At 35.3% G+C, this 60,948-nt stretch overlaps 5 protein-coding genes across 5 annotated transcripts in view; 3 read left to right on the top strand and 2 right to left on the bottom strand.

Annotated features, from left to right (window-relative positions):
• The first annotated feature begins 6,246 nt into the window (after positions 1–6,246).
• LOC127859709 (glutamate decarboxylase 1-like) lies at positions 6,247–16,571 on the top strand. The gene is made up of 16 exons (XM_052397217.1): positions 6,247–6,346; positions 6,786–6,884; positions 7,331–7,449; positions 7,829–7,955; positions 8,510–8,600; positions 8,853–8,959; positions 9,096–9,211; positions 9,680–9,759; positions 10,171–10,342; positions 10,724–10,788; positions 11,178–11,256; positions 11,494–11,643; positions 11,942–11,991; positions 12,283–12,337; positions 13,060–13,149; positions 15,315–16,571. The coding sequence occupies exons 1-16, from the start codon at positions 6,247–6,249 to the stop codon at positions 15,489–15,491; spliced, it is 1,677 nt and encodes a 558-aa protein (XP_052253177.1). The 3' UTR covers positions 15,492–16,571.
• Positions 16,572–16,662: 91 nt separating this feature from the next.
• LOC127859336 (chitin deacetylase 7-like) lies at positions 16,663–21,889 on the bottom strand. The gene is made up of 9 exons (XM_052396681.1): positions 21,762–21,889; positions 20,668–20,809; positions 20,237–20,347; positions 19,739–19,883; positions 19,298–19,396; positions 18,803–18,949; positions 18,164–18,287; positions 17,283–17,409; positions 16,663–16,922 (listed from the first exon to the last, which is right to left on the bottom strand). Exons 2-9 carry the CDS (start codon positions 20,794–20,796, stop codon positions 16,821–16,823), a joined length of 984 nt encoding a protein of 327 aa, XP_052252641.1. The 5' UTR covers positions 20,797–20,809; positions 21,762–21,889; the 3' UTR covers positions 16,663–16,820.
• Positions 21,890–29,843: 7,954 nt separating this feature from the next.
• Positions 29,844–34,226, bottom strand: LOC127859337 (chitin deacetylase 7-like). Its single transcript, XM_052396682.1, has 7 exons — positions 34,089–34,226; positions 33,174–33,429; positions 32,875–32,973; positions 32,123–32,269; positions 31,331–31,454; positions 30,540–30,666; positions 29,844–30,099 (listed from the first exon to the last, which is right to left on the bottom strand). Exons 1-7 carry the CDS (start codon positions 34,212–34,214, stop codon positions 29,998–30,000), a joined length of 981 nt encoding a protein of 326 aa, XP_052252642.1. The 5' UTR covers positions 34,215–34,226; the 3' UTR covers positions 29,844–29,997.
• An 8,630-nt stretch (positions 34,227–42,856) lies between these two features.
• Positions 42,857–47,247, top strand: LOC127859344 (cell division protein ZipA-like). Its single transcript, XM_052396692.1, has 2 exons — positions 42,857–44,105; positions 46,837–47,247. The coding sequence occupies exons 1-2, from the start codon at positions 43,784–43,786 to the stop codon at positions 46,875–46,877; spliced, it is 363 nt and encodes a 120-aa protein (XP_052252652.1). The 5' UTR covers positions 42,857–43,783; the 3' UTR covers positions 46,878–47,247.
• Positions 47,248–56,353: 9,106 nt separating this feature from the next.
• LOC127859343 (myosin-2 essential light chain-like) overlaps positions 56,354–60,948 on the top strand; it is a 9,385-nt gene continuing 4,790 nt past the window's right edge. Inside the window, exons 1-2 of the mRNA XM_052396691.1 lie at positions 56,354–56,489; positions 59,705–59,732. Of these exons, the coding sequence (XP_052252651.1) occupies positions 56,487–56,489; positions 59,705–59,732 (31 nt within the window). The 5' untranslated portion in view covers positions 56,354–56,486. The remainder of the gene's footprint in view (positions 56,490–59,704; positions 59,733–60,948) is intronic.

Below are 60,948 nucleotides of genomic sequence, written 5' to 3'. Positions count from 1 at the left end.
GCTGGAAGTTTAGCTTCAGACAGAGATTTGTTAAATATCATTGAAAGCGGTTTACTTAGAACGGTAACAGTCTTTAAATACTCTTATGTTAAGAGTAACAGTCTTTAAATACTCTTATGTTAAATACTCTAATGTTATAAGGCCCAGATGACTTGTCTATTTTGAGTTTTTCCAACTGTTTTTTCACAATTTTTGGAGTTATTTCTGTACTGTTTGCATAATCTTTATTTTCAATTACTTTATAATACAGAGATGGTAATTTTTGATCTCTGTCCATCGTAAATACAGAAGTAAAAAAAAAATCCGCTAGTATATCTGCCTTTTCACGATCACCATCTGATACTTTTAATTTACCTTTATCAGTATATAAATCTGAAATTGATGATTTAGTCTTAGATTTCGACTGAGCATATGACCACAATTTCTTCGAATTAGACTGAATACCCGTAACAATGTCCTTTTCGTATAATTTCACTGCTTTTCTAGTTAAGTACCGTACTTTATTGCGTGTGCGATTATATTCTTCTTTATCCTTGTTCTTTCCTGATTGTTTATATTTATGCCATAACCGTTCTTTTCTCTTGAAATCACTTTTCAATTTTACTGTAACTGTAAATGCCCATTTCTTCCTTCTTTTTCTATTGCCTTTTATTACTGCCTTTGGTACACATATTACCATTGCTGCATGTATTTTAGTTTTTATTATATTCCACTGTGTTTCAATATCTTTTGATTCTAACATATTATCCCAGGTGATATTTAATAAGTCTCTCATTCTTTCATAATCTCCCTTATCGTATTTGTATCTAGTTTTTTCATGATCATTTTCCACGTACACATTAAAGTCAAAAATTATTACTGAATGGTCATTCTTGCCAAGCGGCGTCCTACTTGCATATCCGATAACATTCCTTCTTCGTTTGTCAATACAAGATCAAACAGTGACGGGCTGATAGTTCCCTTGCCTCTAGTTGGTTCAAACACATGTTGAAACCAGAAACAGTCCTTTAAAGTTTCGACAAATTCATATTGTTCTTCTCCCGGCCCTCCATTTGAGTCACCGACCATTAAATAATGAGAACAATGTCTTTCAGATAACAACTTTAGCAGTTCGTTTAATTTAGTATTATTTATATCACTGGAGCTTGGGCTTCTATATATGGAAGTAAATAATAGTTTATCAATATTTATTTATTGAGATTTCCACACACTGGTACTCCGGAAAATTTATATCAAGTGACAATGGTGTTATTTTAGTTAATTGCTAATATAAGTCAGTATTCCTCTACCAGGTTCATTCTTTTCTATATTAATGCCTATCAGTTCATATCCTTCCAAATTGTATTCTGATAAACTCCTCTCAAATCTGAAACTTTTTGGTTTTACTTCTTGCAAGGTTATCAACATTGTTTTTGTGTCCGTTTCTTCAATACGTATTTTTATCTCTGAAATTTTATCTTGAGTAAACGTATCTACATTTGAAACAAGAACATTGAACTTATTTACATCATTATTTACAAAACAGTTCTTTTCATTCGGATTATTTTTTATGCCGCCTCCAGACCGGGATCTTCCGCGACAGTCTTTTGCATTTTCACTTGTATTATCTTTCTGTTACCTATGGGTCCCCGTACTAGGAACCGAAAATTTTCATTAGGTGATTTATCTTGGCGTTGTTTCGCTTCTTTTCTTAATTCCCATTCTGTTAGTCTGTCGTTCTTGTTCATCTCGTGCTGTAAACCAATTTTCCTCATTGTTTCTGATTCTGAGTACTGCAATTTGTAAGCACTTCTTATCATTTTGGCTTTTGCCGTTTCACTGAATGTTGCTGAGACTGGTCTTGTAGTCACAATTTCTTTACCGTTTACAATTTTATCTTTCCTTTTGTCCCAATTCTTCGCACATTCAAAATATCTTCATCCTGAAGATTTATTATAATTTCATTGCCAACTGCTTTTATCTCCTTGATGTCATGCTTAATGCGATCGCCCTTCAGATTTCCTTTGTATTCTTCAATATTTTGAAACATTATGTTATTTCTCCTGTTGATTCTATCTTCTATTATTTACAATTTCTCAGAATCGTTCCCCTTACCTTCATTTTCGGATTGGACAGACTGACAGACTTCTTAAATGATTTCATTTTTCATTGAATTTATATCACTTACCTTATTTTCAGCTGCGTGAGACCCTTTGACCTCCTTAATTATGTCCTCCTTCATAACATCTATCCCATGTTTCATGTCTGCCATGTCGTTTTCTAGTTTGTGCATGCGACTATTCATCTACTGATCAAATTCCAACAAAAATTCCGAGCAGCGATCCTCAATAGATTTAGTTTCTCGAATTACATTCAAGGATTTCTGTACACAGAGATGACAGAACCAGGGCAGGTCTGCTCTTCCATTTATAGCTTTATAAACAGCGGTTATCATATTCAAACATTTAAGGCACCTATGTGTCAAGCAATATTCACATAAACAAGTTTATCAGATTCTTCAGAGAATAATTTTTAAATTGATCACATTTCCATGTTTCCTCGCTGGATGGGGCTTTAGACATACTTTTGTCTTTATTCCTGTATTCAGATTGATCAACATGAGGGGTTTTCACTCTTTATGAACTACTACTACTAATGGTTTTCACTGTGTGTGAACTATTTGTCGGGTTTCCACTATTTGTGTACTACTCGTCGGGCTAGCTCTTGTTTTTCTAGCATTTTCTCCCAATTTTACGTTTTCGGCATGGGGGCTGCACTCTTGGATTTTTTGCACACGACCTAACTTCCTCCTATTCCCTGTATCGGGTTCAATATCTGCCATAACGTGATGAATTGGGACCAATGGATCAGTCAATAATGTTTCCAGGACAATATTTTATATTCTTACCACCTTTATCAGTCACTGAAATGCCATAAACTTATTTAAAATTGAGAAAAAGTGTCTCTGATTTTTCTGCTACGCCATCTAAGTCACGTGACCGGAAGTCATCCATAAAATGTTCTAGTCATAAACATATATGTCATAATTTCATACATTTTTAACATTATTGTGATTTGATTGTTGTTGATAGTTATCATACTTTGTTATTTCACCAAGAAGGTATCTTGACTTTATCAATAAATTGCTTTTATATAGTATTTGTGTTTGTTTAATATAACCTAGAATACTTAGGAATCCATTTCAAATCAAAACATAAATAATGTCCAACAAATGTATTGGTCTTGTGTACAGACACACACCCTATAATGTTTATAAATTGTCAGACAGTTGTTAAACTGAAACAAACGAACCTATCTGATGTTTATTTAATACATGCACCATTTGTTTTGATAGTAAAAATAAGTTATGAGATGCTCCCTGACCTACATCTTCTAAATAGTCCAAGTGATCCGAAATTACCGCACTCGATTCAGAACTAGCCGATTTTATGCAAGTGAATAAGTTCAAATTGGCATCAGAAATGTGTTGGTAAGTATAAATACATTAATATGGCATGAAAGATTGAATAGTTTGCCTCAACATTCTAAGTAGTTTGAAAGCAATTGCTTTCTTTAAAAAAATATTAACACCATTATTTACGCTAGTGATCCGGAACTACCCGATCGATTGTATTTCGGAAAAGGGGTGAAATTAAAGAAAACGAAACAATGGGTAATCCATGGTAATGATATTGAAGTTGTGGACACCTTTAACTATTAAACACAGTGTCACATTATTCTGGAAGATTTAAACTAACACCGGAACATTTTGTTCGTAAAGCCCTTAAGAACATAAATATATAATTGTTTGAATGCAATATATTGACATAAAACCTAAATATTTTGCAAGTTCTTTGACTCATTTGTAGGTTCTATATAAAATTATACTTCAGAAGTATGAGATTTTATGGGTTTCATGAATTCAGATAATACCGAACGCATAATTTTAAAATTGCAAACGATTGCTACAGGTGAAAATAAATACATATAATGATGCTGTTAATGGAGATTTATGTACATACATATGTATTTATTGTATGTAAACAGGTTTGTATTTTTTTTTAAATAACGTAGTCTTTGATACACGATAAACGTACGCAAAGTCAATTTCAGTGTTTGTGCGCTTTATTTCTGCTTATTAAACTCAACACTACGTTTTCAAATGTTTGTAAAATTCAAGATAAAAGCGAAGATCCCCAACGGGCCCCGCCCGCAACAGCAAGAAATTTTGACCTCTTAGCTATAATATAGATATAAGTAACGAAACCGTCGAGTGTAACTTATGCATGTTCTGATGGGCCGTGTGCAAAGTCACGTGTCTAACAATTGCAACGTAAATATGACGTATGCAACGGACACATAACGAAAACAGACGGAATTGACCGATGAGTTGAAGATTTTTATGATACGTAAATATACAAGGGTTCATCAAGTAAGATAAAACCCCGAAGCGTCCGAAACTTATTGAAGTTTGATAACCGATGCATTCAAATGTTGATCTAGGCGTGGCTGCCTATTGAAGATTGTATGAAATTTAGTTTATTGCGTTGATACAAATTTCGATTATTATATTAATTCAATAATGCCCCCAATGTTCGTTACGTTACAAAAATATTGATTTAAAGTTCTGAACAAGGAGAATATCATTATGCAAGTTGTCAACAAACAAGCCATGAGCGACTGTAACAAAGGTTATACTAACTGGGTCTCAAATGTCAAGACCATGTTAAATACTTAACGATTTGGTATTTTAAAATTCTAAACGTTGTACAATTTAATAAATTTATTAGCGAGTTCAAAAGTAAGCTTCTTTACAATTTTAAACAAGAGTGGTGCGGTAAAATGAATAATAGTACTATATTAGAATCGTATACAGTTTTTAAAATATTTGGAATATGAAGAATATTTAGATTACTTCCTAGATTCTGCGATTATTTTTTGTAAGGTTATGAGTCTGTACAAATCTGTTGAGATTCCAAACTGGCAAATACGCCCAAAAACATACCACGAAATGTTTATGTAGTAATGACTTGGATATAGCAGACAGACAGACGTGAGACAGGCTGTTGTATACGTCTGAATAAAAATATGTGTATGTCTGTCTTTATGTTTTAATGACTTAGATTTAGAAGATCAATACTATTTTATATGTATATGCCGCTATTACACTGATTAAAAAAAAAACGCCGTATATTTTGTATAAACCGATTTGTTTATAAATGTAACTGTTATTTGTTTCATGAGACAAATCATAAATTTATAATAAATGTATATATATCAAAGAAGCATATGTTATATAAATTTGATTCCAAATAGCACTCTTTAATACATGTAATTGACGCTTTGAAAGTGTATTAGCATTGGTATTCTCAAATGTCTATGTATCGTTATGTTTTATGTCATGTAATGTTATGTTGTTATACCTAGTTACGTGACAGAAAATGATTATATTGTAGTATCAAGACGATGCACTTGTGTATAAGTCTGAATAAACTGAATGTCCATATGTCCGCTGTTAAATAGTTTAGCCCCTCCCCTTGTAGTAGAAAAAATACTTGATTGATAATCTGGAGTTATATTGTTTTCTTTATTGAAAGCGTGTCTAAATGGTCTCAAGCGTAGGCCACGACAGTTTGAAAATATTTCGCCTACACATTATTTGTACAGTTCAATATACAATCAAATTCGGACTGTTACTTAATGTAAATTTCGTATGCTGTTAAGCGTTTTTGGTGTACTTCTTTTTCTCTTGCAAAGCCCATAAAATGTTTTTCATTACTTATGCCAAAAACTACGTGTTTGTCTCTGTTTACTCACACGCATGATTAGCAAACTTGAACAATTTTTCTGGTAAATCATCTACGAAGTCTTTAATAACTTGTAGACGTTGCGGCTTGATTAAATTCCTCGGTTATTTATTCAGGCAGGCAGCAATTAGAACGGGTCCGGTTTTAATTCCGCGCACCACTTTGCGATTGTTTGCCAAACGTTTGACAGGCCTTCCAATTAATTTCAAGTTATTCGCAATTTTAAGCAGACTCTGTAAGTGTTTGGTATTTATTTAGCATTCTTTAATTAAGACAATAAGCCAGAGAGACTTATTATTTTTACGTCATACATAATTTTGTTCGTTGTCTTAAAAGGACGATGTAGGAAATGCGGGCGGTAACATATTTCTTGAAACCTTTGCGGTGGACGCATCATATTTATTGTTCTTCATACATATTAACACATTTCAATTAGAACTTTTTGTTTTGATTTGCAACGATGGAGGCACTGTCAAACAAGGAATTCGATAATAGTGTAATTGAAGAAAAGGAGAAGATTTGTGAAGATATTTTAACTCCTCTTAAACCTGAAAAATCGAGTAATTATTACGTGTGTTCGCTTCAAATAAATGTACTGTTGATGTTGTTTTTTAATTAAGACTACTATTGTTTAAAATAATAAGGAAGTATCAATCGACACAATAATGAAGTAGGGTTTATGTTTTCGTTTTTAAGAATGTAATTACATATACAGTTTTCTTCCGCGTAATTCATAAATGAACTTATGGATGAATAAATTGATGAAGATATAAATTTTGAGTATAATTATTTAAAACTGTGACTTAATAGTATTGCATGTTATGGTATACGGTGCATCTCAATTACAACCATTTACAAACATTGAAATACCCGCGAAATATTTGAAGTAGTATGACATTTCGAAAATCTATCTGTTCAATTTTTTTTTCAAAATATCGATATGGTCGGCGTTGTATATTATTGCTCGAATAATAATAACATGTCGTTTTATCGTCATAGAGAGGCACGTGAAGTCAATTCGACAAACGGACTTTGCTCTGGACAGAAAGAAAAGCCTTTCATTTGACTGGTCCGAGTTCGAGAAGGTTTTCGCTGAAGGTAAGAACATACATTGTGAATAGAACGAAACGAAATCAATTTGATAACATGTGAATCTTTTGAAATCTTTTTTACATATAATCTTCGTTTTAAATATTAAATATATAGGTTAATTACACACAAGTTTATTCACATATAGCCCATATATTTGGAATGAACTAAATAAAGTGGTTGATTCTTTCGTTGAAAACAAGTCCATCCATTTATACAAATGATGTTAAACATTAACGAGATTTTTTTTTTCAACGCAATTGAGGTCATCCTTTTAACTGAAACTTAGCTATAGATACCGCGCGTTTGCTACATTTGTCCAAAGGACAACAATGTGAACAGCTGTTTCACTAATTATTTTCTTCCAACTCTACGTACAATCTGCCCTATACCTAATTTAATATCAAAAATGCTTTAATTATGTTATAACCGTTTGGTTCTGACTTGGTTTGAAGACCTTTCAGAGTTCAACAACAAAGCTGGGTTTGAGCGTCTCGTCTCCTTTCTGTCCGAGGTTACAAAAATCATTGCTAAGTATCTGAAGTCTGAGAGAGATGTCACCAGTAAAGTTTTGGTACGTTGAGATGAAACATGTTATTATTTCTTTTGATTTTATTTGATGAATTGTATTTGGTTATGGTTTTAATGCGAATTTGTTTACTCGTTCTCTTTACAGAACATTGATGTATAAAAATACACGTTTTGTTCATATACTAAGGTTTGAATATAAACTAACGACACACATGGATGCTTATAAAACAACATAAAGACGTATTAATGCTTATATTTTTTAATAAGCAAATAAAACTAAAAATTTAATAGCGTATATCATCATGACATCATGTTGCATATTATCATTATTGTTTATTTATTCATTTATTTATTTGTTTAAAACATTTCTTGGTGGATACTAGAAGTCGAGAAAAAAGTATAAGTTTACCATTTTTAATTAGGACTTTCACCACCCACACCAGTTACGGGAGATGATGGATCATTGCTTGTACGTAGACGACCAACCACGTGACCTCGAACAGTTGCTAAGCGATTGCAAGGAGACTCTAAAATACTGTGTCAAAACAGGTAAGACGTTGGTCACATGACCTCAAACTGTTGTTTTGGGTCTGCCAGGCGACTCTTTGAAAGTAATCAAAACATATTTGATCATTAGTCTGTCGACATGGACATGTTGCAAAGCGGTTTCTGAAGATCCGTATAAGAGGGATATTGGTTGCACGAACTGGAACTATTACTGAAGGTGTGAAAAGAGTTTCCGAAATACTGTTACAAAGGATCATGTGTGACAACAAAATTAATATTATTTATGGGAAAGGTTTCGGACAATAAAAACATTCGTCAAGGAACGCAATCGGCCCTGTATCTCGGTTGTAAAATTAATTCAAATAATGCAATAGATTCATAGACAGCGATTGTATGACCATTAATGTTAAGATCGATGCATTAAACTTTCCAAGAAGAAGAAATTTTGCACAGACTTGCCAACCGTACAAATAGACCGTTTTTGACAACAAAATGCCAAATCTCACTGATGGAGTAATATAGTCTTTAATCTATTTGATTTGTATGTATGCTAGGTTTTAATTTCTTTTGTGTTTTTTTTGCTTCTGTTCTTGCAGCGCATCCTCGATTTTTGAACCAGCTTTCCACGGGTATTGACATTATAGGACTCGCGGGTGAATGGGTAACAGCTGCTGCAAACACTAACATGTAAATATTATAATTTCCTGTTTATAAATTATGCTTAGTTATGTTTAGAATATTACTTGCGCTAAATATAGTCGGGAGTCGATTTTTAGTGATCAGGTTGTTCAACAAGGCGATGATTTCTGGATGTTGATATTTTACAACACAACACATTATTTTGTGTTCCAAGACGTTAACTATATTGGGATTTTAAATACATAAACCTTTTTTATACGTATTATCTCATTTTAAGCTGTATATTCCGTATACTTTCAGGTTTACGTACGAGATCGCACCGGTTTTCACTCTGATGGAAGAAACTGTTCTGCAGCGAATGAAGCAACTGATTGGTTGGTCAGATGGTGATGCCATATTTGCACCAGGTGAAGACTTAATTTTTGCATTGAACCTTGCGATGAAGGAATAAAAAAAAAACGGAAGTTATTGTTGAATAGACGACCAAATAATAAAAAAAAAATTATTTGGTTTCACAATGCAGTGTACCTCATTATCCTGTAGGTGGAGCAATGTCAAACCTGTACGCGGTTCTGACTGCTCGTCACTTGGTCTGCCCGGACGTGAAACACGACGGAATGTACGCCGCGAACAAACTCGCTGTCTTTACTTCAGTCCAAGTACCGTCTTTTGTATATTGCATTTAATTTTATCTACTTTAACATCTGCTTTCAAAAATATATTTTATTGTTCGCAGTGAACAAACTTATAGTCTTTACTTCAGTCCAAATACCGTATTTTGTATATTGAATTTAATTAAATCATTGATAAAAGTCCGCTTTGAAAAGTATATTTTATCAACCAGTAAGGTATATTAATATGTTAAGTCATTGGCTTGTTTTTAGTTGGTCGCGTTCGCGGCCGACTAAATTTACAGAGCATGTTTTGCAAATCAGTTTGTGCTTAGCTAGCTTAGCTACGCTAAGGACTGTTACTCACTATGCAACAGCGAACAACTTCAGTGCCTTCAGCGCTTTGATTTAGTTTTGCTACTACAAACTTGAGATCTAAATTCCACAGATGTGTGGGCATATTTTCCGTGTCAGCGTACTATCTTAGACTTGTCATAGGTTTTATGTATTATATAGAGCCACTTCTCCATCAAGAAGGCTGCTGTTCTTTTGGGCATCGGTCTCAACAATGTCTACAGCATCGACACTGATTCCAGGTACTTGCTTGATGTGCTCAATTCTAATCAGTCCGCGTTTCTTTTTCTGACATGTGGAAGCGCAAAAAAACAATGATACTTTTTATGGTTTCGAAAGGATCTGAATTAGATTGATAATATATATTTACACCTATATTGTGTTCTTAAAGCATAGTGTTAAAGCTTTCATTACTTTGAGTTAATATTGGCATCCCAATATTTAATTTAAAGTATGTTGTTAATGTGTTTAAACGTCAATACATTAACGGTCGCACTGGTATAAATTATCATTCATCTGTATCCTAAAAGGGATCGTTCCAATGAGATTTCCCAAATATGTTAATGTGACTCTACACATGAAATATGTTTTGAAATACGCCCTATACAGATACCGCTCATTGCACGAATAAAAAACCTTCTCAACAATTTAAGGGGTCGGATGGATGTTGCAAAGCTCGAAGAAGCAATCCAGAGGGCTATGGCCGCAGGTGTCAGACCCCTTCTTGTGAATGCTACTTGTGGCACCACGGTATTGGGGGCCTATGACCCGGTGAACGCTATTGCAGATGTCTGTGAGAAATACGGCGTCTGGATGCACATTGATGTAAATTCCACGGATGCTTGTTAAATTTGAAGAGCTGCAACTTTTCAATAAGTGATAGAACTTTCCAATTATTTGGTGTTATCGTTATGGCATTGGTAAATAGTAGAACATCCTAAATAAACAATAGACCTGTTGGAACATATTTATATCAATAAATAAATTAAAATAATATGTTTATAATATTACAGGGGTGTTTATGGTTGAGACAACACCTTTGTGTCGAAATGTTAGCCTGAACTGTTAAATCGGCATCATAAAAAGCATACATTCTTCCCTTAATCTTTGGCAAATAGTTTTGACTATTCTCCAATCTAGCTGTACAATGTCACGGTGAACGATTATGGAACTGCTTTGTTTTTAATGTCTTTATAATAATTACAGGGTGCGTGGGGTGGGAGCGTTTTGTTCACTGAAAAATACCGCTATCTACTTGACGGCGTTCATAGGTATTTTATTTTCATCTTTTTCGTCGTGGACCTCTTCCGCAAAGTTTATCTTCGACGATAAATACATATGCTATGCCTAAAATGTAAATATTCTTTTTTTATTGACGGATATCTGATTAAAGGATTGATAATGGTCTGATTAGGCAGAGATCCCAAAATGTGACATTCATTGACCTAAGTTCACAAGATTTCACATATAAATGATCAGAAATACGAACTTTCAAATTGTGATTTCATGGTGTATGTCGGTCAAATTTGAAACATTCGAACATGCTATGGTGTGCTTTTTTTGTTCTTATTTCCAATATTCAGACGCGTGCTTGAGCATATAAAATATATACATCAACAAATGTGCAGTAAAGTTTCATTCGATTGCAATATGTTTTCAGAGCGGATTCTATGACATGGAATCCCCATAAGATGATGGGTGTCCCTCTACAGTGCTCTGCCATATTTATCAAGAAACAGGTATTATGAATCACCAGTGGATAACCAGTTTCGTTGCCTTCTAACTAAATGGAGAAACAACCCCATAATATACGTAGAAACAATTTTCAAAAAAGCTGTATTAGTTTCAAAAATATGTCGCTTATTTACTTATGCTTATGGTGTCATCAGTGAATTTTTTTTAATTTAAAATGTTATCCGTCTAATTGAAATTTGTTTACTAATTAGTTTTTAATAATGGTTCCCATGCCCCGACAGGGAGAGCTCGAGTCCGTGAACGAACTAGGAGCGGACTATTTGTACCAGAAAGACAAGATGTACGACACCTCGTACGACACAGGAGACAAGGCGATCCAGTGCGGTCGCCATAACGACGTCTTCAAATTGTGGCTGATGTGGAGGTCGAAAGTAAACAAATTTACCAATATTCTAAGTCATGTCTTTCAACAATTGTGTCCATTTATCTTTACACACCTTATTGTTTACGATATTGTATACTTTGATTCAACGAAATAGCTGTTCAAGTAAATTGCTTATTGAGTGCTTCATTAACAAATTCATATACATTGTAATAATTATATTCATGTTGATCTTTTTATACTTTATTTTTTCAATGTTCAAAATATGTCTTGAAAATACAAACAGACACATAATTAAATGTATAATTATATAGTTTCATGAACATTGATGTATTTTCTTTTTTAAGGGAGACGGTGGATTCAGGGATCAAATTGAAAGAAATTTTGAAAAGGCCAGGTATGTAAACTTGCCTTTGTATATGTTTTAATAGATTCATGTATTTAACAATGTTTCAAAACAGAAAGCACTATGATTAAAATGAATTTACAATGAGATCAAACTTAAATCTATGTGAGGAACAATCGTTGCTTTTCTTGATGGCATGCTCGTGACTGAAACGATATTGTGCATAATAAGTTTTTTTTTCGTAATTCGAGATTTTCATTTTTGTGTTGTTTTTATATGCATGCGGTACACTATCAATGAGTGTTATGTACTGAATTATTTTGAACTATTTCTTGCTCAAAGGTACCTACTTGACAAGTTGAGACGTCGTGATGATTTTGAACTAGTGATTGATGAGGTAGGTTCTTTGCTTGGGTGGTATTCTAACTATTACAGTCAGCTTCCTCTATATGATACACCACGAAAAACTCCACTGATATATTGCACTCAGCAAGAGACAAACTCTATTACACAAGCCAAAACATGTAACTCTAACTAAAACACGTGTTGTTTGTTAACTGTGATAAAAAAAGATGATTCGTATACAGTGGTTCATAGGGAAAAAAAACTTATTTTCCCGCAAAAAATGGATTTGACAAACCTTGAACACCGTATCCCCACGTGTCGTTTTGAATTATCTTCCTCCAGTTAAATTGTTTAAGACTTTCCTAGATTCCTAAGATGGTCGGAATAATCACACAAATTGTCCGTAAAGGGGGGGGGGGCGATATCTTTTATTGCAAGAAATGTTCATGAATACTCATCTTACCACGCATTTTTAAAGTATACATATTTAAGGGTTCTATATTTTTTTCAATAATACTAATTTAATTTATAAAGGAAGTACCAAACTTGCGCGGTAAATATATACCTGAACACCATTTATACTATTCTTTTGCTGTAAATACCACCTATATACGTTTATTTTTCTTTCCACTTTGTTTAATATGAGTGAAACACAGTTTTGATGGTATTGTTTTTGTTGTAAAAAAAACGGGAGTTGTTTCATCCAGGAACACACAAATTAGACGGTTTATATTAGAAATTCCTGATACTCTGTCCATAACATTCTTTTATTAGATCGAAGGGCCGACGGTTTGCTTCTGGTATATTCCGGAAAAAATAAGAGCCATCAAAAGTAATCAGGACAGATGTTTCCATCTACACAAGGTAAATGTTTTTTCGACAAATGTATACATGAAATAATAGTCTACTAACCGAGCGAACTTAACATCAAGGCCGTATTGCACGATTGTAACAAGCTACCATAAAATAACGAGAGCGCCGATGGCGCTGAAAGCATAGTTGCAAGATACAGGGAAGTTGCTGCTGAAGTAAATGTTTAGGTCAAAATATACTAAATAGTTTCCTTATATGTTTCGATGTAAAAGCGACAACTTTGAGCGAAAATAAATACAACATTTTGCACATAGAGACCCCCATAACCATACCTTTTCTTGACGGGCATTTTTAGCTGAATCGATTTAAGCAATAAAAAAGATTTGTCATGTTCAAACCAAAAACAAATTCGACTCAAATCAAAATCGACTGTTTTTGCGCCTTTTTCGGCCGTTTTCTAGTGGATTGTAACCTTTTGCAGTGCCATTTTTTACTTTAATCTCCAACTTTATCCTATTTCAGGGATTAAGTAGTGAACACCTATGCTTACCCTATCAATATCTCCAAACGATAAAACCAGAACAAAGTGTATAACATGCCTTCGAGGAAAATATGATGCTTTGTTTAGAAAGTACAGCCCTTCATGACTCGATTATTTAGAATATTGTAGCCTTAACGATTGCTGACATCACGAGTCGCCCCCCTTGTTAACAAAATGCTCTATTTTTAGAAACGGGAATTCCAAATAGTGACGAATGTGAATGGTTACAAAATGACATAACTATGAAAATAAATACGTAGAATTACATTATTTCACGAATACCATTATGCAACCATCCGTTTTCTTTTCCGACTTGATACATTTACAGCTTTCCATTTAATATTTTACAGACACAGCACTCGTCCAGAATTCGCGCGAATCCATTAAATCCGATGCCACATTTAAACCGTTAACTCTACTCGTAACGTAAATTTCTGGCTCAAAGTAAATCATTTTAACTTCAATTAACACATCTCTATTACTTTTAAACTCTACTTCATCAAATCCATAGAAAGGCACGTCAGAATCCATGTCATAAATCAGAAAACATTCATCGTACTCCGCCATTTTTTACACATTTTCAAAGAATAAAAGTGCTTTATGCCCCACTTCCTGCTGAGAATATGTTTTAATTTCTATTTATAATTAACCGATGAAATGTTACATATACTTTAACCAGGGCCTTATTAATTCAGTTATGTAAACATTTGACCTCTCACAGAACAGTAAACGAAGGAAATAGAAATTGGGATCCCATATAAATTAGGTGTGAGGTCACTATCAACAAGAACAGAATTGTTTTACGAACGAAATTTGTTTTAGGTTATAAGAAGATTTTTTGACATAAAACGGTCTTAGAGAAATTCACTAAAAACGGTGTCAGCAATATTCTTGGAAGAAAACGTTAGAAAAACGTTTCCCCCAAAAAAATTGTAAGAATTACCATATGCTAAATTAAATAGATATTTCGTCTGATTTTTGATCAGGTAAGGCTTCATAATCGACAACCGATGTATGTGGATTTTTGAAATGTGGTATATACCATAAGCATAGGTGCAAGCACCTATGCTAAAAATGAAACTTTGGAAAACACCATTTGTTTTTATGACATAGCGCTTATGGTTAGTTAACTAGTTGAGATTAAGTAAATGCATTTAAAATAGTTTTTGAGATTTGTTGACATTGATTTTACACGTGTAAAAAGTTTTGCGTATTTGCATATAGTTTAAACGTTGTACTTCGTTATTCGATATAACTAGACGTATGTATCTTACACCGTGTCGTCAACGACGATATGCGTGCATCTTTATTCGTCCATATAAATCCCGTCATAAATAGATTAATATGATACGCAACCCGTATGCTCGACAGGTCCATACAACAATTGGCATATTACACGTAGTCAATCAACGATTTATTGGTTGGTCCAATATTAATATTTTAGATTCAAATAACAGCACGTTTCCACGTTATCAATCAGTGTCAATTTATTTCAAAATCTAGAAATTTCATTGGGAAAACATACATTCAGAGCAATCAATTTAAGTTTTGGCAATTGGTCATCCAGTTTGCCAGCTGTCTGAACGGCTAAACGCAATCAAATATGTTCGTTACATATAAATATAATATAGACATGAACAACAAACCCCTGGTTGACCGCTTGTCTTCTTGACAGCTGACTGCTACCCTGAAGGCTCTGATGATGGAGAAGGGTTCCATGATGCTGCAGTATCAGCCGCTGGGGCAGCTGCCCAACTTTTTTCGGATCGCGTTCTCCAACCCTGCCATAACCACGGCCGATCTGGATTTCGTGGTGCAGGAGCTGGTAGATCTCGCCGAGCAAATTGATTAGAGTAAACTGGTTGCCACAATTTGACGTATAACCGGAATTAAATTGTGTTACCGGTTTTATACGTATAGTTTGGTCAAGTAGCAAATTTTTTAGTACATGTTTGATTTAAGTTTCAGACTCGTTATAATTTACTTTACAGTTTGTCTAGCATTTCGATTACATTATGTATATTTATTATAAGATTGATTAGTTTTTGCAATGAGCATATTTGGATGTCGAAGCTATCGTTATACTGGTCGTATACATTTAGTTTGCAATAACATCATATGCATATAGATAGATCTAATATGTACTACATATAATTTTACAAAAGAAAGGTCATGGTTATGTTATTGATGAGTGTGTCTTACTTAGATGTTCTTATTAACAAAAAGCATTTAGGCCATATTCGAAACAGTTGGGTACAAACACGTATTAACGTTCACAGCAGAATTGTTAAATTCAGTTCAATTTACTCTAAAGACTGATTCTTGCCTGTAAAAACTTAATTTAATCTAGCTGTCAGCATCCTTCACTTGTGCTTTCATTTCAAGATTCCGTGTGTATGTATTTCTTCTGCAAAACGTTTGTTTAATTCAGAGCTGAACTGTTTTGATCGACATGCTATCGCAGATTGTGTTAAAAGGAATGCATTCAAATGCTTAGTGGAAAACCCAAAGTATCTCATGAAAGTTGTTTGCCCTCTAAACTTAACAGTTTTTTTACATATGCGTTGGTACTCATTTCCTACTAACGTGAATATAAAAAAAATCAGGATTTTAAATTTTAAATACGATTGATGTACAATTTGATCATCTTTTGTGATTGTATAGCCTAGTTCAATTTCTTTTTATGGTTAACATCAAACCAGCATTCCCATCAACATTTGTTTCTTTTTTTAAGTTCGTGTGTATGTTTTGTTCCCGTTATCCAAATTCAATATGTATTTATTCGTAAATAATAACAATGATTTGTTTGAAGACTAAAGTATTTGTTCGACAAAGATAACGTGAAATGTCATCATTATCAAAATAAACACGGTATTTTAACATTAACATGTAGAATGCTTTACATGTCATGTGTATTAAATTATGAAAATTATGTAACGCTATTATTTATGCTTTTACTTTTAATATAGACCCTTATAGTTGCATTATGGTAATAAAGTAACCACCTTTGACATGCAAGCATATGACAGTATATTCTGTTTTAATAACATGTTCACATTTTAAAACGGAAAACACGAACGAAATGTCTCTTATTTCGATTATAGTCAAGATTTATGACAATTGTCAACATTTAGCGCCTGCTGTTTGTGTCGGTCACTTCAGAAATGTAATTCTCGTTGACTTAACTACAGCCCCAGGGTTGGAAAGTCTTGACCCCTGACAAAGGAACTGGCGTTTTAATCCACTGTAGAGCCTTGGTCATTGGTAATATCCATACATCGTCCTGTAGAGAATTTCACAAATCTGTTTATAAATCGGATAAAGTACCAATAATAATTATCAATAATATTATAGAATACGACCCGGGAAGTTGAAGAAGACATATACATCACATTAAGTCTTAGGAAATAAATTAAAACGCCTGCGATTTTTGTAAATAAAATTAAAGTGGTGTTTATTTTTCTTTCACTGACGATGTCGCTTTTTTATATAAACATTGCCCACTAAACGGAATAATAAAGTTTTAACAGTAATTGAAAGACATCGCATCATGACAAACCATTACCCTTCGCTGCGAGACAACGGACTGTATAGCAAAGTAAAACACGGAAAGATTTAATTGAGATTTCACGATGAAACCTACCCCGAAAGCAGCCCTTACATACTGCAGAAACTCGATGGTTCCGTCCCTTAAATCTGTATTTGCTGCGAACGCGGGGTCAATGACCATATTAAATGGGGTCCTCTTGCCAGTGTAGTGAGCCTGGAAACTGTAAAAACCATATCTAATATAATTTTAGAAAACATTATATTGAATTTATATATTTTTAAATTGGTGATTATAATTATTAAAATATAAGCGAAGTTAGACTGCAAACTTTAAACAAAACTGCATCTTGATACATTGACGGAAATTTGTTATATAAGTTAGATATGAATTTCTTTGTAATATTGACAAATTAAGACAAATGATTTCGGTTGATCTTTATGATTTATGCATACGTTACGTGTGTGTTCTTTGTCGTTTTACAAAAGTCAGTCGCGTATTAGATAAACTGTATCTTAAAAAAACATGCGAACACGTAACCTTGTTTTTATATGTTGCCTTAGTGCAAGTTCTTGTACGAGTATTAATTTTTCACTTGAGACGTTAATTATAGTTCACTTAGTGGTAAAATGATTGCGTGTTGTGTTGATAAAGTGGTATGAAAATGAGTGGTGATTAACGCCCTATTCAGCGATACAAAATGAAGACATACATTTGTGCAAGGTAGCAATGTACAGTTTATAATTGAAACACACTGATTAATTATTTACCTTCTTAAATGCAAATGTATTGATAAGACATTGCCATTTGAACAAGTTTTTATTAAAATTGATCTGTTCATACTTGAGTTGACCGACATTGCATGTTTGAACTTCGTTTAATAGAGTTTACATAAAAAATTGTACAATCAACATTGGGTAAACAAAATGTAGATACATTCTCGTATACTGGTTAATTGGGTATTATAATGTACGTACGCTGTAAAGAAAAGGTCAAACGCATCCCTTTTTGTGGTTATGTTACGGCAACCAGAAGGCACGGCGCACGGAAATTTGTCCCCGTTGATATCGTGTAGGTCGGCCATGATCATTTGCCATACACCTGAAAGCGAAATTTAGAGACACTTCTAATGTTAAGTATGAGTTTTAAAAGACATACATTATTAACAATTAATCTATCGTTTGTTTGTATTATTTTTTATTTGAGCGCTTAACAGTTCTGAAGTCTTTATGTCTATACAGGCGTTGCTATATGCAATGCTAACATGGGCAATTGACGCGTTAAAAATGGCAACTAATTAAATACTTTGAGTAAACAACTTTCCACACGTAGAAAGGCGGAGCAAACTCTGTTTTAAAACGGGCTAATGGACCTATCCTGGAAAAAAGCTTGATTGGGCAATTAATTAAAACACTAGTCCGTAAGTACAAACAACGCTGGCACATTGTTTTTACCAATGGTTGTTTCATTTAAAATAAAACAAACACACGGTGATATGCTATTTTAAAATTAAGTAAGTTGTGTACATCTAGATTGATCGGGAGAAGTTTTAAAATCATTATTTCTAGATAAGTAAATTAACATTATTTTTATACTTATATAAACTTGATAGTCACCTGGGAAGGGAATATCTGGGGGATTTCCAATATCGCATTTGACCCCTGGTACGAAGTCGTATGTGTACGGCCAAATCATAGTGGGGGCGTCCGAATAGCCGGCGCTCACACAGGAAGAATCGTACGTGAGACCGTTACTGCCCATACCTGTGGGGTGAAATTGCCACATATAATGACATATGGTAACAGCCTCTCAAGAATCATAAATAAGATGTAAGTTTGATAACTTGTAAGTAATGTGTTGATGAATTCTATAATACGTTTATAGACTATCTAACATGGTGTCTGCATTTTTTTGAAGTCATAGCGTTGGGGCATTCCACATTATATGATTAAAACAACAGAATACAAGTTTAGGTTCGATGAATGGTTACGACTTGTGATTGCATGCCATGCGTAGAAAAGCCGGGTTAGACAGCCATACATGAATTGGAAAAAAAGAGCAGCAAGAGAAACCATCAAAACGCGTTTATAAAAGGACCAGTACTTTCTTACCAATGAACTGATCCGTTCCTCCTACGATAAGCTGGGGTACTCTTACTCCCTGAATGTCACCAGATTTCAACCCAACCTGTACCAGTGCAGATTGCACCTCTGTAATGCATGTCCAGATATATAGAAGGTAAATTTGGTATCTTCTATTTGGTTTAGGATATCTGTTTCCGTTAAACGTGCAAAAACCGGCGATGTCAAAAATAATAAAAAGTTTCTCCAAAAGCCTAATATGGAACAATTAATATAACTATTTCATAAATAGCCTCGAAATACTCGATACATAATATATTTTCATAAAAACTTGTCCCATATGCATTTGTGTGTACACCTTTCTTTGTACAATTATTACAATATCAAATCAACTGACACTTTTAAATGTTGAAATACCCCTTGTAATCTCAAATTTAAGTATACATGGTATTTCTCGTCGAAGACGCTTACTTTTGAACTCGTTGATCCATGCGGTCGAGCTCGCAGGCGTCGTTCCCTTAATAGAGGAGATGCCAAACTCGTTGCCTTGGTCGTAGAGCGTCTTCACAGTAGCGTAGTCGGTGCCTTCGTCCGTGATAAAGAAAGTGCCTTTTACCTATCAAAACGAATTATACTATGTTCGAATACTTAGATACTCATTATACAGGCAATATTTCAACACATTTTACCCTTAATAAAAAGATAAAATCTTTACACAGGCAATATTCCAACACGCTTTACGCTTATTAAAAAAGTATGATCTTTATACAACAACATGAACAACGTGTTGTTGTCGTATGTTTGTTGTTGTTGTTGTTATAAACTGTATACAGAAAATATTCCATATTTCAACATATTTATCCTTAAATAAAAAGAGATAATCTTTATACCAGCAATATTCCAAGACATTTCACCCTTAATAAAAAGTATCTCTAAGTCAATGTCTCATTTAGTGCACTATGACCTCACCGGGCATCCATTGGGGTTGGTCTCCTGCAGGATCTGCTGGTAGAAAGCCACATTCACCTTGGTGATCGTACCCTCAAAGTTGACCATTATGATCTGGGGGATGCTACTAGCCTACAAAGCAATTTTATTGCAAGTAAAGTCCAGCAAAAAGTATAGGGTTGTGTTGATTGTTTGTTTTGTGTGGTATTGTATGCACAGTTCTGCATTGTTTAGGTAATTTTTCACGCATCTTAAATATAAAACTTAGCCTAACTTAGGGATGATGATCAAAGTTCTTGAGATGTCTCTGTGGCATGATTATTATATGTAATTGTTTAAAGTTGTATTCCAAACATGAATAATTTTCAACTAACTTAATAAAATATATGTGTTCGTCTAACAAGTTTTAAATTAAGACAATACATATTTTATGGTTTCATTGTAGCGCATACCTGGAGTTTACCTGGTGCGTTCACGTCATCGAAGCACCTGCAGTTTGGTAGATTACAGTTTGTGCCGTTACATTGACCCAGCACACAGGGTAAAATGCACAAAGTCACGGCAAGTAGCAATGAACGCATGGTCGATCGTTTTCTGCGAAACATAAACAATATTATTAACTAAGGATCATTAATGCTACTTTTTTTTTAAAATATTTTTCTAATTTTACGAAACATGTAGGACTGGTAAGTATCAGTAAAATACATTGTACCTATTTTATGTGTAATAAACAATTACAGTAATCGTAACAATACTTACTGAATAACGCAGTGAAAACTCCGAATAATTATACTGACTGAGGACTCCGTTTTAATATCTCTACTTTATATCCAACTATTGGTCCTGTAATCGGTAAGGCCCGAATGAAAGATAACCTCACTGTCAGATTTGTTATCAATAGATAGTGCACGTGCATACACAACTAGAGCGCCGATGGCGCTGAAAGCATAGTTGCAAGATACAGGGAAGTTGCTGCTGAAGTAAATGTTTAGGTCAAAATATACTAAATAGTTTCCTTATATGTTTCGATGTTAAAGAGACAACTTTGAGCGAAAATAAATACAACATTTTGCACATAGAGACCCCCATTACCATACCTTTTCTTGACGGGCATTCTTAGCTGAATCGATTTAAGCAATAAAAAAGATATGTCATGTTCAAACCAAAAAAGAATTCGACTCAAATTAAGGGAGGCGGAAAACTACAACGGGCGAGGCATGGTCAGGGGTGATAACCCCAAAAAAGGGTTAGGGTAAGGGTTAGGGTTAGGGGTCGGGTTAGGGTTAGGGTTGGGTTTAGGCTAACCCAAACCCTAACCCGACCCCTAACACTAACCCTAACCCTCTAACCCCCCCCCCCCCCTTGCGCAATACCATACCATGCCTCGCCCGTTGTTGTTTTCCGCCTCCCAAATCAAAATCAACTGTTTTTGCGCCTTTTTTTCGGCCGTTTTCTAGTGGATTGTAACCTTTTGCAGTGCCATTTTTTACGTTAATCTCCAACTTTATCCTATTTCAGGGATTTAGTAGTGAACACTTATGCTTACCCTATCAATATCTCCAAAGGATAAAACCAGAACAACAGTCTAAAGTGTATAACATGCCTTCGAGGAAAATATGATGATTTGTTTAGAGAGTACAGCCCTTCACATTGTGTCACACCGGTCTTACTGACCTGTGTGAATGCGCGCTAAGCATTGTGGGAAACGGACTTTTTTCCATCATGGCGTTGGTAAACAAAATAAACACGGAAGTGAAAAATGGTAATTAATTATTATCAAAAACAGGCCCCATCAAACCGGGCCAGCTGTAATATATACAAGGATGCAGTTTGTGCTTCAAAAGGAGCCACTTTTCATGTCAGTCTATTGTTTGTAAGAATCACCTAACACGTAACTTAGACTAACTAAACACGTTGCAAGACTGTATCTTCGAAATAGTAAATAAATCAAAATCATAAATAAATATTTATAATTAAATACCTGCTGAAATTTGAGAACGTAAACGATTTAAAGTAAACGCTGTGAACATTACAAGGAATCTTACATGTAGGCCTCATGTGTGAGAGGATTAATCAGGGAAAAAATAAATGGAGTTCAAAGGATCTAACATTTTGAGGAGGATGTCATGGTATCTTGGACATTTGGCACTTTCATATATTTATTTAGTAGATACTGAAAATGCTGAATGTGCTAATTGCAACATCAAAGACGAGCAGGTGAGATTTTTACAGCTTTATTTTTCTTGACATAAAGTTGTATGTTTTCCATTTAATTTATATGGCGCTCTAGTCTTATTTATAAGACGCGCAAAGAATTTAGAGATACTTTTTATATGGGCTAAATTCTTTGCTCCAAATATTACCCATATAAAAAATAGCTTAATATTTAAGAGCGTCAAAAATTTGGACTAATGGCGCTCAATTTTAGCTCGGCTGTTTTCGGGGAAAACCCTAGGTATTGTCATAGCTCGTCGTCAGATGTCCGCGTCGTGCTAAAACCTTTACATCGGCTCTAAAATCAAAGTGCTTCCACCTATAACATTGAAACCTCACATGTATATGCACCATGATGATTTCTACACACCACACCCATTTTGGGGTCACTCGGTCAAAGGTCACCAACCTCTAAAAAATTCTTTTAATAAATTTCATTTATTCAAAACTGCACCGCAGCCTAGCTTGGCACCCATAATGTGGTGCTCTTGTTTATATATAATTTTAAAAATGTATTAATAACCAGAATAGTTTATACATGTATAAATAAAAAGATACAGCCATGAACAGTGTGTTTTAATTTTTAATAAATATGCTTTGATTGCGTATATGCAAAACAATGAAGTCCATATATTGTTAACTGATTTTTAAAATGTTGAATGTCACACATTACGTACCAGTCCGTTTATATACCGACACTTTATGTACCATTATCTGACACTTTATGTACCATATTTATAATATAAAGAGATAACTAATTTAATATGAATGTGTGTTATTGATGAAATGTATTTTGTGTGATAGTATTTATGATTTTAGACTTATATATTGGCCATAGATTTTATATTTTGTCAGATTGTCTAAGTGTCACTGAGTGTCTTAGTTTAATTTATTAGCCCAAGTACATGTAGTACTTAATAAATGATTTATTAGTCTTACCTGAAATTGAAGTAAATTATAAAAATTCATTTGTCTCTTATCTTATCCTGACTAAGGATTATAAAGTCTAAAATGTTTGTATTATATTGTATAATTGAAATGTGATACTTTGAAGAGAAGAGAGAATGACCTTAATGTTCAAACTGTAAAAAAATAAAAATTATTTCCTTCTTTAGACTTTAATCATGTTTAGAGAATGACCTTAATTCATCAGGACTGCTATGAATGAATGGACAATAACACCTATATTTTATGTAGGTGGTACATAAAGTTTCAAAGTACCGGTAGTACATTAAAGGTCTGGTACATGTACATAAGGTGTTACACCCTAAATTGTTCATGGTATCAGTGTTTCAATAATGTAGTGTTTCTTATTATGTATTGCTTAGGTTGTTTTGTTTCAAATTTCAAATTTGCATTTATTTTAAAGCATTTTCAGTCACTTAGTGATTTCCATGTTTTTTGTAATAAGGTGAATTATGTTGTACATGGCGTCAAATATTAATTCATGGTCGCTATGGTGTAGAGAATGATGTCCGCTGGGCGTGGGTTCGATCAATACTCTGGGAGTTCTCCTTATCGTCTCCATGGACAACAAGTTCTGGTGTACCAAGTAGTAGTAGTAGTAGTAGTAGTGGTGGTGGTTGTGGTGGTGGTGGTGGTGGTGGTAGTAGTAGTAGTAGTAGTAGTAGTAGAAGTAGTAGTAGTAGTAGTAGTAGAAGCAGTAGTAGTAGTAGTAGTAGTAATAGTAGTAGACTAGTAGTAGTAGAAGTAAGATCAGTAGTAGTAGTCGTAGTTGTTGTTCTTGTTGTAGTAGTAGATAATTAATTAATTAGTAGTAGAAGTAGTAAGAGTTGTAATGGTTGTGTTTGTATTTGTATTGAATTCTGATAATACAACACAATGATGCTGCTGCTAACAATGATGATGATGAATATGATAATGCTGCTGCTGATTGTGATGATGATTGTATGATGGGACTTTGGTATTATAAAATGTGTGAGGTTCAAACACAAAACCTGTTGGATAATAAAACTTCTCATTTTATGACAAAAGAGCTAGATTGTAGAGTAAAAAATAAGTATAAAATTCGCTAATAGGAAAGCTACCATTAAAGGACCATGACTTGTGGGCTTCATCAAAAGCAATGCATGAAACAGTTATATCTCTTTCAAATGCACTCAATATTGCTGTTCCAATTGATATGCTCAGAAATGCTTCTGGATGGGCATACACCAATGAGTACTTTCCTTCAGTTATTTCCTCTAAAGACACATTAACAACACTGTCGCCCTTAGCAGGAATTCCGGACGCCCCCCCTAAGATGTTCCCTCACCAGACATTTCCCCCATTTTAGTTTTAGTGCTTACATTACCCCCCCCCCCCCTCACAATAAATTTATAATGGTTTGGTTGAAGTAAAATCTTGATTTATTATCAAAATGATTTTTTTGCTTATGTAATCTTATGTAATTAACTTTTTTTATGAAGCAGCTTGTTTGTTGTTTTCTTTGGATTAATTATTCATTATTTTTGTTAAACTGTTTAAGGAGTGCATGTAAATCAGTAAGACGTGCATGTTGGTGTACTAGAGGAATACTAGAGGAATACATGGGATATTCTTGATTGATGAATTAATTCAGTTTGCGTCAACTTGGGCTGGGTTGTGGAACTATAGTTATTTGTTGTTTTTAATCCAATTAAATAGGGTACTATGTAACTGTCAAAGAAAATATGCATTCATACGCATTTAAGCCAAGTTTTGGATGTCACTGATATTTTCAATTTTACTAGTACCTAATTAAGACTAATTAAAACAGAATTGGACTTTCCTTGCAAAGTATTTATTATTAATAATAAAATAAGCTAATGTAATCAAAACATATTGATATTTTAATAATTTAACTCAATGATATTAATAATATTTAAATTTGCCCCAAAAAACTAGGGCAGGTAGATAGGAAGGATTTTTTTTTGAAAACCAACAGTGTTGTCAGTGTAAAATATTTGTAAAGCTTCTTCAATTTCAGTTTTACATTTTATGACCTGCAACACATTCTATGCTGCTTTATTTTACTATGGTAAGTCATTAAAATGTTATTTATTTTTCAACTATATAATGTGCTAATCTCATATAATGAATTACTACCCCATTTAAAGATGACACCTAATCTAAATTCATTAATACAATAGTTATAATTGTTTTATTGTAACATACTATTCCACTAAAAATGACCATCATAGAACATCAATGCTGTGCTTTTACTAAAATTTTCATTGATCTCAATTATTTAAAGAAAAAAATCTATCAGGCACTTATAAAAAAATATATAATTAGGGTGTCAAAATTTAACAAACTGAACAAGTCAATTTGAACTTCTCTTGCAATGCAAATGGAGCCACTTGAAATACCAAATTGTTCCCATACTAGTCGGCAATATAGCTATGACATTGTGTCTATTCATAACATGCACCAGATACACCTTCTGAAACTTTTTAAGCGGTTTTGAAAACGCTATTTCATTGCAAACTTTCGTCAATAAAGGATACATGTTGTTATACAACCGAAAGTGAAAGTACAGTTTTAAAAAAATGAATAAAGAGCGAAATTGTTGAAAACTTACGAAAATTTTAATTGATACTAACATAAGACCGTAAGACTGAACAAAATTATACTTAACTTTTAAATCATAACATGAAAGTTTACTTATAAAGCAAATTCTTCATTCATCCGCGGACTTCTTTGTGTCGTAGTCATAAATGCCTCCAAATGGAGGTGCGTGATGCGTCTAAGTATAGAGGTGACAATAACGTAGTGACGTCACCATTTATGTATAGAATGCAGCCCTTCATGACTCGATTATTTAGTTCATGACTCGATTATTTAGTATATTGTAACCTTAACGATTGCTGACATCACGAGTCGCCCCCCTTGTTACCAAAATGTTCTTTTTTTAGAAACGGGAATTCCAAATAGTGACGAATGTGAATGGTTACAAACTATGAAAATAAATACGTAGAATTACATTATTTCACGCATACCATTATGCAACCATCCGTTTTCTTTTCCGACTTGATACATTTACAGCTTTCCATTTAAGATTTTACAGACACAACACTTGTCAAGAATTCGCGCGAATCCATTAATTCCGATGCCACATTTAAACCGTTAGCTCTACTCATAGCGTTAATTTCTGGCTCAAAGTAAATCATTTTAACTTCAATTAACACATCTCTATTACTTTCAAACTCTACTTCAGCAAAACCATAGAAAGGCAGGTCAGAATCCATGTCATAAATTAGAAAACATTCATCGTACTCCGCCATTTTTTACACATTTTCAAAGAATAAAAGTGCTTTATGCCCCACTTCCTTCTGAGAATATGTTTTAATTTCTATTTATAATTAACCGATGAAATGTTACATATCCTTAAACCAGGGCCTTATGAATTCAGTTATGTAAACATTTGACCTCTCACAGAACAGTAAACAAAGGATATAGAAATTAGGTGCGAGGTCACTATCAACAAGAACAGAATTGTTTTACGAACGAAATTTGTTTTAGTTTCTTAGAAGGTTTTTTTCACGTAAAACGGTCTTAGAAAAAATCACTAAAAACGGTGTTAGCAATATTCTTGGAAGAAAACGTTAGAAAAACGTTTCCAAAAAAAATTGTAAGAATTACCATATACTAAATTGAATAGATATTTCGTCTGATTTTTGATCAGGTAAGGCTTCATAATGGTCAACCGATCGACGTGGGTTTTCGAAATGTCGTATATACCTTAAGCATAGGTGCGTTGCACCTATGCTAAAAATGGCTGTCCACGATAAAAGATAGCACACACCGGGAAGTAAAAAAAAGGCTTACACTTCCTGTTTAATCAGCTGTTTCGAATGTGTCACACTGAATTCAGATAAAAGATAACAGTTATCTTAAAACCTTTTTATTAATTATATTGCCACATGCAGCTGGAAATCGTTTTGCACTTGCATTTCAGAAAAAAATGACTATTTTAATTAGATACATAGCAGTTCAATTAAGGTTTTTAAACATGCGGGATTATTTTCGCACTTGTCTTTTAGACTTTAAATAAGTGAACCGCACAAATCATACCTTAAATCCGTTACAATGAGTGTATAATTTTCATTTCAATAAATGAAACTATACTTTGCAACTTTGCAAATGTGTCAATGATCTTAGTAAGTACATTTAATATTGATTGATGTAAATCACAATAGTTTTGGACTGACATTAAAGAGGCCTTTTGACGTTTTGGTAAATTGACCAAATAAAAAAAATTGTTTCAGATTCGAATATTTTCGTTTTAGTTCTGATATTTGTGAGGAAACAGTAATACTGAACATTTACCATGCTCTAAAATATCCATTATATGCATCTTTTGACGATTTAAAAACATGAAAAGTATACCGCGTTGCAACGCGAAACTATTGCATAATTTGGAGAGTCCTGTTGTTGTCGTTATATTTTGTGATACTACTGCTTATATAAAGTATAAAATACACCACCCATTGTATGAGCACGGATGGCCGAGTGGTCAAAGCGATAGACTTATACTACAGGGCTCCAGGGGTCAGTGGTTCGAGCACAGAAGAGGGTACTTTTTTTCTTTAACTATATTATTGTTTTTTACTGGAGCTTTTTAGATCCAACGTTTAGATTTATCAATATAAAGCATTTAATGACAAACTTCATTACATGCCAAACATCTGTGAAAAGGCCACTTTAAACATTCAAAATGTGTGAACGCATAGCTGCGTATTTTATATCTGTATATGTTATAAGTGCACAATATAGAATTCATAAAGAAGATAATATTTATGTTCATGCAATAGTCAATAAACACACATATACATATTTGTATGCTTTTTAAAGCAAATATAGATGAACTTCACAACGGAATTAATTCAATTCTTGGTATGATAAGATGTATACCCAATATGATGTGAAAAAAAATTAAGGCAAATTAGGTTTATAATTATTTGTTAAAAGGTTCCGTTAACTAACGCTTTTCCGAATACGACTATCCGCATCACTTCCTAAATGTGTCCAAATTGTGCAGCAAAATAATTTTTACTGTCATAATATCAAAAACAGTTCAATAATCGTATGCTTAAGTATTGTATGCTCAACACGTTATCACGAAATTCCAGATCAATCTTTAGTTAGGAGTAAGTAAAACTATTTTGTTCATTATTTTAGCAGCTATATGCTATGTTTAGGAGTTTTTCGTAGTTTGATTTTCGGGTAGCCATGTTTCCGTTTTTCAGATGTTATCAGGTTGTAAGAAGGATGGTGCGGCACCGTTTCGTTTGTCACTTGTCTTGTCAAGTTTCTGGACGTTGCTGGTGTTTCACTTTATTCGTATTTATTAATTTAGTGCGCATGTCTTTTTTGTTTGAAAATCGATCGTGTTCAATTTTGCGTTTACAAATGTTCGTTGGTATCATGTACTGGGAGACTTCTCTGTAATAAACGCTATTGTTAATAGGCAGACCATTCCTTCAGTCAGTTAATATTTGATTATATGAGTATTTCAATAGTTAATTGTTAAACTGTTCATGCAGTTAGTATCCCTAGCTGGCCCTGGTAACATATAATATTCATACAATATACGTTTAAGCTAATGAGTGCATGTAGAATGTAGTAATGCACTCATTTTTCACTTTGCCAGTAAGCAAATTACGTACCGGTATGTTTGAAATTAATTTAGACCAGCAAGATCGATTTGTTAACGATCTAAGTGCCGTTCGTGTTTTAATTAACAATTTTCTACTTATGTTGTGGTGTTTATGCCAAACATTTTTGAAAGAGAATTGAGTTGAAACATTGAACAGAACCACATGTTTAAAATTAAAAAATTGCTATATGAAACAATCAACAATCATTTCTGTCAGAAATGTAGCCTTTTAGCTAGTTCTAAAAAATTGATGTATTTGAATATTGTACATTTTTCACGTTTTTTAACTACATAAATCGCCCAAAACCTTGTTTAATTGATTGATGAGTAAAAACCTCACGTGCTCGTTTTTTTCAGTAAGTTTATCCCCGTACATATTAAAATATTGGAAAAAATTGTATCGTCCCATGTTTTCGTTGATAAAGTTAATAGTTATAGTTGTACTCACACTCAAAGTATTGAAATATGTAATTATTAAATAACAAACTATACTTTAAGTTAATCAGTCTGTGTGAGAAAATTGCCATGTGGTGTCCCATACCGGTGTTCGCGAAAGTATGGATTTGCTATTTATTTTGTAGATTAAAGAAAATATTAAAAAAGTGTTCCCTGTATATTTGCAAATTAAAATCTTTGTACCATACGCTTTTGCTAAAAGTAGCCCTTTCATTATACTTGTTTTTAATTTAACCGGACATGCCAAAGTGAATGATAAATAACCACGAATCTGGCATAAACATAAAAAATAAATATCATACAGCACAAACACATGAACAATGTTTCAAATTGTATTCTTAGTCAATAAACAAATGTCGTAGCAATTGTATGCTCGACTAAACATCTCTAGCCGGAAATGCCCCTTATCGCGTTATCTAGTCAAACATCTTGTATATAATTTGTACCCTTTTCTTTACACATAATGATGATATTATTTGCATCCCCATGGCGCAAAGGTTGTAAGGTTAGCTATTGGAGTCGGATTCTGGATCCATTGGATAGTTTTCTGTATTGGCACGATCCACACGGAATTCTGTAATATAAACACATATACAATTTATGTACCTAGGATCCGTCGTTTGACGCGTCGTATGACATTTTTACACTTAGATAAAAAATTTGGGAAAAAAACGAAATACACGAAAAACATAGTATTGCCTAATTTCATTAAAAAAAAAGTGTTCGGTTCCTTGTCGACTTTTTTTGTCTACATTTTGAGGCTTGCATTGTTGACTCTACTAAATAATCTTAATTGTTTCGCGTTGTTGTCATAGTGATCAATTATAAAGCATGATAAAGCACCATCGGTACTCTTGGCAATATTCATGAAGAAACCAACTTTAATTAAAAAAAATATCAGCATAAAGGCGCGCTTAACATTTTATTGACAAATGACCCTTAAAATTTCCGGCTGTTGGAAATTCGAAAAGTGGATTCAAAATCTATTAAACCCCCCTTGTATACGATGCATACCCCGAATGCGGCCCTGACGTACTGCAGGAACTCGATGGTGCCGTCCCGGAGGTCTGGGTTCGAGGCCCACGCGGGGTCTACCAGCATGTTAAAAGGGGTCCTTAAGTTGGTGTAGTGGTCCGTAAATCTGGAAACGATGACTCATGTAAAATTAAAGATTAAAGAAAAACAGAAATACAATAGTACTGTTGTTGGCGGTAAATTGTTGTTCTTATATACGAATGCCATGCACAGTACAAATATTTTCTATAATATAAAAACATTCATGGAAGTAAACGCGATGAATTTGTCAAGCATTATCTGCATTCATCCCCAGCGCCAAGCGCAAATGTATAATAATGATAAACAGACATTCAGTGGTCTACTTCTGTGAGAGTCAGGGAAAGGGTGAACATTTTAACGGACATAAATTTGTTGTTTTTATTTGGTGTATACAGAAAAAGGTTTGATTATGGTGTTGCACAAGACTATTCAAGCGATTAAAGATGAAAATAAATCTGTTCCAATGACGTGTCCGATGTAGATAGTGGATTTACAAAAGGTAAATACGCCTCTGTGCTGGATAAAAAAAGAGTGAGCGATCGTGTACAATAATATATATCGTCTCAATGAAATAAAGATCAATGTCTTATGGTAGATGCCGGAACATCGCTTAAAGTCGTACGAAAAAAGAAAATCAATATCTTCGGCATATCGACCTGAAAGGCAGTTGACCTTCTAGTCCATAAATGATGTCAGTTAATGCACAATGCTAGATTAAGCTCCTTCGCAGCATTCTAGTGGAAACTTACGATGCGAAGAACAAATCGAAGGCGTCCCTTTTCGTGGTGATGTTACGACAGGCGGACGGGACGACGCAGGGCAGCTTGTCGCCGCTCAGATCGTGGTAGTCAGAGATGAGCACCTCCCATTTACCTGACAGACACATTACTTGTTAAATATTTATTTATTTTACAACAAACATTAAATAAGACAATATTACTATTTCAAGTTTTATCTTTACAAAATAATACTGATTACCAATAAGTCGCATTCATTTACCCTAAAGTGTTTTGCAAAATAGTTTGTTTGATCCAAACGTTTCAACTTTTATTTTTAAGATTATGATAAATGTAACTGAGAGGATGTAAGCAATCATACAAATAATCGTTGATAAAAATGATAACAAGCAAATTATTCCCTGTAAGATTCATTAGTGATTTGTCAAGGTTTCGATATTAAATGACCTATATCATATCGCATTGACAAATTATCTATTATATTCGTACTTTCAGATTATTGGTATGTTGAAGAGCACTGCGTTTAGATAATAACGTGCGTTCAATTGAGAATAAAAGGGCTCATGTCAAAAATGACACTGTATAAATCAATCCGACTAGAGAACAATAGTCCAACGCAACTGCAAGGGTATGATTATGGAGAGACTCAAAAGTTCTGAATGATGTTGCTTTGGAAACGTCTATTTAATACGTATATATAACTGATGCAACGCCAATCTTAAACACTCCATGGTTCCCTATACTTAATATTATAAAATGTAGGATTTTCCATGTGCAACGTAATCAAATAAAGTGCATCGCCACCTGGGAAAGGCAATGTAGGTGCCGCCCCATTGTCGCAGGTGGCCGTTGGCATGTAGTCCATAGTGAAGGGCCAGATCATAGTTGAGGCATCCGACAGACCGGCGTTGGAACACGAGGAGTCGTAGTTTAAGCCGTTGCTACCCATGCCTGAAAGGTACCGTAATTACTCTAAGTTTTCGGACACTATAAGTTTTCAGACACCATCTTTTTTATCCAAAATAAATATTTTCGTGACTCTAAAGTGTTTGTCGGACATGCGTTTTTTCGTCTTTCATCAAAGCCTCTAAATTGTTTAGACAATATATTTTACAGCCCTATTTTACCAGATTTCGGCCATGTATTCACTTATCTTGTGACACTTTAATCATAGATTTTTACAACTCGATTAAGGTAATGAGATCTGGCAGATGCACGCCTGAGGATAAATGACTATAACATTTGCGTCATTGGGTAAACGACTATATGTTCCGGTAGAAACAATCGATTCACCCAACATGAATTGAAATTACATCGTCCCATGTAGGAAACAACTATGGTCATCTGAACACTTACTTTAAATCATCATGTATTGAACATGTTCAAAATCTGTTAGATGTAGTTTAATTAGCTGAAGAAGATGTATATAACTTGAGCAATGGGTCTTTGTTCATTTAGTGTACACGATTTCAAATGCTCGCAGACCATTGAAATAAGAACATATCTTTCATGAGATAGGCTTATTTCAAGTTACAATAATATGTAATGTGTATTACCAATGAATTGGTTATCGCTACCGATGGACAGTTGAGGGACGCGAACACCGTTTATATCGCCACTTTTCACTCCAACTGACTCCAATTGGGATTTCACCTCTGTAAATAAAAAAAACAACATTGAAACAAGTTACACTATGCTTTACTCGGTATGCCATAAATAATATAAGTATAATTGGTTTTCTTTACAATCTTTTATATTAACGTTACTTCTTGTTTAAACTCATCGCCTCTGTAAAATACAACACCGTCCTTTATCGGCATTTTAGCAAAGGTGACACCACACTTCGTGTACTCACTTTTGAATTCGTTGATCCAGTCAGTAGATGAATTCGGTGCAGTGCCCCTTATGGAGGAGATGCCCACCTCGTGTCCATCATCATACAGCGCCTTGATGACTGAGTAGTCGGAGCCCTCGTCCGTGATGAAGAAAGTGCCCCGCCCCGCGCAGTTGTTGGGGTTCGTCTCCTGTAGGATCGCCTTGTAGAACTCGACGTTCGTCTTCGTGACGGTGCCCTCGAAGGATACCATGACGATCTGCGGGATGTCATTTTTCTGTAATTGAACGTACAGAAATGGAGAGTCAATAGCGCGTTGATTAACAAGAGAGTTCAAAACATACAGCAGAAAAAAGAAGTAGGTCGTGATTGGGTTGGTATATGTCGGACATTTATAAGTATGGTGACAGTCCTAACCTTGTATAGTGCGTTTCGTATTTGTCATGTAGTAGACAATGATAGTAAGTAGTTTAGCGCGGTTTGCCCTGTATAAAATTAACTGGTAGGTGGCAGTTTTGTTTGCATGAATTTTATTTCTTTTAAAAGCATTGTCTATCTTGTAGGGTTGTTTGTTGCTTGTTGAATTCAAAGTATCAACATATTTCATTGTTTATTTAGTAAATTGGGTCAATGCTCCTTAGCTGAGACTAAGTTTAGTCTAACTTTGAATATAAACACCGTTGTAGTCTCATTTTGACAGGTTACATTATGACACTGTAATTTCGTTAGAAACACTCATTTGTGTGAGATGAAGATCTAGTTTGCCTGGTCATATTCTTGCAGCATACTGTACACAGAATACAATATGTGTCCGGATGGGACGGGCGGTTGAACATGGACAAGTCAAATCTATATGTTCTTCCTTTATCGTAGCGTAACATGCAAAAAACACACTGACAATGGGTGTGTTGTAAAGCATGTACAATTTTTCGTTACCTGCAATTTTCCAGGAGTGGTCCTGTCATTGAAACATCTGCAGTTGGGCAGTTGGCAGTTGCTGTCCGAGCATTGTTGAGCACTCACGGCGACCACGAGCACGGCTATCACCAATAGGACACGCATGGCTGATTTGGGTTGGTGCTACGTGGGTGTGGTTGTGGAACGATAACATGTTAAGGTAAATCATTGACCCACCTCGTGGGAAAGTGGCTCTTATATCATATGTGGCAAGCGAAGCTCCATTCCAACATGTGCATAAGGAGGTATGCATTAGCGTGTCCGCTAATGAGACAACGAAACCTTGCGTGCTTTCAAAGCGGACAGCATAATTTCTGCCCAGAATGCGCGAATGCTCAGGCTGGTATGGAGCTACGCTGTCCACATATGTTAAAAGACCCATTTTCGCGTGACGCGAGTCGAATATAAATTGGCAGAATCTTTTGTTTTGACGCTTGTTTTCTACGCTTATGAATTACACTGTAAATTATGGAATAATGCATGCTTGTTTTACTTACTAAATAGGTTCAAACAAAATACATGTATATTTCGGCAATACTCTTGGTAAACCGGAACTCTCTGAAAACCGGACGATCAGGCCGGTCCCCAGATCGTCCGGTTTACAGAGAGTCTACTGTACCGGATTCAACTTATGGCTAGATGAAAGAACATCTTTGTTGGTATATTATAATATAAAACAAAATCAGTAGGTCGTTGAGTAACATATTGAGCCTAAATTGAGCCATTGTGTTGCGTTATAATGACACCATATAGACCTTGTAAGTTTCATACATGCTCATACATTACTAGAAGAAACAAGAAACCGTCGGAGACGGATGATGCTCCCCCAAGGTTTTTTTTTGTCACAATATTGCACTATATATTCAGATAAAAGGAAACGTCTTGAGGCCACAGTAGTTGGGGGGACAAATTTATATATATATAAAATTTCAAAGCGCCATAACTCTGTGAAAAATCATCCTACCAGAACCCGCTGATAATATGCACATCTCCTGTTGGTAATGAAGCTTCTTATAAAGTTTCATTGAATTCCGGTCATTAGTTGCTGAGAAATAGCCCGGACAAGAATTGCACTATATGTACAGTTAATGGAAAATTTCAAAGGGCCATAACTCTGTGAAAAATCATCCGACCAGAACCCGCTGATAATATGCACATCTCCTCTTGGTAGTGAAGCTTCCCATAAAGTTTCATTGAATTCCGGTCATTAGTTGCTGAGAAATAGCCCGGACAAGAATTGCACTATATGTACAGTTAATGAACAATTTCAAAGGGCCATAACTCTGTTAAAAATCATCCGACCAGAACCCGTTGATAATATGCACATCTCCTTTTGGTAGTGAAGCTTCCCATAAAGTTTCATTGAATTCGGGTCATTAGTTGCTGAAAAATAGCCCGGACAAGAATTGCACTATATGTACAGTTAATGGAAAATTTCAAAGGGCCATAACTCTGTGAAAACACATCCAACCAGAACCCGCTGATAATATGCACATCTCCTCTTGGTAGTGAAGCTTCCCATAAAGTTTCATTGAATTCCGGTCATTAGTTGCTGAGAAATAGCCCGGACAAAAATTGTAAACGGACGGACACACGGACGGACGGACGGACGAAGCGGCGACTATTTGCTCCTCCCAAATTTTTTTGGGGGAGCATAAAAATAAAGCATTGTAGGTTTTTTCACAAAGAGTGTTTCTTTGTTAAGACATGATTCATACAAAACGTATTTAGCCTGCCTGACATATAATCGACAACTTATCACTTTTTCCTATAAATACATTTATCGTCAACAGCATACGTTTGCTGCATTTCAACATGTCTGATGTGTGTTAGTCGATCATTTCTTAATTATTTATTCATCTTACATATTTTGGATTTATATTGATCATTTAAAAGATACATAAATAATGAAACACTGCAATAACTTTGTGACACAAAGTGGTGGAATTTATGATACGATTGATCCAAATTTACTTATGTCGTTGCCGTGGTTTTCATTAATTTATGTTTTATGTTTAAGCTGTGTGGTCGTATGATTTGAACGAGTACTGTTTTAAAAATACTACAGAAATTCAAATACTGTGCAGTCCGCACAGGCTAATCAGGGACGACACTTTCCGCTTAAATTGGATTTTTGCGAAGAAGAAACTTCATTTAAACGAAAAATGTCATAAAAGCGGAAAGTGTCGTCCCTGATTATCCTGTTCTGACTGCACAGGCTAATCTGGGACGACACTTTACGCACAAGCATTATGCCCAGTTTTCTCAAAACGCGGCACATATGATCACACACATTTTTTTAAACAGATCTTGATTTCAAGCTACTTTGAATCGGAGAATCAATCAGTTTATGCATTTCAGTATCTGCAAACACACATATCAATTGGGCACTTTATCAGTAGTACCGGTATATTGAGGAAGAGAAGAAGATATATGGTGGTGTGTCAAGATAATTAATAAAGCGTTCGTGTTTTTTGTGTCCCCCCCCCCCCCCCCAACTATTCTACGAACAAACCAACAAAAATTCATGATACTTACATGTTCGATAAAAATCACACGGGAACACTCAGTACAATATGATTTGCAGTGTTTAAGATAACTGGAGTTTATCAGTTTGAATACGTTTCGGAAGATTGTAATAACGTGAAGAATCCTTTACCAATTGAGGCCCTTACATTCGGATCGAGGGCATTTGATTCACGTCTATTCACGAGGAGACATAGCAGGTGTCCCCAAAATTGAAGTGTTAGTAACGCTCGATTGGTCATTGTCGGCTCGGGTACTACTTACATCTACCCCGGGTACTCTTAAGTATACTTACATGTACTCCGGGTACGGTAAATATACTTAATCGTACCCGGTCGATATTAGACTGTAACCGAGTTGTATTCCCGCCCAAAATCCGATATCGTTAAACGGGCTACCGATTATCTGAAACAAACTTCTCTTTTAAAAAAAACTGCATCAACATGCTTTTTGAGTATAAATTTCGATAATATAGAGGCCACTTTACAGAAAATGGACATAAATGTTTATATAATTAATTTTAAAAAAAAGCCGACAACGACCGAATTAGCGTTAAATTTCCCTGGTACGTTTTAGTATATTTACCGTACCCGGGGTACATGTAAGTATACTTAAGAGTACCGGGGTACATGTAAGTAGTACCCGAGCTGGCAATGACCAATCGAGCGTTAGTAACAGTGGGAAGTTCTGGCGAGTGCTCTTTTGGGTAAATAAATGCACCCAATTTACCAAACTTTATCGAAATAACGAAGCTACAGAAGCTGCATCATAAGAGGAATTCTTGTTAACGTCCGCATGTTTTTTCCTTGAGTGAAGTGACCAATTCCTCTTATAATACAGGGCAATTTATTGAGCGAAGTGACTCATTCCGTATAGACTACAGGACGATTTATTACATGCCTAGGATGAGCCCCGGACGGTTGCCGTGATTTTTTATCCGTTTATCGTACAAAATGAATTTTTTAGAATTGTGTTTTTCCTAGAAAAAGTGTGTGGATATGCGGCTGCGTTTTTCAGCATTACTTATCAAAAGGTTCCATAATCTAATTCAGCTACATTAAACCCTTGGGCAAACAAGCTTGAACAAACAGAAAATCTGAGCGATCAATGTCCGTCTGCTGGTTTATACAAAAATACGAACCTCAAATGCATACATGAGTATACAGATATTCATAAATACTATAAACAGACTGTGTGATACGAAACAACCCAGGGATACGTACAGTGGGGCAAAATGATAACGCTTTGTTCAACGAAGATAACGCGAATAAAGGCGTGCAGATTTGGGCTTGATCATTTCGGGTACATCTCTGGTCTCACATGACTTTACTGGGTACACATGTATTGCTATTTTCTTTAGACCTAAACATAACTTGTAACTGTCATCATATTTTCAGATACTGCAAATTATACAAAATTATCTTAGGTCAAAACAGAATAATGAGATGTTCGTCGGATTTGCCACACTTACACAATGTACAATTACTTTAAAATAGTTATTTTTGTGTTGCCACCCCCTCTCCCTAATTGTCCATATAGCCGCGCACCAGATTTTTGTCAAGAAGAGTTATATTTTGTCAAGCCAATTTTTCACTGCTGGTGCTGGTGCTGCTGGTGCTGCTGGTGCTGCTGCTGCTGCTGAGGATGATGAATATGACGATGATGATAATGATGATGATGATGATAATGATGATGATGATGATGATGATGATGATGATGATGATGATGATGATGATGATGATGATGATGATGATGATGATGATGATGATGATGATGATGATGATGATGATGATTAATTAAGTTTATATGTGTTCTTTAATATTATAGTTTTATAGCATGTTATGTGGTGCAATATAAGTGTTTTCTTAATCACGTTACTTACTGTAGAATTATAATAATGCTGTATCAAAAACCTGCCGACCAATTAAATCAATTCACCTATTTTCAAGAAGATGGGTTGTGGGGTGGCTGATGTGCGAGATAATAGGACGTTTATCAGCTCATTCAGTAATATAATAATTAATTTAATGTATTTTATAACGTGTCCCTTATTCTGATATGAACATTTGTTTAACCATTCTTTTACTGTATTTTCAGATGATGCAGGTTAAAGGGCGAACATAAGTGCATATTTCGTTGCAGAATATGTAATGAGGAATTTTGCATTAGGTGAGAATTGAGATACCATGCCCACTTCATGCTCGATATGTCATTTTCGGCTCGGGTACTACTTACATGTACCCCGGGTACTCTTAAGTATACGTACATGTACCTCGGGTACGGGAAATATACTTAATCGTACCCGGTCGATATTAGACTGTACCCGAGATGTATTCCCTTCAAAAGTCCGATGTAGCCGTACCGATTACCATAAAACGATATTGTTTATCTTAAACAAACTTCTCTTTAAAAAAACTGCATCAACATGCTTTTTGAGTATGAGTTTCGATAATATAGAGGCCATTTACAGAAAATTGACAAAAATGTGAATATAATTAATTAAAAAAAATAGCCGACAATGACCAATTTCGCGTTAAATTTACCGGGTACGTTTAAGTATAATGTACCGTGCCCGGGGTACATGTAAGTATACTTAAGAGTACCCGCGGTACATGTAAGTAGTACCCGAGCCGACAATGACCAATCGAGCCCCATTAATGGATCACACGGGTTTAAATGTAGAATATGCAAGAAAGAATCGTTCAACAGAGCCGGACTAATACAGCAAATAAAAAAACATGAACAAAACAAAAACATGTACAGCTGATGTTTGTAGTGTTTTTTTGTTTGTTTGTTTTTGTAAATAAAGCCTACATAGACACGTCTGACATATAATTGCTATGAGTGCTACTTAATTACACGTTTGTTCCCTATATGTAATGATGCTAGTTTCTCACGTTTTTTTAATTAAAATAATGGTAATTCATTATCTGTGTTACGTCATTTCTTCCCACGCTGTCTCTGCATACATTTTAAAGTGTATTCAGCACTTACATACATGATAAAAAAACATTTGGATCGGAATGAATTCGTTATGCATTTGACATAAAAACATGACTTAAGATTAGAAGGAAATGTTAGGAGCAAACAAAATATTGTATCTAAGTGAACCAATACTTTATTTCCTCAATACAACAGTCTCAAATAATACAACAGTCTCAAATAATATGTATTCACATAAGTATAAAAGAGAAAAAAATATTCATGTATATATTGATCACTTCTACTGAAATCATATCGTGTATTGCATTTGCACAAATCTTTATATCCACTACAAGTTCACTTTTTTGCAATTATGATATATTCACCAACTCAGAACTTGTTTATAAGAACAGGGGCGTTCCTGAGGCTATTTCATCTGTACGCACGATCGAGCAGCTAAGCCGCGAGTGTGGGGTAGGTGCGGGAGGGGGTCTCCCCCTCCTGCTAGGGGGGTTTGGGGGGTCTCCCCCACGAAAATTTGGAAAATTCATTGCAGATGGTGCGTTTTTGTGTTATCTTTCAGCCACGTTTGACAATTTTATTCATGAATTTCTTGCTTGAAAAAAGGAAATATTTCATTAAATATTGTCAACAGCAAATATACTTTCGACCATAATTTATTTGCTAAGTTTAAGAGTGCCAATGCTTGAAAATGCAAGAAGCCTTATTGCGAGGGAGAATGGATCCGTAGTTGCATAGGTGTGTGAGGGTGTTCAACTCTATTGCTGGTGGGAGTATGGATCCGTAGTTGCATAGGTGTGCGAGGGTGTTCAACTCTATTGCTAGCGGGAGTATGGATCCGTCGTTGCATAGGTGTGTGAGGGTGTTCAACTCTATTGCTGGCGGGAGTATGGGATCCTGCCTTAGAAAATTTTGGAAATTTCTTTGCAAAAGGTGTAATTTGGTGTTTCATTTCAGGCACATGTTGGCAATGTTTATCCTTGAATTTTAGCTTGAAAAAAAATGAGAAAAATAAATATTTTCCATAAACATTGCAAACTGCAAATATACTTTTTGCCATAATTTATTAAGTTTGAGTGGCAAGGCTTTAAATCTAGAAGCCTATGACTGCGAGGGAATGGGTATGTAAATGTGAGGAAATGTTTGACTCTTGCTTCCTCCCTCAGACAATTTTGGATTTCATTGCAGAAGGAGCGTTGTGTTGTTATCTTTCAGCGACATTTGGTAATTTTATTCCTCAATTTTTTCATCTAAAAAAGTAAAGGATTTAGCCTTTTTTTCATGGAAACCTTTCCCATGTCCGTGTATTTGTTGCGACTCTGTAAAAATGTAGTGCCGCGCCCACAGCGTGTGTATTTGTTTTGACGAGTTGTTAAACCTGGTGCGACGTGGCGGAAAAAAACTAAGCCCGTCTTTGTTTTCTGCTGAAACTGGTTTTATTTGGGGTATATGGTATCTCTCAAGCATCTTAATAAACCGGAGCGTTCGCCGACATTTTGAAAATTTCATTTTGCGCCATGTAATCATAATCTGGTACCCATGTCCGAATATTGGTTCCCAAAAAAATGAAGGGCGACAACGCAGTCGTAAAACAAGTTAAGTCTACACAGTGATTACTACCTCTCATCAGTGAAAAAAAAGACTACTTCGTATGTTTTGAGTAATGACTGTGTTGTGTTTTGTGCCCACTGTTTTTTTCTAAAAGTGGACGTCTTGTTTCCTTGTTTTCATAATCATATCCCTAACCCCCCTTAGCCCTCACTTTTTATTGCATTTTTCGAATTTTAAGAGTTTTCATTTTTTTAAGTTTGAAACTGAATTATACGCATGGGCGTACTGCCGTATGCCTAGGTACGCCCCTGAAGAAGGTCGTCCAAAATGCTTTACATCAAAGTCACATACATGTATCAGTAACGTTATGGAAAACGTCAAATAATATCATTGTATTAAACAAACAGTTAATTTTTTTTTTAAATAAAAAATTCCACTAATATGCATCTTCTAAGCAAGCGTCAGGTATTCTAAATTGCTTCAGGCATTCCGAAACGCAATAATGGTAGTATTTGGTTACATCAACTTTATTATAGTATCGAACCGGCTTTATCCTTTTCTGTTTTTCATTACACTTATATTGCATGTATATGTGATTGTTGTGTGTGTTTAACTTGCGTGGTACTTCGACGTAGTCATTTTTGTTTGATTGGTGGGTTTTCATGTTGCTTTCGCTTTCTAGAGCAGTACACTTCGTAACGCCTTCTTTTTTAAATCTTGGCTTCCTCAACGTCTTTAACTGGCGTCTTGATATCTGGAAATAGTAAGCATAGTATTCCGTATAGTAAGTATAGTATATTCCGTTTGAGGCATATATTCAAGCATAAGTATGTTCATATGTGTTAAAATAAACAGGTAAAAATTACAACGTGTAAACAATACCGTCAAATGCCTTACATTACGCACACCAAATGTTAGTGTTTAGTATGTGAGAAAACATATAATAATAATAGATTAATAATATAACAATTCATATTAAAAAAGATAACTATTGATCTCTATTAAAAAGAAAATGTCCTCCAAAACATTCGCACCAAATCATTCACGACAGTTATTTCGTTTAAAACCTTCTAACATAGGAAAGAACTGTTTGTCATTTGGAAGTCAAGTCCCAAAATATGCTTAAAAGAAAGTCAGTTCCAAAAAATGGGGTTAAACCGTTATAATTCGGCATTAAATGTCCTAATGTTATCTTATTGTAGTGTAGAGGTTTGTAATACATAGAGGATACTTCTTGGATTCGGGGGATTATCGATTTTAATTCACGAGTGATCATAGAAAATAATATTTTCACGAGTGGCGCAGCCACGAGTGAAAAAAAATATATATTCAATGATCACGAGTGAATTAAAACCGATATTCCACCGAATCCAACAAATTTTCTTTTTATTTTATGCTTTTTTCACAGTTTATATACATTGTCAAAGAGTTTAACTAAAGAATTTCGCTGGAATAATGACGGCATTTCGTAAAAAAATGACGTCATTTGACAGTAAACAATGAAAATTATCGATAATTTTCACTGATAATTTTCACTGTTTGAAACAGTGAAATAATCAGTTTTAATTCACTGATATTTCTCTATAAATCACTGGAAAGCATAAAATAAACATTTATATAGTCAAATGACTTAATAACAAGTCAAGTGTGAGTTTATATATTTAATAGCATTCTAATGAATCTTAACTCTACAACTACTAATAATGATGTTACCAAAAGCAATACTATGGTCTATTACTAAATAATAGACCTGTTTATTGTTGGGCCACTGCTGGGCTGGTTTTTCAGTTTTCTTATTGTTGGTGTTTTTTAACCGAAGTAGCTAATTTTACAGATTTAAAATTTCTTTCTCATTGTTATCTACACAAACAAAAGGTTGTAAATTTTCTCCTTTAATTATTTCTAATCTATTCTAGTAAAAGTTTATTAAATATGTAAAATAAAGTTAGAAGCCGGTAGTTAAAAGGTGTTTCTTAGCAATTCTTGTGATATTTATGATGGATGCTGAGTTTACGGGCTGTAGTTTACGGATTTCTGTACAGTGGTGGGGAAAAAGTGGATCGGTTAATGGCGTCTGATCTAAGCAATTGTAGTAAGAGCAAAATCAATTTCAAGCTTTATGAGAAAACGTAGTTGATATGCATTCGTGTATTCAGTGAAATAACCATGTTATACTTATTTTCTGAAAATAGGCTAATATCTCACTGGCAGTAAGAGGGTAAATTTCAATCGAAATAAAGGAATTCCCGTGGCGTGTTAAACAAACATATTACTTTTGGTCAGCACAAAAATGTCAAAATATATTTAGCGTTATTATTCAATTTCTGGAGAGTGGGTTGCTTCAGATTCAATTAGGGCGGGCACTATGTTCAGGTTTATCATAAACACTTTAAATGAATGTTGGTTTTTATGTAGCAATAGTAAAAGGAACTTAATTGTGGCAATGCGGCAATAGTCGGTACTTACTGCAGTTAAGAGGTGGTCTTATGGCGCATTTATTTATAATTACCAAGACAGTTTGTTGAGTCACGTTTTAGTTCATATGCAATAAATCTCTAAAAGGTTTGTTATTTATTATAGTGGGTTAGCTATAAGCCAAATATGGCTTTTTTCGGTATTTACTTATTATCTTTATTGTTTATTTTATTGCACACATGGAAACGCGAAACCGGAAAAGGCGCCGTCCGTCGGTCAAACTACACCAGCATTCCAGCCAAAACCTACCTGGCACCAGCCAACAACCCCGTCAGCTGCCTTCCACCCAAATGCCCGATCAGCTGCCTCCCAACCAACAGCCTGTCCAGCTGCCTCCCAACCAACAGCCTGTCCAGCTGCCTCTCACCCCCAGCCATCGACTCGGCCAATGGTCTTCAAACCAACAGTCCGGCCATCAACCCGACCAGCTGCCTCTCAGTCAACAACTGGGCGACCAGATGCAGCCTGCAGCAAGCCAGCCAGATCCGGCTGTTCAATCGGGTAATGGTTTTAGTGAGGATATTTTTTTACCATGCATGATTCCTAGTTTTCAGTCTGTTTTAGGTGATCATGTTCCTCAGTCAATTAAAGACAAAATAATATCAGGCCAATATGTAGATCTTGCATGTTTGTTGGAGGCCCCGGTAGTTCCTGAAGATTTAGGAAAACATTTGGTTTTGAATAATTCGGGTGAATTAGTGGTAAAGCCCAACATGAAACAAAGCATTGTTGATATAGCTAAATGGACTGACGCATTCCTCATTTTCTCAAGCATTTATTTAAGTGCTCATCCGGTTAAAATGCAAGATCTCTTAAAGTATATGCACACTATAAGGCTGGGGGCAGCAAGACACACTGAGGGTTGGAGATCTTATGATCAACAGTTTAGGTTGAGAATGGGTAATAACCCAGCGAATTCGTGGGCAATGATTGATATGGAGCTTTGGCTGTTGTGTATGGGGCCTCCAAGGCAGCCAGTTCATGATACAGGGAATTTTGTAAGAAAATGTTATGATTTCAATTATACCAGATGCTTACGGTCAGTTTGCAATTACAAACATGCTTGTATGATTTGTGGTTCCGACCATCCTTCCAGGGTATGTCATCTCAAGCCTCGCAACACCAGTTCCTTGGGAGGAGGGTCTGTCAGGGGGGCTGTCACCCAGACCTCGTACAGGCCTAGAGCTTACACGTTCCGACCTAGAGGCCCAATTCAGGGGCTCCGGGGCCCGTTTAGCAGATACTAATACCTCAGTTTGGTCTCTTGGCAAGTCGCCAATCAATGTTGTTACGATTTCTAAATATCTTCAGTTATATCCAAATAAAGAAGTAGCTTCTGTGCTCAGTAATGGCTTTAAGCAAGGTTTTAAGCTGGGTTATAAGGGTTCACATCTCGGTTCTTCAGCGAATAATTTGGTTTCAACAAAAGTGCATTTTTCAGAAGTCCAAAAGAAACTTGACAAAGAGATTTCCTTAGGTAGAATTTCAGGTCCTTTCAAAGTCCCACCAATTTCCAATTTAAAAGTAAGTCCATTAGGCATTTTAGAGAAGCCAGACGGGGGTTGGCGGTTAATTACACACCTGTCGTATCCCAATGGGTCAAGTGTCAATGATGGTTTTAGTGTGGAAGACATTTCTGTTAAATATACATCATTTGACAAAGTGGCTGACATGTTATTTAGTTTAGGTACGTCAGCAATGATGGCAAAAAGAGATATTAAATCGGCTTTTCGTTTAATGCCTATTTACCCAGGGGACTTTCACTTGATGGGGCTTCAGTTCAACAACCAGTATTATGTTGACAAATGCTAACCAATGGGTTTATCTATTGCTCCGGCTTTATTCGAATCATTCTCCACTTTTATACATTGGCTAGTAAGTTTCAAAACTGGGATTCAAACTTTAGATCATTATTTGGACGACTTTATTTTTGGAAGTGCAGCTGGGTCAAATAATTGTAACATGCTAGTTTCTACTTTCGAGGAAGTATGCACCGAAATGGGAGTCCCAGTTGCGGTGGAAAAGTCGCTCGGCCCAACAACAGTACTGACATTTTTAGGCCTGGAATTAGATACTGTGCAAATGACTGTTAGAGTACCTGCTAAAAAAGTGGAAGAACTTTTGAAGCTTTTGCAAAATTGTCTAGTAAAAAAGAGACTTACGTTAAAAGAATTGCAGTCTTTGACTGGGAAGTTGAGTTTTTGTAGTCAAGCAGTAAGAGCAAGTAGGGCATTCTTGCGCCGATTTTATGATGCTATGTGTGGCTTAAAAAAGTCCTATTATAAGATAAGAGTTAATGGTGAAATGAGAGAAGACATCCTGATGTGGATTCAATTTATTGAAGATTTTAATGGCGTTGTACATATTCCAAATAAAGTATGGTTGGATAACTCTGTCATTCATCTTTACACTGATAGTGCAGGCGGTGCTACTCTTGGCTGTGGTTGTTATTTTGGAGGTAATTGGGCCTATTGCCCATGGCCTGTTCAATGGCAAGGCCAACCTATTTTATCAGATATAACATTTTTAGAGATGGTCCCTGTTTTGTTGGCAATATGGCTCTGGGGGGTCTTTTTGAGGGACAGGAAGATTAAGTTTCATATTGATAATTTAGGTTTGGTAGAAGTGATAAACAAACAGTCTTCCAAGTCGAAACGTTTGATGTTTCTGGTTAGAACATTTGTGTTGTTAGTTATGAAATACTCGGTGGTGTTTAAAGCAGTACATATTTCATCAAAGTCCAATTACATTGCTGATGCAATTTCTCGTAAACAGTTTCACAGGTTACAACAGTTAGCACCAGAGGCACAAGCGAGTCCAGAATCCGTTCCGCCGGAGTTTTTACTGATGATCTGCAACAAGAGGCTAATAGATTGCTAGACAATTCCCTTGCTGCTAATACAAAAAAGGCATACATCGTTGGGTTAGAGAGATTCTCTGAGTTTAAAAGGCAATACGGCTTGTCAGATGCCTGGCCGCCTACAGTTGAACAGGTGGTTCGATTTGTAGCATGGCTATCCCTACAGAAACTATCCCACAAAACAGCAAAATCATACTTAAGCTCTATAGCTTTTCATTGCAAGCTGCTTGATGTTGTCCATACCAAAAAGTTCATTGTTTCAAAAATGGTTGAAGGAATGCAAAAAGATAAGAAAACACACGATAATAGGCTTCCAATTACCCTCTCGTTACTGCAAGGGATAGTAAGCAAACTTAATATTGTGTGTTCCAGTGTCTACGAAGCAAAACTGTTCACTGCAGCTTTTATGCTAGCGTTTTTCGGTTTTCTGAGAGTTGGCGAAATAGCTGTTCCTAAAAAAGGTGATAGTATTTTACAGGCAGCGGTGTTGGCAATAGAAGATTTACAATTTGATCACAATGGGGTAATCATTTCAATCCGGCATTCAAAAACTGATCAGTTGGGCAAAGGGGTAGCGCTCAAAATTACTAGGTCAAACAGTGAATTTTGCCCAGTTGTGTGTCTTAACCAGTATCTTCATGTTCGTCCTCAAGGGCCTGGTCCCTTGTTTTTGCACTTTAACAAACAACCAATTACTCGTTACCAATTTTCTGCTATTCTTAAGAAAACGGTTTCTCTTTTGGGTCTAAATTATGGGTCTTACAAATCCCACTCCTTCAGAATTGGAGCAGCAACTGCAGCTTCCCAACTAGGCTATTCAGTGGAGATCATTAAACAGGCAGGCAGATGGGCTTCCAATGCCTACCAAACATATGTTCGTCCTGTTCCTGTTGTCATGCCCAGCCTAATAAATAACCCCTATTAAAAAGGTATGGTTCATATAGTTAGATTCACGTGACTAACAAAAACCAAGTTGTATTAAGGAAAACCATCTGGATACTGGGTTCATCAATAATCAAGCAAGCCTTCATAGCAGCAAGATTACGACCTGAAGGGGCCAACCTCTGCCTTGAACCCAACATCATCTGGTGGCAAGGGTACAGTGGGTTAACACTTGCAGAATCAAAGAAAAAATTTCTTTCGCTTGCCAATGTGGGTAATTCTCCAGACTATATTGTGTTACATTTAGGTGGTAATGATCTTGGTCGTCGGTCACTGGTGGACCTTCGAAAATTGATTGTCGAGCTATTCAGGACTATACTGTCTATATTTCCAAGTGTTAAGATTGTATGGTCTGCAGTGCTTCCAAGGTCAAATTGGAGATATTCTGATAATAAAGTTGCTATGGAAAGCAAGAAAGCGCCTTAATAGTCATGGTTCATCTAGGGCTTTGGCATGTGGAGGGCATTACTTGGCCAACTCTGACTTTGGAAAATTTGAGGAACATTTGTTTGAGAAGGACGGAGTCCACTTGTCAACTCTGGGTACAGATATTTTTCTTTCTAATATGTCTGCAGGGCTTGAAAAACTTATAAAGCATAATACACCAATCCATTACTGAAGTTCTAGATGCACAAATTTGGGGGTTCTTACAATTTTAAATCCCACACATTATGTATGTTGGTGTTGCTATTGAGTCCAAAAATAGATATTTGCAGTTAGTTTGTATGCATATTTTTCTTACTCATATGTATGAAAAAAGAAAAAAGAAAGTTTTTTGCTGCTAATTTTTATGCAATTTTTTGCTGCTAGTTTTTATGCATTTTTTTTCTGCTGGGTTTTATGCATTTTTGCTGCTAGTTTTTATTCATATCTTTGCCTTGTGTTTACAGTTTACTGCTTCCGACTCCAAGCATGCGTCCATCCGCCCTGCAGCCAAAGTTCTTTGGCAGTGGCCACCCGTCATCTCTGGCCCAGCTGGTTTCGAGGTTGGGGCATTTGGGCCGCTGGGTCAGCGTTGTTGGGTGGCCATATGGCAATCAGTGCCGGATGGACGCTTTTTACCTGGCACATTTTTTGGGGAAAATATATATGATTTTGTTGGGAGTGCTGATGGCCGTCACCCGGAGTCAGCACTCATATACAATTTATTTGTGCAGTTAGTTATTTGCAGTTAGTTTGGGCTTGCCATGTTCGCAGGTGGCCCTTGCTGCTTGGAGTCGAGACATTATATGCCAGAACCATTTTTTATGTTTTTATGTTATAAGGTCCTTTAATAAAAAGTAAAAATTTAGTTGAGTTTATATTTACTGTGTGAAAAGGGTTATTCATCGGAGTTTTCATATAGGCTTGCCCATGTAATGCTAGGTGGCAGTTTGGGTTTAGTTCTTGGCCTCTACAATAATATGGTCTATTACTAAATAATAGACCTGTTTATTGTTGGGCCACTGCTGGGCTGGTTTTTCAGTTTTCTTATTGTTGGTGTTTTTTAACCGAAGTAGCTAATTTTACAGATTTAAAATTTCTTTCTCATTGTTATCTACACAAACAAAAGGTTGTAAATTTTCTCCCCTCCCACCCAACCCATGTAGTTTGTTTTTACACAGTGTTGTTCTGTCACACTTTACTGCGTCCGTTATATATTTAAAAATTTGGTCAGGCTTAGGGTAAATATAGATTTATTTTAAGTTTTATTTGCCTGTCCACATTAATTTTAATAACATAAGGGGAAACTGATTGTTTTCCGTACTAGATTTGGTTTTAGTATATTACATATTCTGCTGGTTTGAGTTGCGTTTTTCAGTTTGCCGTGTAGACGCAGAGTACCAAACGTCGGATACAGGTCGGTCACGACTCCACTTCCGATGGGGCAGTTCGGACACCTCGGGTTTGTCGACAGTCGCTTGAAGTTAACAGTTCCTTGGCAATCAGTGCCGGATGGACGCTTTTTACCTGGCACATTTTTTGGGGAAAATATATATGATTTTGTTGGGAGTGCTGATGGCCGTCACCCGGAGTCAGCACTCATATACAATTTATTTGTGCAGTTAGTTATTTGCAGTTAGTTTGGGCTTGCCATGTTCGCAGGTGGCCCTTGCTGCTTGGAGTCGAGACATTATATGCCAGAACCATTTTTTATGTTTTTATGTTATAAGGTCCTTTAATAAAAAGTAAAAATTTAGTTGAGTTTATATTTACTGTGTGAAAAGGGTTATTCATCGGAGTTTTCATATAGGCTTGCCCATGTAATGCTAGGTGGCAGTTTGGGTTTAGTTCTTGGCCTCTACAATAAATACAAGAGACTGAATGTGCGGGCTGTCTGCATCTATGTTATGAGTAACCCTTGGGTATGTTTATTAGCTATAGCCTGTATCTATATATCTGGATCATGGAACATTAAATGAATTACTGTAATAGAAATAAAAACGCGTCGAGATAATAACATAATCGTGATTTATGTTATATTTTACTGTAAACATGCACAAGTACTGTTTATTATGAGAGAAACTGATATTCGAACATCGAAAATATCGAAAGTCAAGAAATAAAACTACAAATTTGTGGACGGTTTTGCTTCAATAACTTTTATTCCGACGTTAAAGGTATTGAAACAAAAAACCGATGGGATCACAAACACTGTAGAGCCGAAAGGGTATGACTAGATACCGAAAACAGTACTGTTTTCGCGAAAACAGTAAATTTACCGAAAACAGATTTTCCACCTTTACATCGTGATAGTGGCGTTAAACGACGATTTTAATGAATGTTTACTCCAGTAGGCATTTAAATGATGATTTATATTAATTATTTCTTTTTTACAAAAAGCATTTAATTCGTGTTTTAAATGGAAGGCATTATATAAGGACATGTTACCGAAAACAGTAAATGTACAGAAAACCAAAAATAAATTTTCCCACCTTTACATCGTGATATTCCCGTTAAATCATGATTTTAATATATGATGACTTCTGTAAGCATACAAGCGAAGATTACAAAATGTTTAAGACGGTACTTGTAATTAAGTCAATGGTAATATAAAAGAATACATCATCAAAATATATATTTTATTATTAAACACATTTAAATATTGGTGTTTCTGGTAGACTAAATTAAATTAAACGAACATAGGTCTAAATATTTTACATAAAGACAATCTGGAAATAAATAACATTTCATAGTAGTTGTATATTTTATTAAAGTGACGCATAGTACATAAATATCATTGGTATTTACAGCAATAATACGATATGTATATATATATATATATACAAACATTGTACTACCCAGCCATATAAATGGCTTACGAGTCACTGAGTTGACATGTTATCGGTGAAGTCATAAAATCACATCAAAATAGTGCAGGAAAGATCACGATAATAAAAAGAGTTAAATTGTTAAAAGTATAAATATGGATAGTTTATATCAATAACTTCTGTTCATTCTAAACAGGTGGACTTAAAATATTAGTATTGGAAGTTCATATAGAAATAACTAATATTATTTACATAGGTTATATAATTTACATAATGGTTTGTTTTAATTGTCGGATACATATAATGCTTCCGATCGTTTCATATAGCAATCTTGAATAAACAATGCAGATTTATGAATAAGTCGTTTATCAGTCAGCATACATGCTAGCCTCTCGCTATACGGGATGGTAGTTATGTTTGGTTTAATATCTGATATACAGTTATAAAATGATAATCTTAAAAAAAGGTAGAAAGGACATTCAAATAAGAAATGGTATTCTGTTTCGACCTTATTGGGTTCTTTACTCAGAAGGCAGAGTCTTTCTTCGATCTTTAAGTTTCTAAACCGCCCGGTTTCAATCCGCAGCGGTAAGGTACCTGTTCTTATTTGAGCAATGTAAGATCTCAAATGCTTTGGTAGTTGCATAGACACATAATTTTCACAACCAAGTTCGTGTTTAATTTGCCGGTAAGTCCTGAGCTTGGGTTGGGATATGAGATTTTGTTGCCATTGGTCAGCATATATACGTGTAAATGTCTCTTTAGCATGGCACAGCAAATTGTCCAGGGACAGGTTGCTCATGGATTTAGTAGTGTACAGGTCAAGTAAATTTAATTGTTCAAAAACACGTTTCACGTCCGAACACCATCCGTGGCTGTGAGCGTAATCCCACAAAAATACTTTCTTCGTAATTCTGTCATCTGGCATTTCGACGAGGCGGTCCCATAGGCGGAGCATGTTCAGGTGATGTCGCATAATAAGATGCATATGACGTTCGGTATCGGACAGTGTTTAAATAGCTTATAATTTGGTCAGCTGCGTTAGAGGGCCAAAGGGTGTCTGTCTTATTTAATTTGTATTTCATATTCCGAAGCTGTGTCTGATTGAGCTGCTTTTCAAAGTCGCTGGTTTGCAAATTGTTTTCCTCTCTTTCAACGTCTTTAACTGAGCGGTGCTTCACCTTAATTTCTAAATGCCTCGCAACTCGTGGTTTTGTTCTACATATTTAACATTTTTGTCTTTGTCTTTTACAGAGCCATAGCATTGCTTTTCCGGAAATGATCATATGTACTCTACTATCGCAATGTTGTTTGGTATTTTAGGCAAAATGTGCTCTGTCTTTTTTCCCAAGTCACCCTTTTCTTAAACTGGGAGGTGTCGCTGTTAGACGCTTTGAGTTGTAAGTAATATCTGTGAATATAAAATATTTCTGTTTCAGCTGGCTGAGGGTCAAATAAAACATATTATTTCGATATTTTGAGTCACGATGAAGACGACGCAATCCAGATTTATAGTCGAAAGTGCCATCAGAATTACTACGACAAGATATCCAGTAGAATTCTAGATTCTGGTCAGTCCAGCTTTTGCCAAGAGATTTTTGTGATACCCTGGCATTTAAAATGACTCCAGATATGGCATACCTAAAAGAATGGAAAAACACTTCTGAATGCGTTTGTATAATTGAAAGGGATACAAGCATGAAATGGTGTGCGGTAAAAATGTCGGAGGTAAAAATGCCATAGGTAATAAAATCCATTTTCGCCTGACACTGGTTGTATAGCAAGTAGTCACATATTAATTCTAGCTTGCATTAGCTGCAATTATTATAATCCTTTTAACTTAGAAATCTATACATGATTTGCGTTCTGAGAAAACTGGGCATAATGCATGTGCGGAAAGTGTCGTCCCAGATAAGCATGTGCTTATCAGGGACGACACTTTCCGCCTAAATTGGATTTTTTCTAAGAATAGACTTCATTTGGACAAAAAAAATGTCATAAAAGCGGAAAGTGTTGTCCCTGATTAGCCTGTGCGGACTGAACAGGCTAATCTGGGACGACACTTTACGCATATGCATTATGTCCAGTTTTCTCAGAACACAGAAATTAGCTAGCCGTATCTATACATATTTCCTGGTCTCATTTAATAATATATGTAAACATAATCACCATTAAAAGCCTGCTGCTTGTCACATTGCTTACATAATTTATTGTCCTATAAAATCAAAAGATTCCATTACAACAATAAAAATCCAATAGCTTTTAAAAGGAATTTAACCAAAGTCCAAATCTATAAACAGAATGCATAAAGCACAAAACAACAAAAGTACAGTCTTAAATTATTAGTGCGACAAGTAGTATACAGGAAGATGGTGCGGATAAAGATACTCTCTCATGGATCAAATCATTCCTTATAGGTCGTACTCAACGTGTTGCTCTAGATGGAGAATTATCATCTGAGGTACCAGTGACATCTGGGGTACCACAAGGGTCTGTGCTTGGTCCGTTACTTTTTCTTCTTTATATAAATGACTTACCTAAATCTATTACTTCTCAAGTTTGCTTATTTGCAGATGACATTGCCGTTTATCTAACAATCAACAATATGCATGACTGCCATACTCTACAAGAAGATCTAGATAAACTTATGAAATGGGAACATCTTTGGGACATGGAGTTCAACCCAAGTAAATGCCAAGTTTTAAACATAACCAGAAATAATTCAAAATTCTCTTTTAATTACAGACTCCATGGAAAAATACTAGAAACTGTTGACAATGCAAAATACTCAGGTGTGGACATCTCAAAAGACCTTTCCTGGAACACCCATATAAATAGAATTACAAATAACGCTAATAAATCTCTTGGTTTTCTACGCAGGAACATACAGACAAGAAATTCCAACATTCGCCAGCTGACATACAAGACAATAGTTAGACCACAGGTTGAATATGCTTCTTCCGTATGGAGTCCTCACACTTTACAAAATATACAAAAAATTTAAAAAGTACAGCGTCGAGCAGTCCGCTGGGTCAAGCATAATTATTCTCCATATGACAGTGTCACCTCCATGCAACAGGAACTTGGTTGGCAGACCCTACAAGACAGACGAAATGACACTAAATTAATAATCTTTTTCAAAAAATTTCAAGGTTTAGTTGCCGTGCCGCTGCCATCATATATCGAGCGACCCACCAGATTCACTCGTCACATGCACCCCCTCTCTTTAAGACAGATCCATACCACTGCAAATTATTATAAGTTTTCATTTTTCCCAAGTGCTATTGTGATGTGGAACAACCTCCCTGCCACTACAGTATAACATCCTGATCTTGAAGGGTTTAAGCGGTCCCTGCTTTCCCCTTCTGCCCCTTGAACTCCGAGAGACATGTTTTTATCAGTTTTAACTTTAAATCACTTCACCATGCATGATTAATCAAACATACTTTTATATTTCTCACTTACTCACTTTTAACACTTTTATCTTGCACTGACTGCGCACCTGTCAATAATACCCGCAAGGGGATTTAGACAGTATAGATGGATCGATGGATGGCTGGATGGATGGCTGGATGGATGGATGGATGGATGGATGGATGGATGGATGGATGGATGGATGGATGGATGGATGGATGGATGGATGGATGGATGGATGGATGGATGGATGGATGGATGGATGGATGGATGGATGGATGGATGGTGGGTGGGTGGGTGGGTGGGTGGGTGGGTGGGTGGGTGGGTGGGTGGGGTGGGTGGGTGGGTGGGTGGGTGGGTGGGCTTTGGGTGGGTGGGTGGGTGGGTGGGTGGGTGGATGGATGGATGGATGGATGGATGGATGGATGGATGGATGGATGGATGGATGGATGGATGGATGGATGGATGGATGGATGGATGGATGGATGGATGGATGGATGGATGGATGGATGGATGGATGGATGGATGGATGGATGGATGGATGGATGGATGGATGGATGGATGGATGGATGGATGGATGGATGGATGGATGGATGGATGGATGGATGGATGGATGGATGGATGGATGGATGGATGGATGGATGGATGGATGGATGGATGGATGGATGGATGGATGGATGGATGGATGGATGGATGGATGGATGGATGGATGGATGGATGGATGGATGGATGGATGGATGGATGGATGGATGGATGGATGGATGGATGGATGGATGGATGGATGGATGGATGGATGGATGGATGGATGGATGGATGGATGGATGATGATAGATAGATAGATAGATAGATAGATAGATAGATAGATAGATAGATAGATAGAATTGCATTACAAACCATGTATACGGGTATTAAACAATGGTTTCACACCTGATAGATAAGTGTGACAAATACTTTACACTCCAAAAAACGTAATGCACCCATATATTTATACAAACAATTGAAGGTGTTTGACAACAACTGACGAACAAATAAAGAATTCATAGGTTGCATATTTTGTTTATTTTAAAGTAACTTTCTGTACAAGAATAGATGATGTGAAATTATTTCTACTAAAATGCAAATATATTAAAAAGTAAATATAACGTATGAAAGTCTTAGGATATTGTTCTCCAACCATTCGATATCATTACATGATACTAGTAAAAGAAAAATTGTACAAAAAAAATGGCTAAAAAAATAACCACAGACACACACACACACACACAATATCTTTAATTCTGTCACGTTACATGATAATAACAGACATGGCATAAGCATAAACATCGCTATTGGTCGTGAGACTGCGTTCTATCACATTTTATTCGATATACATAGTTGAAAGCTTGTTTTCAATAACAGAGACATAAGTGGAGTTTCATACAATAACCAAATTTTATCTTTGTAAAAAAGTCGTACCGGTGACAGTTGTGCTTTACATTTTTTATGTTTTGATTACATGTATATCTTTGTATTGGCTGAATATTGCTTCAGTGATTTTAGTTAACCAAGTTAAGTTTTGTTCAATACTTTTTCAGTTTTTCTCTACTTACGATCACTTAATAAACGCAGTTTGATATTTATAGAAAATGCAACACAAAAGAACACACAAACCGGTACTTTAATCAAACATTGCCGACTTTGCAAACTAATATATTAAAGCGATCAATTATGACACCCTTTTGCTATTTTTTTTTTTTTTTGGTTTCTTGGAATAATAAACTTCATTACAAATGAATAACATAGTATTGGTTATGTATTATCGATACCTATTTGTTACTAATATATCGAATACATGCTGTTTTAGTTTATTTGTTCACTGTTTTCGGGCGTACATTTTACTGTTTTCGTATATGAAAAAAACTGTATGTGGATTTTATTAAAATAATTTTTATGAAAAAGTTTCAAAATATAATGTTGAAATATCTTTAAACTACTATTCTTTTTTAAACCCGGCATAGCAAAAAAGGGATGTTTTCGTCTTAATATTCACTGTTTTCATATAGTAAAACACTATTTTCGGTACGTTACTGTTTTCGTGAAAACAGTACTGTTTTCGGAATCTAGTCATACCGGAGCCGAAAGGTTGCATTCATTAAACAGAAATATAAATATAAAGTGGCTTACCGGGTGAAAATATCCGCTACTCATTCACGAAAAACTCAAAACGACGCCATCTTTGAAGTAAGTTCCAACAAACCTCACGTAAAGCCGGTAAGCTCCCCCTATACGCATGCCCCCCTTGTATAGAGCAAGGGAGATTACTGCTTAAATGTTTCGAGTTTTCCGACAAATACACAATTTATGAATCACTTCCGGTTTAAATTGTACAAATATTTCAAACTTGTTTGGGTGTGACCAAAGAGAAAAATCGTCAACATGGTAAAGTTTGTGTGTTTGATAATTAAGGATATATTAACTGTATAGATGTATATTGAATGATACTTGTCTCAAGTTGCATTTCACACAAAGTATTTGCAGACTTATTATCGTGTTATTCAATTTCCGGGTTAACTTAACCATGTTAACTTTTTAACTGACATGACTGATAAAGTGACAGTTTATTGTGCATTTGCAAGCAATGAAGCATCGACCAACTGGTTTCATATTGATAACAAATTTATTTAATTTCAAACGATACTCTCTAAAATATCTTAGTTTGTATCTTAGACCAACCGCGTGTATATTATGTAAATGTTGGTAGTTTGTCTTTAAGTTGAATGCTCTTCTTGTTAACCCAGGGCCCTCACACTACTTTGGGGGAAGGGGTCCGCAGCCCTTAGGAGGGGGAATTTTCGCGGTGTTTCCCTTTTTGGGGGATTTTTTTACTTACTATGATCTCATTATTTCATTTGTACATGTTGGCACTATATTCATTGCATTTTTCATAATTTAGTATGTTTGAAAAGATTAAATTGAAATAGAACAGAGATATAATAATCATGAGACACATCTTTCTATTAAAAAAATAAAAAATAATTTGTACCTGTTTGCACTATATTCATTGCATTTTTCATAATTAAGTATGTTTGAAAAGATTAAATTGAAATAAAATTGAGATATAATAATCATGAGACACATCTTTCTATAAAAAAAAAAACATTTTTTTTTTAGGGGGAATTTTTCCCTCCAAAAAAGGGGAAAAAAGTATACTTATCAGGTGGGGGACTGCCGCAGAAATTCGGCGGCAGATTGGATAGATTGAGGGCCCTGTAACCCATTTTTTAATGTAAAAAAATTATGTCTCACACGTGTCTATAAAATCCGATTAAATCAACAGAATCAGGGGTGTGATTTTTCCGCGGATTTCCACGGATCGGGTTGTCCCCGATGTCACTTCTGAGATTTGCGTAAATTCGTTTTAAAAAATGTGGGGGAGAGGAGCCACCACCGATTCCGCAGACGTATTTCATAAGTGGCCCGAAATATCCGCGGCCGGCGAAATCTCTCCGCATTTTACACTGGTAGATTCTGCCTAAGCATTTTTAAAACGAGCCATATAATTGGCTGTCGTTTCCCAATCTTCCAATCAAAATCGTTGCAAATGGCGCCGTTGTGAAGAGAAAATTAGATAAGATTATTGAAATAACAAATAGCAATCGAATAAACGACTGACATCACCTAGTCTGATAGGAATAATGAAATGTGTTTGTCAAAAAAAAGAGAATACGTTTTAGATACAAGCAACACATATTTTGTTAAGAAATGTGCCCACTGAATTTGTGTCACGGAAACCAGTGTTTGCAAATTGGAGTGTAGTCTACTCGCGAAGTAAAACAATTTAGAGAGTATCGTTCGAACATGGAAATAGACAAACATGATTTGATTTTCATATGTCTGTGGGTCTGTGTATAATCAGATTCATATGCATATTCTGCTTTATTATGTTTGTCACGTTGTTCAGTTAACTGAAATAGCTTTGAACTGAGTGAAAATGTGAAATGAAAGATATTGAAAGGTAAACAAATTAAATATATTAATTTAACTCAGTTAATACATCATTAACACCAGAAGAACACTCAAGTGTGTTTGTTTATATTAAGCCTATTAACTGTCATTCAATACATTGAAAAACTGCTGCTATTGATCACAATAAATACTTACTTAACTGTTTACTTTGCATCCTCAGTATGTTAAATGTGAAGTTTAAAAGGTTTTTATAAAGAAATATTGTTATTAAGTTCAAAAAGTTGTTTATTTTAATGTCTGTTTTTATGTTTGTCATTGCCTTATGCGCGCCATTCGCGTAGTCAAAATCAGTCAACAGAAGTTTCCTCCCCTCTGACTTTGCCTCAACCACACCCCTGAGAATACATCGTAACAAACCCAATACCATATCATTTTGCAAGTAAATTGTGCAGAAATACGCAAAACAAAAACTTTATACAAAAACCTTTATCAAACCAAAAGCCGAAGTTTTGAATTGACAATGCGATCTATCTTACGGATGTTCCGGAGATAGTCTATATTAAGATTGGTAGATTAGACACAAGATCTACCTCGCCAGTCTATATTAAGATTGGTAGATTAGACACAAGATCTACCTCGCCGAGGATTTCGGAGATAGTCTATAGCGTATTTTCGAATTCGGAATTACTCAGCATACTTGGCTTTGTCCATAGCAAAAACATATACATTTAAATGAACCGTTGACATGTTTGAAACTTTGGATTAATATCAATATTATGCGAGCATAACAATTTACATATCATGTAAGTTGTTTTAATTTGCGCATTATGGATATATTTATGATCTATTTGTGTTTATTTATGCCAGAATATAGTTTATTTGACTAATATATAGGATTAAACTGCCGTCCGGATTCTGGGCGGGGGACTTGACATGGAAAAATGCCGTAAGCAGTTGCAACTCCCCGCGACCCGGAGGGTCAATAGCTGGGAGTTGGATTATTGCAACTAATTATGTTGGGGGAAATAATGCTTGTATTTATATCATGGACGAACCATCTTTCGAACCTCTTAATTTTTGACATGTCAAATATAGTGACGATTAAGATTGAAAATATTGAAACATATAAATAGGAACTCTTTTTGATAAATAACTTGTTTCTACATGGCTGGCAACTTTAATTGTTATGTTAATACTCTTTTGATAACAGATTTTTGCAAGTTTCCAGCACCACAATATCATGTTAAACTTTCAAGGCCGCCCAAACAACGAGTACATGTACCGGCTTTCGAACCCTTCCGTGTACACCATTAAAAATTAATTCGCCCCATGATTTGACCATGGTCACGTGACTTATTACAGCAGACGATTTGTGTAAATTGTCAAGCAAAGTTGAGAACGAAAATAAGACCATGTTTTTATATTGTTTTAATTAAAATCATTACGTATGTATAAAGCATTAAGGAATACTATGATTTTTAGGTGTTTTATGATTAATCTACTTATTCGACAGGTTTTTGACGTATTTTCGTTGATTTGCCGCTACGTGCGAGTTAACAAATTACTTATACACATAAAACGGTGACAAAGTGCGTGTGCGCGCATGCGTATGAAATGTAAACAAATGAAGGGTTTGAAAAGAGGTGAGGTTCAAGAAGAGGTACTTTAACGATATTTGTTATTTTCAGGCACAAATGAGTGAAGATCAGATGGGTGGTAAGTCTGCATGATAATAGTTGTAGTTGTGTGTGAAAATAACTATTTATAATGCTTAAACTCAAAAACTATTTTTGTAACCATTTATGCTATTTTGTCATGTTTACTTCTAAATTTAAAAAACATAAATTACTGCTGTAAATAGGTTTTAAAAATTTAATGGACAGCATTGAACTTCAGGGGACAAAAATTCCACTCGTCCGCTCGTATTGACGAGTGAAATCTTGAAAGGACGAGTGAATTTCCCTAAAGCTCTCGTCCTTCAGGACGAGTGAAAAAAACTGATGTTCAAATATGTATTTTCTGACCAGTAAGACTCTTTTTCATTCAAAAAAATCATTTTTTTAAGCATTTATGTTCCGAAAGTAGAACGCAAATGAACCGGAAATTGTAATTGTATATCATACAGCAGGTGTGCGTTGTTATGCGAGACTGTGTCCCGAGTAAATATTGACAGGGAACCATCCGACTGCTTTCACTACATAAGTATTGATTTTTAAAGGATTATTTTACCGGAAAGAACGGTTTTAAACAAGTCTGAATTTCGTCTGAAAAATGTCTGACATACGAGCGTTCTTTAAAGGGGGCGGGGACGATGTTCAAACGTCCGAAACGGAAAGCACGCGAGCATTAGAAAAAAGGAAATTACAGCAGTCGGCGTAGCATAAGACCAAACTTTCGCGAACTGTCCAAAATGTGTGGTTTGATAAATATTCGTGGGGCCTTTGAAATCTTTATTTCACACATATTTGAAGGACGAGTGTATGTGTTTGCAGGACGAGTAAAAATTTTAATGCACTGGTCCTGCAGGACAAGTGCAGTTTAGAAATATTTTTGTCCCCTGAACTTACGTCTGATTTAAATGTACAAAACATGCATTCCTCAGATCAACCATTAACATTAACAGACAATTGTCTTGCATATTGAAATCTTCTATTGGTTTTAAATTGTTACAAATTAATACTGATAACATTTCAACAAACGCTTCTATTGTCCTAAAACGAAATGCCTTTTCTGATGAAAGTTTTAGATAACCTAAACATATCCTCATTTCAACAGTGTAAATCTTCAATTGAATAATTAAAAAAAATGCAAAAAGATACATTCAAGTAATGACTAATGTTGATGATTCAAAACAAATTAATTGCCCACAGGCGCTTGATGGCAATGTTTTTAACCAGGTTTTCCGAAGGAAAAAACTGGTTATTAGATTGGC

The sequence above is a fragment of the Dreissena polymorpha genome, chromosome 15, assembly GCF_020536995.1.
Source record: "Dreissena polymorpha isolate Duluth1 chromosome 15, UMN_Dpol_1.0, whole genome shotgun sequence".
In the NCBI taxonomy this organism is placed as follows: Eukaryota; Metazoa; Mollusca; class Bivalvia; order Myida; family Dreissenidae; genus Dreissena; species Dreissena polymorpha.
Note: the sequence above shows the minus strand (reverse complement) of the source record. Positions and strands in the feature narration are given on the sequence as shown.

Bases quoted from the DNA above. Each gene is read 5' to 3' on its own strand.
- LOC127859709 (XM_052397217.1), top strand. From the start codon at position 6,247: ATGGAGGCACTGTCAAACAAGGAATTCGATAATAGTGTAATTGAAGAA. The intron at 8,960-9,095 runs GTGAAGACTTAA...ATTATCCTGTAG, and splicing joins TGATGCCATATTTGCACCAG to GTGGAGCAATGTCAAACCTG. The intron at 10,789-11,177 runs GTATTTTATTTT...ATATGTTTTCAG, and splicing joins CTACTTGACGGCGTTCATAG to AGCGGATTCTATGACATGGA.
- LOC127859336 (XM_052396681.1), bottom strand. From the start codon at position 20,796: ATGCGTTCATTGCTACTTGCCGTGACTTTGTGCATTTTACCCTGTGTG. The intron at 19,397-19,738 runs GTAAGCGTCTTC...CATGCATTACAG, and splicing joins ATGGATCAACGAGTTCAAAA to AGGTGCAATCTGCACTGGTA. The intron at 18,950-19,297 runs GTAAGAAAGTAC...TTCACCCCACAG, and splicing joins AGGAACGGATCAGTTCATTG to GTATGGGCAGTAACGGTCTC.
- LOC127859337 (XM_052396682.1), bottom strand. From the start codon at position 34,214: ATGCGTGTCCTATTGGTGATAGCCGTGCTCGTGGTCGCCGTGAGTGCT. The intron at 32,270-32,874 runs GTAATACACATT...GGTACCTTTCAG, and splicing joins TAGCGATAACCAATTCATTG to GCATGGGTAGCAACGGCTTA. The intron at 30,667-31,330 runs GTAAGTTTCCAC...CATCGTTTCCAG, and splicing joins TTCGATTTGTTCTTCGCATC to ATTTACGGACCACTACACCA.
- LOC127859344 (XM_052396692.1), top strand. From the start codon at position 43,784: ATGGAAACGCGAAACCGGAAAAGGCGCCGTCCGTCGGTCAAACTACAC. The intron at 44,106-46,836 runs GTAATGGTTTTA...TGTGTGTTCCAG, and splicing joins AGATCCGGCTGTTCAATCGG to TGTCTACGAAGCAAAACTGT.